The 71,942-nt window shown below is 45.5% G+C and overlaps 3 protein-coding genes and 1 long non-coding RNA gene across 6 annotated transcripts; 1 reads left to right on the forward strand and 3 right to left on the reverse strand.

Annotated features, from left to right (window-relative positions):
- Positions 1-12,347: 12,347 nt before the first annotated feature.
- LOC125550969 (uncharacterized) lies at positions 12,348-17,606 on the forward strand. Of its 3 annotated transcripts, none has more exons than XR_015600480.1 (7): positions 12,350-12,935; positions 13,149-13,247; positions 13,845-13,952; positions 14,379-14,557; positions 15,161-15,246; positions 16,160-17,302; positions 17,427-17,606. It is a non-coding gene; the product is annotated as an uncharacterized LOC125550969 (long non-coding RNA). The 3 variants fall into 3 exon arrangements; XR_007302095.2 differs by lacking the exon at positions 17,427-17,606 and adding an exon at positions 14,969-15,026 and having other exon boundaries at positions 16,160-16,949; XR_007302096.2 differs by lacking the exon at positions 17,427-17,606 and having other exon boundaries at positions 12,348-12,935; positions 13,845-14,178; positions 16,160-16,949.
- A 258-nt stretch (positions 17,607-17,864) lies between these two features.
- Positions 17,865-19,229, reverse strand: LOC125550968 (uncharacterized). The gene has a single exon (XM_048714109.2). The coding sequence runs from the start codon at positions 18,675-18,677 to the stop codon at positions 18,087-18,089; it is 591 nt and encodes a 196-aa protein (XP_048570066.1). The 5' UTR covers positions 18,678-19,229; the 3' UTR covers positions 17,865-18,086.
- A 139-nt stretch (positions 19,230-19,368) lies between these two features.
- LOC125550967 (two-component response regulator-like PRR95) lies at positions 19,369-25,587 on the reverse strand. Its single transcript, XM_048714107.2, has 8 exons — positions 25,206-25,587; positions 24,935-25,096; positions 22,261-22,391; positions 21,832-21,945; positions 21,373-21,529; positions 20,826-21,258; positions 19,852-20,632; positions 19,369-19,719 (listed from the first exon to the last, which is right to left on the reverse strand). The coding sequence occupies exons 1-8, from the start codon at positions 25,390-25,392 to the stop codon at positions 19,606-19,608; spliced, it is 2,079 nt and encodes a 692-aa protein (XP_048570064.2). The 5' UTR covers positions 25,393-25,587; the 3' UTR covers positions 19,369-19,605.
- Positions 25,588-28,327: 2,740 nt separating this feature from the next.
- On the reverse strand, positions 28,328-30,594 carry LOC147975042 (uncharacterized). The gene is made up of 2 exons (XM_087520245.1): positions 29,544-30,594; positions 28,328-29,115 (listed from the first exon to the last, which is right to left on the reverse strand). Exons 1-2 carry the CDS (start codon positions 30,592-30,594, stop codon positions 28,328-28,330), a joined length of 1,839 nt encoding a protein of 612 aa, XP_087376371.1.
- Between the last annotated feature and the right edge of the window lie 41,348 nt (positions 30,595-71,942).

The following is a 71,942-nucleotide window of genomic DNA, read 5'->3' on the forward strand; positions in this document are numbered from 1 at the left end:
CAATATCTCTAAATTGTTCATCTTGCAATTCAAATAATGCAGCATAGCTGATTTGTTCAGGAAGTATTTACCAGCTTTTACATTTCAAAAATATGTTCATGGAATTGGTATGTGACTACTTTCAGATTTGCAAGAATCAAGGGGAGTACCTTCATGAAATTTTCCTGTTCAAAGCATCATATAACACTCTTTTTCTCTTCGAGTTTACTTTACAGGTTCTCATCAAGGTTTGAAATGAGGTGATATCAACATAAAAATCTCATGTCATATTTTCTAGTTTCCCTCACCGGGGGTTATAGGAAAGTATATATGACATAATTATTGTCATCTAAACTCTATGGGTTTCTCATATCTACTAGTATATCTAAACAGGAGCACCCCACTACCTAATTTTTCTTAACATGCAGCATATCCACATGATCGTGTCACCATGTTAGCAACTATTCCCCGTATAGTGCCATCTCATGCGTTCTGCTACCGGCGCCAAAGAGACTAAACAAAAGTCGAACAAAACGAACTGAACAGAAGCCGAATAGACCGGCAAACAAAGTGACCTCTCCCTCCCACACAGGGAAAAAACACTTTGAGCCCTCTCGCAAGTCAACCAATCAAGCCCTACTTCCCATAGACGATCTGGTAGTCATGCCAGCGTCATCCATCATCCATGGAGTGGACGCGATGCCGGACATGGATTCTTTCTATCCTAGAAGGGACAGTCTTCCAGCGATGCCGGCAAGGCCTCCATTCACAGCGCTGACTTGGAGAAGCGTTGGATCTAGCTCCTCCGGCCGGTGGTGCCTCTGGTGATGAGACAAGCTTCTACTGCTGCAATGGTAGCCAATTTTCTAGAAAGTTGTGTTCTTGTATTTGGGAGGAAGTCCCATTCCTTTGTGTCCCGTGTTGGGTTTGTGGGCAGGGATGACAAACTTTTGAATACGGCAACGACATTTGTGAAGTTCAAGGTTCTATACTATTTTCTTTAGGATTTGTTCTGACATATCATATTATATATTTCATCATCTTCTATGACTAATTTGCTGTCCCCACTAACAATTTCCATGCTCCATGGTGAAGCCATGTCATCCCACTCTCAATTCTAATGATGTCATTTTATCACAATTACCTTTTGTATCTTCGTACGTTCACCTGCCTATTTCCCCTCCATCAATTTCTTTTCTCCTAATCGGTTAACATGTCACATGATTTAATTCCTTGCATTCTATGTTGATCAATGGGAGAATATCAGGTGCTCCCATACCTTAGGTGATGTGGTGGTACGAGCTCCTGAGAGCCGTTGGATTTCATATCCAAGGGCTCCTAGGGATCTGAAACATTTTGCAAAAAAGTCCTCAAGGAGTCTATGAATTGCGCATAGGCACAAAAGCCCACAAATGCCGTTGGATCTGAGATCCAAGGGCCCAGAAACTCGTATCACGGTATCATCTAAGGTGTGGTAGCACCTCATATTTTCCCATTGATCAACATGTAACCGAAAGTCCCACATTCGGCATTCAGTGCCCAACCGTTCCCTGCATCATGGTGTTTGGAGTTATGCTCCCTGTCAGGTTGCCCAGCCCCCGAGGCGAGGTCCTCCCCATCTGCCTAGATGGACTATGTAGTTGTCTCAACTCCAAGGCATGGCTAGAGCAAATGTACCTACACCTTACCAGCAACGCCGTCAAGAAGCTCACCAAGAAGGTTGCTTATCATCTCCAAGGTAATTATCTCCGAAATTTCCTGGCTATCTCTTGTTTATTTCTTTGGGTGTGATTCGCTTAGTACTATTATGTATAGAAAGGAGGACCCGTATGAGATGAAAACCTCATGTATGGTTTTGGAACGGAGATTTTTTTAATAGAATAAACGACCTCCGTGATTAGTATTGATCGTCCATGGCCCTATTTTTGTGTGTATGCTTTGTATAATCTTGCATCGAGGAGATCTTTATAGATGATCTCAATAAGGCAGGGTCAACAAAGATAATCTCCTCTACTTCTCGATTGCACATCTTTGTGACCTCGGCTTTGTACTACAATCGCCGTCTGCTTAATTCACCACAAGCACACCATGTTGCGGCTAGAGGTCAAAACAACCGGTTGGAGCATCGCTTAGTCAAGAAGGAAGTGTTCATGTGCTGAGAGGTTTCTCCACAACTACACTATGATATGCTGCCCCCGCCCGGGGTGGTCGTTCCCGCACCGCCATGGGGTTCCGCCTGGGGTCACCGCCGCACCGCCATGGGGCTTCGCCTAGGGTCGCGACCGCGCCTCCATGGGGATCCTCCTAGAGTTGCCGTCGTCTTTCATGGCGATGCCTGGAGTCGCCGCCGCCTGTTGTCGCCGCCTGCCAGGGGTTGCTACTTCACGCCATTGGGAGTTAGTTGGGCTACTCCCCCACGCGCAGTCGCGCACAGCATGAGGCAGCACTTGCCTGCCGGCGGGCGTAGAGAGGTAGGGTGAGAAGGAGGTGGGCCAAAGGGATGGCCGGGCTTGAGCCTCGGTGATCATCGGTGGAAGACGAGCGCCGGAGGGATGGCCGGTCTAGAACCCTAACCCGAATTGTAGAAGTTTTATGACATTTACTCATTTTATTCGCATGATTGTAATAATTTTTCACTAATATAACCATCATGTACAGCAAAGATATCTAAAAAATTTACCTTTGAAATATTGTAGAAACTATTTCTATTTCGTTTGTCCAAGATTTTCAAAATTTCCTGGTACAAATTCTGGCGGCAACGCGCGGGATATCACCTAGTTGAGTTAAAAGAGACAATAGCTATTGTATGTTGCATCATTTTCTTCCTGTTTTCTTATTGGATATGTATGTTGTATCATTTTCTTCTTATTTTTCTATTGGGTTTGAAGGAGTCTTAACGACATATCACATTACACTTCTTACATTTTTCCCATGTTTTTTTAGAGGAGCCTTGATTTAGCATGATGATGTTTATAAGGATAGCATAGATTATGGGGGAGAGGGTGGCCGAGACTTAAAAGACATGTGTTAATTAATTATAGTATTTTTTGAGCATTTAATTAATTATAGTCTCCCCTGTCCCTATCACTATGCAGTTACTAATTTGAGGGATGAACGGTTCACTCGCTTCTCTCCAAGCCATCGCGTTTCTATGATGCATCACCTCCAGGTCTATTATACATACTTAAATAGTTTATCCCCACTGTCGGTGTCAAAACCGGCGGATCTCGGGTAGGGGGTCCCGAACTGTGTGTCTAAGGCGGATGGTAACAGGAGGCAGGGGACACAATGTTTTACCCAGGTTCGGGCCCTCTTGATGGAGGTAAAATCCTACATCCTGCTTGATTAATATTGATGATATGGGTAGTACAAGAGTAGATCTACCACGAGATCAGAGAGGCTAAACCCTAGAAGCTAGCCTATGGTATGATTGTATGTTGTAGTTGTTGTGTCCTACGGACTAAAACCCTCCGGTTTATATAGACACCGGAGAGGGTTAGGGTTACACAAGGTCGGTTACAAAGGAGGAGATACACATATCCGTATTGCCTAGATTGCCTTCCACGCCAAGTAGAGTCCCATCCGGACACGAGACGAAGTCTTCAATCTTGTATCTTCATAGTCTAACAGTCCGGCCAATGGAGATAGTCCGGCTGTCCGGAGACCCCCTAATCCAGGACTCCCACAGTAGCCCCTGAACCAGGCTTCAATGACGATGAGTCCGGCGCGCAGTATTGTCTTCAGCATTGCAAGGCGGGTTCCTCCTCCAAATATACCACGGAAGAATTTGGATATAAGGATAGTGTCCACCCTGCAAAATAAGTTCCACATACCACCATAGAGAGAATAATATTTTCACAAATCTAATTTGCTGGCTTGTTTTGGCAACATGACATTAAGCCGTGGCGCGGTGATTATTCGAACCGTTTCCTTTAACTAGCCCCGCACATAACGCGAGGCAGTTTTTTGACACGCCTCGTTGAAGCAGAGATCGTGTCCCCTTATTACGGGATTCTCATCAATACGGGCGTGGGTAACCCAACCGTGTCTAGGACTCCTAGATTATAGGCAAGTCCCAAACGGCTACGGAGAGGACGCTTGATATTCACCCTCTTTATAAAGGGACAAGGCTTTTACTTTTTTCCCTCCCGTGCTCAACCGAATCCTTCCCCCGCCTCGAGTTCTAACATCCAAAGCCCAGGTCAGGTGCTCCGGACCGTCAATCATGTCCGGATCTAGCCTTCAAGGCTGATGGATGCCCTCCTCCGTTACGGAAGAAGACATCAAGAAGTTGAGGGAGGCCAGATACCTGACCGCCAAGGTTTCGCATCGGCTGCCTGCCCGAGGGCAGGTCGTCCCTACTCCTGACCACTTCCTCCGAGGACTAGGCCTCACTCTGGATCCCTTCGTTAGGGGGTTGATGTTTTATTACGGGCTAGATTTCCACGATCTAGCCCCGGACTCCTTTCTCCACATCTCGACATTCATTGTCGTGTGTCAGGCCTTCCTTCGCATTACCCCTCACTTCAGCATGTGGCTCAAGACCTTTGACGTGAAGCCGAAGATGGTCGAGGGGCAGTATGCAGCGTGCGGAGGCGCATTAATAAGCAAGATAGCAGGAGCTCCGTGGCCCAAAGGTTCCTTTCCAGAGGTGTCCGGATTATGGCAACAGGAGTGGTTTTACATCACAGCTCTCAGAAGTGCCAAGTGGGTAGCTGCCCCTGCTTTCCGCTCAGGCCCTCCACCACAACTGATGTCATGGATTAGCAGAGGGCTGAGCTGGGGTCCTGCCAAGGACGTGCCTGTACTGCAAAGCTGCATCCAAAATCTCTTCGAAGGAGATTTCAGTTTGATTATGGTGGCGCAAGTCATGCTGGTTCATCGAGTCCGTCCTTGCAAACGCCGGCCCCTCCGCATGTGGGAGTTCAACCCAGAAGGGTCGTGTACTATTCAGAATTTCCTCGGCCTGACGCATGAGGAGATGTACAAATCATTCTTTGGACCCCAAATAGAGTGTCCGGATACTACCAAGGATGTGGGCCTAAGCAGCAACCGTACCGCCGACCAAGTAAGTAATCCTTTAGCCGAACACACTGTCTTTTATTTACCACGACGTCATTCTAAGAAGTCGCTCTTTGACCAGGACTGGCTAACTAAGGCGAAGATGATTCAGTGTTCGGCCCCCTTTCCTGAGGGTTTGGAGAATCCTGTACTGGAAAAGATGCTCGAGCTAGCACCCTGCCCGGAGCCCTCAAAGGAAGATAAAGGGGGATAATGAGGTCGAAAGTGGGCCCCCATTGCTACCAATTCCAACCAAGGGAATGAGCACCTCCATGAAGGAGGATAACCGAGGAGAAGAATCTGACCTTCTCTCGCTTCGGGGAAGGAAGAGGACTGCCTCTGAAGATCCGGAAACCGAGGCTTCCAAACGGGAGAAGAAGTCTCCACTAGAGGGTCCTGCATTGGAGGGTGCTTTTGCCGCACAAAGTCCGCGCGAGGATCAGCCCTCCAACGAGTTGTAAGTAATCAGAAAGTACTTTAATAGTGGAGATATACTACCTTACCTCTGAGGAAAATAACCGAAGCGTTTATCTTGCAGTTCAGATCTTAGCCCTTCTCAGCAGAGCTCATCTTCAGGGGATTTTCTTCTGGAGATGATGGAGAGCGAAACGCCTCTCCCGGACTCCCCCGCTCAAGAAGCGGGCCACCTTGAAGTGTCGTCGCGGAGGGCCTCTCCGGATCCGGTGAGGCCAGAAGATAATCCTATAGTTACCCGAAGTCTTCAGCGTCCGGCTCTTGAAGAGAGCAAGCAAAAGAGTTCGGCACCGTCTGGTATGCGGTCGGACGTACTGAGGGAGCTATTGGAGCGAGCAGCCATCTCAGAGGAACAGCGTACATTGATGGGTACAGTGATGGAAAGGATTTCATCCGCCGAAAGCAGGTTGCATGATGCCTTTGTGAGTCTACTGACGGGCTTTGAGGTACGTAAAATGATGTACATTTGTGATGGTACCGCACATTTTTAGGTGTGCCCTGTGTAGATAGTAGCCCCTGAGACTCTGGTTGTCACCGAGGATGGCGGCAAACAGAGGATCATAGTCCCAGGCAATAACCATACCGCTTTAATGTGCAGGTAGTGGGAGCTCCGGTGGCTAGCCGGACTCATGAGTTTGCCGAACTAAAGCGGCAACTAGATGCGGCGGACGCCGACATCGAGCTTGTTAACAAGCGGCTTGACGAGTCACAGGGTAAGTAATTTTTTTCTGGTGAATGTCACATAATAAGAGCAGCATGATGCCGGTATCTTTAATATGTTGTGACTGCAGACGGAGTTGCCACCGTGGAGACCCTTCGGGCTGAACTTGCCCGAGCCAAGGAACAAGCAAGAGTTAGTAATGCGGCTGCTTTGAAGGCAGCTGAAGAGTTAAGAGCCGAGAAGGTCACGCATTGCGAAAGCAAAGAGAAGATGGCCAAGATGGCCGTAGAATTAAAAGACACTATCGACCGTTGCCGGTTCCTTGAAAAAGAGAACCGATTGAAGGCAGCGGACCTTGAAAAGGCCACGATGGTGACCAAAGACACTCGCTCTGCTATGAGGGCGAAGAAGGAGGAGCTGCGCGAAGCCGGGGATATTGCGGCTGGGAAGCCCTTTCTGCTACAGAGGAAGTTCGGGGATCCACGGTATGCCCCTCTGGATCGGCTATGGAGTTCGGCAGACGCATATATGGACTTGGCGGCAAGCGCTGTCGATGCGGTTGAATACTTCCGAGATCAGACAGATCGTGAAGTGGACAAGTTGTTCTGGTCGCAATTTAACGTTCCAGAGCGTCCGCTTCCCTTGACTGATTAGCTAGCCGAATGGGCCGAACTTAATAGGTTGTCCGGGCTTGCCATGAGGTCCGTCGTAGATCACTTGTGGCCGGAGAAGCCGAAGTCGAAAAGCTATTTCAGCTTAGTGCAGCAGTTCCTTGGTGCGGTGCCGTGCATCAATGCGATGAAGAGGTCGGCGTGCATAGAAGGCTCGCGGATGGCCTTTGCCCGTGTCAAGGCATACTGGGCGGAGATGGATGCTACCACTATTGCGGCGCAAGGTTCGGCCATAGGCCGAGTAGCTGCCGAGCACTATTTTGAAGAGGTTCTTGAGGGCGCTCGTTTGATAGAGGCCCAGTGCTCGAAGAATATTATGTTTGAGTGACATGTATTCCCATTGTAAACACAATGTTTTTATGAAATGTAGTAAGGTTGTATTTATACTTTTGCCGAAAAGTAATATGGTGCCTCCTGTGCGGCTGTTTATGTATATATGTATATAACCTGAAAGATTGCAGTCGTCGGCTTTAGCCCCCACGCATATAATGCGGAGGTGTTCGCAGAAGACGCGTGTTCACACTTAACCCAACGTCTTGGTCCTATTAAGGAGGTGATAGTGCAGCGAACGAGGCAACCGGACTATAATGCTTTAACACTTTCACTTAGCCATAGGAGCTTGACGGTGGGGCTACTATATAGCCCCTGTTGGCTCCGCATTCTCCCGAATTTGGGGTGCGTACGTGCCTGGCCGGGAAACGGCCCTTCGTTAAGGCGGAGGAATTCCAACATTCCGATAGGTCATCGAGTGGTTGACCAGTCTCACGCTATATCATGACAGTCAGTTTCCGGCTTTCTCTACTGAGGTGCTCGTCCGGATGACCCGGGGCACAATCGCAGTAGTTCTCCTAGTGCTACCTTAGCCGATAGAGCGGAACGTAAGGTATCAAAACATAGGAGCCGGGAAAACCCAACATTTGACCAAAGACATGATTCGGAGCTGATGCATATAAGGCCAAACTCGCGACGCCGAACACTCCCTAAGGTATTAGGTCTTTATGGTATAAACCGGGCCTAAATAGTGCCCTTTGTAAGAAGCCCCTTGTGTCCAGGTATGGGCGTTTATTCTGACGTGGCCACATGCCAAGACGTCAGCATCCTTCTCAATTGTATTTGAGAATCCGAGGGATGTGTATCAACAAGAGACAGTAAAAAAGGTTTACGCAGGGTCTTAATCTAAAAAGAATCCTTGGAGCGGGTCCCTGCTGCACGTCTGCGTCTGTGTCTCTGTTGTGCCGTATCCTGGACGGATGTAGCACGATGGTCATCTGTAAAAGAGAGAAACTTAGGTGAAAAGTTGTCGTGCAAAAAGGTAGATTTGAAGAAACCATGTATAATTCAAGATGAGTAAAAATTGCCACTTGTCTGCGCGTGTTGAGCCCCTTGTATTTGTAATAGGGGTGTGTCTTATCAAACCTGTGTGAGTTACATATAGCTGCGCCGGACTCGTCTAACCGTGTCCGTGGTCTTGACGACCTATCAAATGCTTTAGCTGGTGAGGCCCTTTTTAGTGTGCGGCTGCCAAGGCAGTCGCACTCTCTTCGGCGCGCAGGGATCGCTTAATATTTCCATTCACTGTAATGATGCCATGTGGACCGGGCATCTTAAGCGTAAGGGAAGCGTAATGTGGTATTGCATTAAAGTGAGCGAAAGCTTCGCGTCCCAGTAGTGCTTGATAGCCACTTTGGAACGGAGCAATGTGGAATGTTAAATTTTCTCTACGGAAGTTATCGGGGAAGCCGAATATAACCTCTAGTAGCAGGGAGCCCGTGCAATGAGCCCCTGGGCCTGGCGTTACTCCTTTAAGGGTAGTATTTCTGAGGCAAATTTTCGTTGGGTCTATCCCCATTTTGCAGATTGTATCCTGGTATATCAGGTTTAAACTGCTGCCACCGTCCATCAGGACTCGTGTAAAGTGGTATCCGTCAACTATTGGGTCTAATACCAGGGCAGCCCATCCTGCACGCCGGATACTTGCTGAGTAATCACGATGGTCGAAAGTGATCGGTTGAGACGACCAGTGGCAGGACTCCGCGGTGATAGGCCCTTGGGCATATTTTTCTGGGAGTGCCGCTTTGTTTCTCCCCTTGATCACGTGTAACACGTTGACTGTTTGGACTTCTGGTGGAAATTTCTTTTGTTCCCCAGTGTCTTGCTTGAGAGGCTCATCCTCGTCTTCGCTTGGTGTATCCTCCCCCTTGTGTACGGCGTTGAGCTTGCCGGACTGCTTGAAGACCCAACATTCTCTGTGGGTATGATTAGCGGGTTTGCCAGGGGTGTTATGGATCTGACATACTTGGTCCAGAATTTTGTTTAGGCTGGACAGTTCGCCTCTGGCGCCTTTAGAGGGCGGCTTTTGCTGACTTGGCCGAGAGTTTTTGAATCTGGCGTTTACTGCCGTGCTCTTCGTGTTGTCTTCTTTATTCCGGCGTTTGTTATTGTTGTTGCTCCATAATTTCCTGTTTCCATCTCTAACTTCGGATGTACTGGGGTCACTGGTGTTGCATCTGGCTAGCCAGCTATCCTCACCCGCGCAAAAGCGGGTCATGAGGCTTGTTAATGCTGCCATTGTTCTCGGCTTTTCTTGGCCGAGGTGTCTGGCAAGCCATTCGTCACGGACGCTATGCTTAAAAGCTGCCAAGGCTTCGGCGTCCGGACAGTCGACTATTTGGTTATTTTTAGTAAGAAATCTGTTCCAAAGCTTTCGGGCTGACTCTCCGGGCTGTTGAGTTATATGACTCAAATCGTCCGCGTCCGGAGGTCGGACATAAGTCCCTTGAAAATTTCCCCGAAAAGTGTCTTCGAGCTCTTCCCAGCTTCCAATGGAGCTTTCGGGGAGGCTTTTAAGCCAGTGCCGAGCTGGCCCTTTGAGTTTGAGGGGTAAATACTTAATGGCGTGGAGATCATCTCCTCGAGCCATATGGATATGGAGGATATAGTCCTCAACCCAGACCCCAGGGTCTGTTGTTCCGTCGTATGCCTCTATGTTTACGGGTTTGAAACCCTCTGGAAATTCATGGTCCAGTACCTCGTTGGTGAAACATAGGGGGTGTGCGGCACCCCTGTATCTGGGTGTACCGTAGTGTTCGGATGTTTGTTGTGTTGCATCGTATGCTAGAGCGCGCCTGCGTGGTCCATAGATGGATCTGGTTGCGCCGTCCTTTTGATGCGAGCCCTCGCGTGGATCGCGTATTGGCTTATGTGTGGCATTGCTTGCCGCTCTATGTTGGCCGTGAGGTCGTCTATCCGGCCAGGTGACCGTTTTAATTTTTGGTTGCGGGGGATCTAAGGCCTCCTCATCGAATTCAGGTAGTAACTTCCGCTTCGGGTAGCTCTTGGTGGGGCGATTATCGCCATACTTCGTTGTTGTGTTGAGTACTTCGCTCCATCTGATTTGGAGTGTGTCTTGCACAGCCTTGAGCCTTTGCTTCTGCTTTTTTAGACTCCTCGCGGTGGCAACAAGCCTTTGATGGGCATTCTGTTGCTCCGGGTGTCTGTCCGGTGTTATGTCATCCGGTCTATTATTTTTGACAGAATCGGGTTGTTCGGTTTGATTCTCCGTGTTGCCGTGGTCCAGCAATGGTTCACCCTGCTCTAACGCTGGGTCTGTATGATCGTTGTTTCTACCGAGGCGGGATTTGGGGCAGCGCTTATGCCGCCGCTTTGACTGCTTCTCGAGGGGACAACCCTTCGTTGCGTCCTTCTGTTCCTTGTCGTCGTTTTCTTTTGGTGTGTTCACCATGTATACGTCATGTGGTGAAGTGGGCGTCCAGTGCCCTGTGGGCAGTGGTTCCTCTTCGTTTCCCGCATCGTCATCCATACCGTCGATGTCTTCGGAGTCGAAGTCGAGCATGTCGGTTAAGTCATAGACAGTGGCTACTAAGTGGGTGGTGGGTGGGCCGCGAATTTCTTCATCGTCCGCATCCCAGTCCTGCCGGACATAGTTCGGCCAAGATCCTCCTGACAAGGAGAGAAATCTTAATGAGTTCAGTATGTCGCCAAAGGACGAGTGCTGAAAAATATCCGCGGAGGTAAACTCCATGATCGGCGTCCAATCAGATTCGATAGGAACAGGCGCAGGTGGCTCGGAGTCCGTGGCCGGAGAAGGATCCGGCAGTTTAACAACACGGCTCTCGTGCAAGGTAAGGTCGATGTTCGGCTCGATCGCCGCTAAGGGTAAGGCTTCCGCGGCGGGGTTCATCCACCCGTCCGCGGAAGGCGCAACTGGCTCTGAATTGAGGGTCGGAGCGGCTGCCAGTGCGATCTTAACACTGTCCGATGGTAGAGCTAAATCGTACTCATCGTGACCGCATGACGCGCAAGGCAGAGGCTCGAATCCGTCGAAGATCAAGTCTCCGTGGATATCGGCCGTGTAGTTTAAGCTTCCAAACCTGACTTGGTGGCCAGGGGCGTAACTTTCAATCTGCTCCAGATAGTCAAGCGAATTAGCCCGCAGTGCAAAGCCGCCAAACACGAACATCTGTTCGGGGAGACAAGTCTCACCCTGGACTGCATCGCTATCGATGATAGTAGGAGCCATCCAGCCTAACGGCGACGACACAGAGGAACTCTCAATGAAAGCACCAATGTCGGTGTCAAAACCGGTGGATCTCGGGTAGGGGGTCCCGAACTGTGCGTCTAAGGCGGATGGTAACAGGAGGTAGGGGACACAATGTTTTACCCAGGTTCGGGCCCTCTTGATGGAGGTAAAACCCTACGTCCTGCTTGATCAATATTGATGATATGGGTAGTACAAGAGTAGATCTACCACGAGATCAGAGAGGCTAAACCCTAGAAGCTATCCTATGGTATGATTGTATGTTGTAGTTGTTGTGTCCTACGGACTAAAACCCTCCGGTTTATATAGACACCGGAGAGGGTTAGGGTTACACGAGGTCGGTTACAAAGGAGGAGATACACATATCCGTATTGTCTAGCTTGCCTTTCACGCCAAGTAGAGTCCTATCCGGACACGAGACGAAGTCTTCAATCTTGTATCTTCATAGTCTAACAGTCCGGCCAATGGAGATAGTCCGGCTGTCCGGAGACCCCCTAATTCAGGACTCCCACACCCACTATCTCTAATTCTCTCAATATGCAAGGTTTCTACCTCACCAAATATGCCATGTCAGCATTTATTAAAATTATTTTCAGCTCGTGCAAACCTTAACCCATTAACACTAATTCTGTCAACATGCAAGCCTCCCACCTCATTGTTCCCTAACATTATTTTCAGCCCATGCAAACCGTACCAACAGGTTTTATTTGCTTACTTTTCAAAGGTTGTGAAATGCCCCAATTTAATTGTTGTAACTACTATTGTACAGTGTACATGCATGCTCTTTATTCACATAAAATGCAAGCACTAAATATTTCTACGTTACAAGTATAGTTATCTGCAATTACTTTTTATATTCCCAAATTTGAACTAAAATCAGGGCACTTGTTTTGAGATGATGAAAGTATGTATATATGTAATCAATCATCAATTAGAAAAACTACTGCTTACTTTACATCTCTCTGTCAATTGCTCAGTGTCAATTGTCTATTTTTACAGTCATGTTAGACCTCATGTCCGATACACACATCGAGCGGGCAATTTACTGTACAAGCATACTTTCCCATCTGCACAGCTGGCGGCGGAATAATTCGAAGTCGCGTGCTAGTCCGATTATTTTTTCGACACATAAAGGGACTAATCTACTATATATCACTATAAAAGAAAAAGAGGAGCAGATCTAAATAATTATATCCGTTCATCTATAAAATCTGATGGTCCATATTCTTTTCGTGTTTAACCTAACAAGCCACGTAATTAAGCCACGTACAGTCCATCCACCGCTAAAAAAAAACGTTTGCACGACCTCTCGCCCCGCCCGCACGACCTCACGCCTCCGCGCCGTTCCTCCCGCACGCCCCCACGTCGTTCCTCCTCCCGCAGTCGGGTGTGGGCCGCAGGTCACCGAGCCGTCGCCGGAGCCGCCCTCCGCCGCGGGCCGCAGGTCGCCGAGCCGCGTGCCGCCGGAGCCGCCCTTCGCCGCGGGCCGCAGGTCGCCGAGCCGCCGCCCCGGAGCCGCCCTTCGCCGCAGGTCTCCTCCCTACTGTCCGCCCCTGCCCTCCACCGCTCTTACCTCTTGTCTGAACATCTACGCGACACAATTTACAACAGAAGCATAAATCCCTATATATATATGCATATGAAATTTCAGAGTCCCCAAAGATGATTAGAGAGAGAGATTAATGACAGGTGTGTATTGGTCATCGATTGGTTTATATTGATTTTTCCTTCTTGTCCTTGGCAGTCTCGCCGCACGCTGTGTCCTCCAAGGAGATGGAAGCTGCTATTCAACGAGGAGGGTTGCCTAGACGCAGCTGGAATGATCATGAGAGTACAGCGTGGGGTGAGCTATATATATCTATCTTTCATCACCAGCAGCGTAATTAGCTCAGTGACATATTGTATCGATCTCACACCCCGGGTAGGGTATATGTCATGTATCATGTGTGACAACACCTGCAGTTAAACTGCTACAAATAACATTCAGGACAGTTGACGGTTTTATCTTTTTTAAAGGGTCTGGGCAGTAGGCACTGTTACATATACAACCGATAGATAATCATTCATGAGAAATAAAACTTGTAGGAATTTGCACAAAGCATATTTCGACATTCTGGCTCCATCAGTTTGTTTCTTCAACTGATACAAGATTCAGTGGGAAGACTCTGAATCATGCTTGATCTATTGGTGGTAAATACACCGTTGCATAGCCTACTCCACGTATTCTCATCAGTGACACTTCTTTACTCCCTGGAGGTGCATCCCTTCACATTGTTTTCTACCCTTTCAACCTTGCATATTTTCTTCTTCTTAACAACTATCCATTTTCTTGGCTTTTGTTAGTATCCCTTGGGGCATATATACTGCATCTATGCACATGTTCTGACTGCTCAGATTAATTGAACCAGGACGTTGTCTTTATTTTTGGTTATGCGAACAGGGTGTCCACCCAAATATCAAAGGGGAAGTATATATGGGAGTTTTTTCTGGGTTGTTACGACCCGAAAAGCACTACTGAACAGAGGAACCAGTTGCGGCAACAGAGAAGGTTCTGTTTTATTTCACTCTTCATTTGCATCTGACTTTCGTCCTCTCATCTAAGTCCATTTTCATCTCATTACAATTTCACTTTCCATTGCGATGCATAATTTTTACAATCTAGCAAAACACTCCCCAATCACCTTTTTTTGTCCTTATTTTTGCAAGAGTGGCTACTTTAAGCATATACTAGGATGTGGACTCGCCGACCGGCTGCAGGGAGTAGTGTATGATGTGTATGCTCCAACAGCCATATTCATGCATTGCTTCACTGATCTTATTTTTGCCAAAGATTGTCTATACTTTTTTTGTGTGATTCCTTGCTTCAGAAATATAAGATTTAATATGCCAGATATTAAATTTGTAATCTATATAACCTTGTTTGCTCACCATGCCTTTCTCCTCAAAATCCTACATGTACTTGCTCCTTGTCCAGGCATCCAATGTTAGGAAAGAGAGGAGATGGTCTTCGTCAGTTGCACTGAAGCATGGGAAGGATGCAGGTGAAGCGTGGAGAAGGACACCGACGTTGTCGAGGTTGTTATAGCAGCGACACTCGAGAACGCTCAAGGGAAGAGTAGATGCGCCTGTGTGGCTGGGTGACTCTGACCACTGGTGAGTTTTTGCTCCTACCCTTCTGACACACCATGTGTACAGTTTGTGCTTGCTTAGAAATTTTGCCCTAATAAACAACAAAATTATCTCCAATCATGTGTTGTATCTTCTACCATCTTTCATATTTTTACATGACTAGCCACTTAGCATTACTATTCATATTTTATTTGTAAATGTACGCAAAGCTCTGGATTAGAAGCTTGAGGCTATCTTCTGAACCAAAATGACCACATTGACTACCTATGTTAAATCTTATACTAAGCTAATGTCAATAGTGATAAGCTTATGCAATTGTTCATCCTACTTGCATTGGATAATATTCTCCTCTAAATTTTTCCTCTTTTTTTGAACCAAAAATGATTATCTTCATATTTCGCCTCTTTTCTAAACCAAAATGATTATCTTCTTCAGATTTCCTCCATGAGCCACTGTAGCACCTTTTATGTTGTGATACTCCTACATATTCATGGTACCAACCTGCATCTTACATATTCATTGGATTTTATATTGGCATTTGTAATAGTACAGTGTGCTATTTATTATGTCGATTATCATCAAATAACTAACAATTTCGTTTCTGCGGTATGGACTGAACTCGGAAAGGAAGCAGTTAATCACATGATTGTAAAGGAATATGCGAAGCTGATGAGACTAGAGCTAAAGTTCTTTCTCTTGGATTCCTCAGTTAGGTACATCATTTCTTCAATTGTCCACATTTTAAACTGTATATTATTGTCATAAATCAAGTGGAATATGTGTATGCAAACTGTCAAACTAAAACTTGGAAACAAACATCATTGATTACTAATCGATGATGTAACTTTTGAAGGAAGTAACAAATGGAATGATTTGTTGCCCATGTACATTTGGTAATTTTCTTTGATAGTTTTTGTTGTTTATGTATAGAAAAAAAATCATTGGTAGAGAGGAATCTTTCTGAAAATGTTTTCTCGGTAATGAAATGGGGAGAAAATGTTTCTCAAAATGTTCATTTCAATTTTTTATGGCTGAAATATGGGAAAGGATGGCGAGTCCATGATGCTTGGGTTCTTTGCAATTCATTTTCTTCCATTCCTATGATGTAGATATTTCTTCTGTGTCAACCTAAAGTATTATCCGCTTCTAATAAATGCAAAGGAAAATCTGCAAGTTACCATTTACCTTTACGCATATTTATTCTGTTAGTGTGACTTAAACATTCAATATGCTTTGCCTATTGACTATGTTAGAGCTGATCTGTGCGAGCTGTTAGCCTTTTGATGAACACATGGTGTTGATTATTTAGGACTGGAATGTTCAGCCTCCCTGTATGCCGACTACATTTCTAAGACATGAACCTATTTTTGTACTATGGTCATCATTTCTAAGACTTGCTGATGCACACTGCTAATTGCTACAGTAGACACGCAGGCGCAGCTTGGTGCATTCTTCTCTTCTTTCCCTTTATATTTTCTTCATCCTTGTGCTTGTAAATTTGTAACTCAAGAGGTCACAAACTTCTGCAATATGGAGGCATCACTTTCAAACTGGTACATATGCATGTAGCTGTTCATGAAGCATCATTTTACTAAAGTGTCCAATGTATGTTCTCTTATAATCCAGGTGCTTGATCAAGGCTGCGTATGAGCTTATTAACATCGATGGTGTGCTAAATGTGATCATAAGGAACCTGGATAAGGAGTATGTCTCTTAATGGACATCTTTCTATTTTGCATTGAACTTTGATTAATTATTTTACTGTACATTTTCCAAAATTCAAGGATTGGCTTCTTACTCATTACAAATGGTTCCAGTCTTTATTCTTAGTTTTTACAGTTACATAAAGAACAATGTTCAAATTCACTGACCTGTGCTTTGTGACAGTACTTCACTGTATGTTCATTATATATGCATGTAGCAATACTTCCTTTCAATCTATTCATTAGTTCGTAAGCTAGATCGTATGCCAAGTTGTATTTACTGGACACTTGCTACTCTTTTCCTTGTGCAATTATTCAGTCCTGGTTATATTTTGTGGTATTTCTGAGTTGCATAAATGACTCGAAACATCGGGAGCTACTAAATCTTGCCTGTACTGAATTTGTGCTTTTTTGCAATATCAAAATATGGTTCTCCTTCAAAGTATTATTTTTCCTTCTACTGAATATGCTTCTGGAAAAGGATCTCAACAGATCAACTAGAAGGAGAAGAGAGCAGCCAAAGAGAAGTTAAGAACAAGACACATGCTTCAGATTAACTCCTATTCCTGGACCTATATGCTTTTGATAATTGAATTAGATAAAACAAGTATATATTTCTAATCGTATGATTTTGACATGCAGCTAAGTTTTTCATATGTCTGACTATTGTGTTGCCGTGCAAATATGCAGAAGGATGGTCTACCTTTTTGGGACTTGGTTTTGTGAATCGATGTGTTATCTTGAGCAAATATCTTATCATTGTATAATGTTATAATATGAACTTTTACTATTGATATATCATACTGTATGTGGAATGTGTCAATACATATATACTTGCGGCAACTTCTAACTGAAATTTATTTTTCACCTACAAAAATATATAGAATCTTCGTCCATGTTTTCATGTCGATACCTGATTTACATGTCCATACAGTTGGGCTGTTCGAGCTAACACTGCAAGGCCTTACAGTGCATCAAGGGCATCTAATAAAGTTTTTAGGTTTGTCCCTAGAACTATTATATCTAGACAAGATGCTTGCAGAACCATCAGAGCTGAACCTTCTAGGTAATTTTACATAATCAGCGGTTGGGCGCCCACAATCATCCATGATTTGCGTCGAAGCGAGATAAGGTTTACTCATGTTCTTATAGTTTGTTTCTCTTTTCTGTTTTGCTTGGTTGATTTTCAGTTATAGAGAAGAGTTAGAGTTGGATGGAGTATCAAACAATGGAATCAAATCATGCATGGTATTGTAAGTCAACCATATAAGCACAGACATGTTTTCAGTTTTCCAATGTATAGTGGAAGTTATTTAAGTCGTTTGAAATATTAATACAGAGTTTTTCCTATTGATGTTTGATGTGAATATATTCCCTTAAAAAAATCGTGTGAACATATTTGGATGGTTTCATCTTCAAATAAGATCTCTATAGTAGCAACAATTTTGAATAAAAGATACTTCCTCTATAAACAAATATAAGACATTTTAGATCATTAAAATTATATGTTCACACTTATACCAGTGTGAAAACTGAATAAGGATCAATTTTATTTTAGATAAACGTGCATTTGCACGTGTACGATTACTAGTTACGACCAAAATAAACAGTATTGTGTGCACTTGTAATAGTTAATAATCAGCAGTAACATTACACAAGGGACGAATTACTAGACAGAGTTACAACAACAAAAACGAATTACTACTAGACAGTGGAAGTGCTGCTAGCTTCTGAATCTGACGGGGGCCGGGAAGGGAAAAGAAGTGACAGTACTTGTAGTACTATAAACACACGAGGAGTTCACCGGAATGGGCACACGGCGACGCAACGACAACGTCCAACACCTCATCTCACCTCCAAAAGGTGACGGCGGGCAGTAGCAGCGCGAGGATGACGACGGCGTAGACGCTCGACGCGCCGCGGCTCCTGCTGCCCCCGGAGAGGTAGAAGTAGTAGTACGGGTTCGCCGAGGACGACGGCGGGGACGGCGGCGACGAGAAGTGCGAGGACGGAGCCGAGGAAGACGAAGACGATGACGACCCGCCGCTGCTCTTCGGTGGAGTCGGCGACGGCGTGGACGGGGGCAGCTCCGTCGACGATGACGACGGGGGCGGCGGGAGCAGCAGAGTCAGATACGGCGGCGGGGGCGTGGGCAGCGGGAGGATCGACGTCGATGGCGAGGGAGGCGACGGTGTTGACGATGACGATGACGGCGAGGGAGGCGACGGTGTAGATGATGACGATGACGGCGAGGGAGGAGCTGGCGGCGGCGACGTGCACACCGTGGGGCACGTCCCGCACTCGCTGATGCACAGCAGACTCGCCTCCGGCCCTCCCGCCGCCGGCTGGCCCCGGTCACCTCCGGCGACAGCCAGCTGAGCACCACAACACGCCACCAGGACGATCACCGCCACCATCGCCACCGCTCTTGGTCCCTCCATTGCCACCTTGACAGGCTGCTCTCATGAGCTTGCTTGGCGCAGGTGGGGGAATGAGATTCCTGCGATCGGCTGCTTGTGGGCCGGAGCTGCCGGTTTATAAGCCAAGAAGTGCAGTGCAGGAGAAGATGTGCGAAACTTCAGGTGCAAGCTGGGAGAGAATATGAGAAGCAGGGTGTAAAGAGAAGATGCTCCTCTCCAGGATTGGCACCAAACGATTGATGCGTCTCAAGAAATCGGCCACCGTAACATATGTTTGTGACTGATACCTTGTCTCATGGAGCTCAAAAGTGTTGGCAAACTTTTGTAAGATAGTGACAGGGATAGTAGATTGAGAAGTGCATGTGTAATGATCTGCAGAGTGCAAGGCAGGTAAAGCATCTGCAGAAGCCTGGTCGGTTGGAGAAAGAAGTCGGGTGAGTTGCTACTCTATTATGGCCTCAAAACGTTCCGCAGCAGTTCCACAGGAAACTGTTGAATGACCGCAAGAACTGGGAAAAGGATAACCCGCCTTTCAAACAGGGGTTTGAAATGAAAGAAAAAACGTTGGCAGGTTGTCCTTCAATCATCTTACATAGAGGAGGAAATACAGCTAAGGGAAAGCATAATTACATTGGGCATGCTCATGTGAGGAAGCAAGGCTTACTGACTATAATCTAGAGCTACTGTAAGGATGTAACACACCACAAACATGTGACGGAAAATCTGAATATCTGCATTGATTTCCTATCCCCCCAGAGGATTTTCAATTCGACACTCTTTACAGGCAAACCATGTCAATAAACAACCGACAAAGAAGTACACGGAACACTTGTACAAAAGGCTAACCCTGGAAGGAAAACTTTTGCCAGCCTTTCACTCTTACCAGTTACTTTAAATTCCCCTCTGGGAAGCGAAGTATCAAAAGGACAGTCATGGATTAACAACGTCACTAATCTGTTTCTGCATCTTCCGTTGTTGTAGCTGACTTGAGTTTTTGGCTAACAAACTGCCCCTTGATTCTTGGTCTTTGCTCTGCAAGCTTCTTCCTGCTGTGATATCTGACCTGTAGAGCGAAAGGTAAACAGATAAAAGGGAATAACTGTAAGAAAAACCAAGTGTTTGCGGAAAAGAATATATAAGTGCACATGCATGATTTGTGAATTTGCAGAATATTTAGGTTTGACAAATAGAATACCTTCTTCTCGAAGCATCTATCTTTCCTTTTCATGCGGAATTTCATCAAGGCAGCTTCACGACGAGACCGATCACTATCCAGTCCATTGTAACCGAAGTTCTGGATGCCACTCTCGTTGCCGCTTTCTGGGGCAATTATTGCGTTGGTGTTTGTATCAGTTTCACCGCTCACAGTCCATCCACGGATATCCTGGCTACAACTAGCACTCTGGTTATTGCGCTCTGCATGAGCTCTCAACAAGTCAATAGGTTCTCCTGATTCTTGGAGAATTTGTCTTGAATGATGCAACCGCTGGTTTTCTTCTAGCTGTCTGTGTTCATCAATCTCTGATGGTTTACCAAGATTTTGATGGTAACTAGAATGATATGCATGCTGAATTCCCATCTGGTTGATGCCAGATGGATCGCATTGCATAAAAGGAGGCTGTGTGTAGTATATCGGAGGCATAATTGCACTGTACTGGTACGGTATAGCAGCAGCGACAGAAATTGGAACAGGTATAAAGCCATAAGGAGGATGACCGAAATTGTCCTTTCTAGGGGAGGAACTGCTTGTGCCAGCATCTTCTCTTGCACTGCTTGAAGACGGGATGGCAGGACCCACTGTGCAACTGTCCAAAGGAGCCTGAGCTTGCATTGTAATCTTGCATGTATGGTGTTCATGCGAGGGCAAAGCCCCACTAGATTGAACATTCTTGTCATAAACAGATTCTTGATAAGTTAAGTGGACGGAGGGAAGAGACAGTTGCTTAGCTGATGGCTCTATTCTTTTATTACCATACCTGTCATGTTGCAAAGCATGTGAGAGCATGCATAAAAGAGCGCTAATCAGAATTGCACAGGGTATATGTGCAAGCAATTGCTAATATCAACCTCAGGGTCTAAAATATGAAAACAGTGTTCTCAATGAAATAAATGACCATTCCAAGCCAAAATTATTTGGATCAAAATTTAAAATAATGAACATGTAAGTACCTTGAAAAGGCTGAAGAATTTGAGTGATTAAAATTATCCTTATCCCTCAGTTCTTGGTTCACATGACCATCAGAACGCTGTTGCTTTCCTAAGTTGACATCCAGCAAGTGAGAGGGGCAAGGCTGGGGATGGCCGATCGCAGCACCCTTTGAATTTTCATGAAGGGTATTTTCCATGACAGGCTTGACAGCGTTATTCTTTGTGACTGGAGATTTGCATTTTTTGCTAGTTGTTGGTTGGCCAGTAGCCATAAGATCTTTGCCAGGATCACTTGGACGACATGAACTTGCATCAGCAATCCTCATGGCGTTGTCCATTATCTGTCCAGCAACCTTTGCAGAAGTAATGCCATGAAGATACTTGGAACACACATTCTTCTCAGCTGAAAACACTTGCTGCTTACTGGTGCCACATGCATTTCCACTTGGAGCATCTACACAACACCAGGTAAAATCACACTTATTAGATGTGCAATTTACACACTAGATGGCCAATAAACCGAGCACAAGAACATCAAATAACAGAGAAGCATATTTAGGTTTCATACCATCAGTGCCCTTTAATGCAAGTGCCTTTGTGTTCATTCTATCAAAAGGCCCATTCTGTATTTTTAGTTCTCTGCATGAGCTTGCTCCATTATGTGCCACAATCTCCGGTAATTTCTCAACACTCTGAATGTCAGTCTCCCTTTTGCTTCCAGAGCTCTGATAATCATGTCAGAAGAGTGTCCATAGGATTTTAGGTGCAGAAGAACGCCAATAATTAAAAAGAGTAACCAGAATTTTAAAAATCAGTTATGATAAACTAAGGTTTCAGTAAAAAGTGATGGCTACAGTTAACTGGTAGTGACAAGAACAAAAAGACATAGAAAAAACAGTGTCTTTGTTTGCTTCAGGTTTCAATTTCACTTGCTTAGCATTATCAACCTGAGTTAGGAGTGATACCACTCTACTCATACTTTGATATCAGTTAGACAAATAAGGTATAAGCCAGCTCAGTTGCTCACCTGAGCATCACTTTCCTCATCGCTGTTTTCTCCTGTCTTTGACCCGGTACCAGAATTCACACTTATATGGTTGCTGGCTGCATTGTTTTCTGATGCATTTAATTGGCTGTTCATCTGAAATGGAATGTGCAAGGCCTAATTAGTAATTACACCTCAGAAAGCTAGGATAAACAAAAAATATTCCTATTTGCTAAAAGCTTATACAACTGCATCAACAATATAGCACTCGTAATCTTGCACAACCAAAATCAGTGCACATTATACAGTTGATAATATTTTCAAGGAAAATGCATTAAAAAAGTATCCAGAAATGACTAGCAGATGTAGGACAAATAGTACAATTGATGAAGGCTACCCCATCATTCATTCCCCATAACACACAGGCTGCAAAAGAAAACATTCGGAAAGACTTCCTGAATGAGGACTTACCGAGTGCCGCCTCCACACATGTTGCCATAAGTTACGCAACTCATTCTTCCTAACTGGCTTCACGAGGAAGTCCACTGCCCCATTCTGCATGCACTTTAGCACTGTGCCAATGGAATCTTGGGATGACATCACTGCACAGATAACCAATGAAGTGAATATTGAGTCGAAGAGAATTCTAATTTAAGGCATCTCATGTTACACACTTCGTTACTAACGTCAGCAATACGCCCATCACTCCACTATGCCACCTGGCTGCTTACATGTTTGTCGTATTAGGGGCAAAGTGATTGCATTCCCCTGAATGCACTCATCACATAGTGTGTAGCAGGACCATGCATTTTTCACGTGTAGCGCTTAAGAGACTCTTTTGTTATTTTAGTATAGATACATAGCATCTACTTATGTATATCCATAGCATCATATACAATAATCACTTAGCATCTTAGCAACGATGTGATTGCTCTCTTCCCACTATTTCGAACATGTGAACTGAACTACTATTAATTTAATTTCCAAAATTAGCAGCCTTTTTTTGGAAACTTGAGGTCTTCATTTATAGGCAGTTACGCACACTATGAAATAGTATGGTTCCTCAATTAAACTAGCTAATTAGGACCTTAAACTACCCATTTACCTATTAAAATGGCACCAATGTAAAGTTAGACCTTCAATCTCAATCAAACATATTTTTAACGTCAAATCGCTTAAAAAGTAGCCATAACTACCATTGCAATTTTGCCAACAAACTTGCTCCGAACCCATAAACTGCACCAAAATTAAGCTGCCAATTTATTCATCAAGAGATACCACACAAGACAAATCTGTTAAAAAGAGTCAGAAACACAACACGTGGAGCATACCCATAGCGATACTTGAATGGAATCCGACAACGACAACGGTAATTCAATTACAACTGAGAGCAGAGACGGACACTGACTAACAGTAGACAACACGGGAGCAATCCATTTGAATTTAGTTCCAAATATCCAGGAGCAGTTGTGACCATAGACAAAAAGAATCAGCCTACCACAGTTAAGCAATTAGCATTAAAAAAATCCATTTATAGGCAGTTGGCACACTATGAAATAGTATGGTTCCTCAATTAAGCTACTCCCTCCAATCCATAATAAGTGTACTTATTAAAAGTGTACCACAAAATATCCATTTATCTATTAAAAGTGTACCCATGTCAAGTTAGACCTTGAATCCCAATCAAACATATTTTTAACGTCAATTCGCTTAGGCTAGCCATAGTGGTGGTATCTTAGCTAGTATCATGCACTCAGGACTAGTAAACATGCTGATGTGGCAGACAATTAAAGAAGAGAGAGAGGGTTAGAGTAACATAGGTAGATACCGTATCATAATAAATGCTATGCTACTACTCCCTCTGTTCCTAAATATATGACGTTTTGGCAGATCAATTTGAACAGCCAAAACGTCTTATATTTAGGAACGGAGGGAGTACGTATCATGCATGGCAATAAATAAGATCATATATGACACTAATCTATTATACTATGCACTATGAAGGTAGTATCATACACTAGTATCATATGCATGATCCTAGTATATGATACTCCCCACTATGAGTAGCCTTACAAAGTACTCATAACTACCATTGTCATTCTGCCAAAAAACTTGCTCTGATCCCATAAATTGCACCAAAATTAAGCTGGCAATTTATTAATCAAGAGATACCGCACAAGACAAATCTGTTAAAAAGATTCAGAAACACAACACGTGAAGCATACCCATAGCGATACTCGAGCGGAATCCGACAATGACAATGGTGATTCAGTTACAACTAAGAGCAGAGACAGACACTGACTAAAAGTAGCCGACATGGGACTAAAGCAGATCGCGAAATCTATATGAATTTAGCTCCAATTATCCAGGAGCAGTACCATATGTGACCATATAGACAACAAAAGAAAATCAGCCAACTACAATTAAGCAATTAGCATAGAAAAATATCCATTTATAGGCAGTTGCGCACATTATGAAATAGTATGGTTCCTCAATTAAGCTACTCCCTCCGATCCATAATAAGTGTCGTGGTTTTAGTTCAAGTACCTAATTAGGACCTCAAAATATCCATTTACCTATTAAAAGTGTGCCCATGTAAAGTTAGACCTTCAATCCCAATCAAACATATTTTTAATGACAATTCGCTTAAAAAGTACTCATAACTACCATTGTCATTCTGCCAAAAAAACTTGCTCTGATCCCCTAAATTGCACCAAAATTAAGCTGCCAATTTATTCATCAAGAGATACCGCACAAGACAAATTAGTTAAAAAGATTCAGAAACACGACACGTGGAGCATACCCATAGCAATACTCGAGCAGAATCCGACAATGACAACGGTAATTCAGTTACAACTGAGAGCAGAGACAGACACTGACTAAAAGTAGCCAGCACGGGACTAAAGCAGATCGCCAAATCCATTTGAAGTTGGTTCCGATTATCCAGGAGCAGTATGACCATAGACACACACAAAAACCAGCCTACACGGTTAAGCAATTAGCATATAAAAATATGCGCTGAATCCCCTGCTTAAAGCAGCTGCTAGATAGCGAAATCGAGTACGTTTGCCAGATCGTCCTGAACCTTACGCCACTGATGATACTCAAGCTGATATGAAGCGTTAGTCGGACGCCGGCGTCTTACTTATAACGGGGATGTTCTTGCACTCGTCAGCCGCGACGATCCTGGAGAGCAGGTCGATTCCGGAGAGCGTGGGCATGTTGACCTCCGTGAGCACGAGGTCGAAGGCGTACGCGCGGCCCCGCATGACCTCCCACGCCTTCATCCCGTCCGCCACCGCCGCCACTGGCGTCACCTCCCGAGAAGAAACACATAGCCCAATTCAGCAGCAGGAAAATCGGCTGGCCGCGCAAGCGCGAGCGCGGCTAAGCTAGAAGAAGGAAGGCTGGCTCACCGCGGTACCCGCACTTGCGGAGGAGCGCGGTGACGACCTGGCGGGTGGAGTCGTCGTGCTCGACGAGGAGCACCCGGAGCGAGCGACGCGGCAGGATCTCGTCCCAGCGGATCACCCCGCGCGCCGCCCCTCCTCCGGGCCCCGCCGCCGCGGCCGCCGGCTCCCCGGCGTCGGCGTCGGGGGACATCTCGTCGTCGCCGTCCGTTGTGGGAGGTGGAGAGAGGGGAACGGATGAAAATATCTGCAGCCCTGCGTGCCACGTCACGCGGGGGTGGGGGGAGAGAGAGGATCGAAGGCACGGGTGGAAATGGGCCAGATAATACCCACGAGCGCTGCCAGATATTTTTCCCTCCCCTCCTCCACTGCACTGCTCCGGTCTGTTTTTCGGTTGGGGTGCTTTTCTGGGGTGGAGTGTCGTGTGGGTGAAACCTGAAGTGTTTCGGGCGTGATATTTCTGGTGCGATTTTGGGTGTGTCATTTTTTCACGGGGATATTTCGCCGGGAGCTGGTGGCCTCTCGTTTTTGCCAGAGTATTTTAGTGGCTGCTGGCTGGTCTCGGCCGCCACTTGTGGAAAGTGCCATCGAAGAAGAACAGACAGATGGGCACGAGGAACGGTGGAAAGATCACCAGTCAAAAAAAAAGAGGAAAGATCTACTAGGAGTGTCATCCATCCATCCATACATGACAGACGGCGCCTGGTTTCTTCACGGACAAGTCTTCCAAGAACTACGTGGAGTACAGTTGGCCGGCCGGTTTTTTATACGTAAATAAAGTTGAGCTGAAATTTTTAGCAACCGCATTATCCTCTTTAATTCTGGTTTCCTATATTTCAGTTTTCATGTCCAGAGACATGAATTGCCCCATTCTGTGATGTGATCCAACTCCCCATATGAATTCACCCTATTTTTCGTGATGTGATCCAACTCCATATGAATTCGCCCCAAATTTTTTTTTTAGATCTGGAGTAGCAATAAGACTACTCAGAAAGACTAGTACATTCAGCCAGCATCAAAGATCGTAGACTAGTCCGGACATCAGCAAGTATCATCTGATCACCGTTGTTTCTGTGGAGTGCAGCAAGCCCGTGGGCCAGGCCATTGTTGCTCCGCTTAACCCCATTGGTCTCCGGCCCCATTGGTCTCCGGCCTTAACCCCGGATGAGCCTTTATTGTGTGTCGTGTGTGTTTTGGGCTTGTTGAGCTGTGCCCTCAGCAGTACCTCTGAACCTATTTGTTGTGTTTCTTGGGTGTGTGTTTCTGAACTAGTCCTTGTATGTGCTCGTGGCGGTTTGATTTATTTATAAAGCGGGGCGAAAGCCTTTTTCGGTATGTATTGTTGCTCCGCTTGGTATGGACTATTTTGCATGCATCAAAGGCGCACAATGCAAGTTTGATGTCCATGATTATGCCATAGCAGTGGGATCGCGTGGGGCTCTTCCTGTCCACTTCATTGACCATCGTTTGGTTGTCCATCTCTAGGACTATCTCACCGCTGTGGATCGCCGCCAGTGATTGCAGACCAACCAATGCTGCTCTTCCCTCTGCCTCCTCAACGATGTGGCTCGTCTGCAGCTCCTTGCAACCAGATAGGAGTAGGACTCCGCGATGATATCTGGCGACAAAACCAGCCGCGCCCGTTCCCGATTCTTTTGCATATGCAGCATCAGTGTTTAATTTTACTATGCATGGACAGGGTGGAGACCATCGCATGCCCGAGGCCTCTGCATAACTCAGCTCGTGATTGGCCTCCTCGGTATTAGTTTTCCGGTCCAACGACATCACTGGGGATCCCGCTAATCTGATTTCCTCCTCGTATTTCTCAAGGAATTGGGCTGATGATTTGATTGTCTGTTTTCCATCATTCCGCACGCAGTCTTCCCTCAGGTGCCAAGAGCGCCATAAAAGCAGCAAAAATTTTGCCCGAGTTTCCTCGTTTTCAGAGTCTAGCAGGACTTGCAGCCAGTTATCTCCTGTATACCAGAACTTCTTTTCTGTTGGCAGGTTCCAGATTTCTCTCATTGCTGACCTGAGCCCTCTGCTTTTGGTGCACATAACGACGGCGTGAAATTCATCCTCTCTGCCATTGCCACAAATGCTACAAGTAGCGTCCACTTCAAGGGTTCTCTTGTGCTTGTTCTCTTTAGTAGCAAGGGTTTTTTGTTGCCACTGTCCACGCGAAGATTCGAACTTTTCCAGGCACTTTCGCCTTCCAGATGAGGTCCCAGATGCTGCGGTCCGTTGGTTCCCTAGACGAGCTAGACGGGATGTTGCTTGGCCGAGCGAGATATTCAGCAAGCTTGTAAGCACTTTTGACCGAGAATACCCCATTGTTCTCGAAGTGCCACACTACCCGATCCTCCACATTAGATGACGGAATGGGGATCTTGCAAATCTCCTCGGCATCGAATGGGTAGAAGATCTGTCGAATGAGACCTTCGTTCCACTCTTTCCTGTCCGGGTGCATAAGCTGATTAACCCACCGGAGTCGAGATCTTCTGATAAAGGCAGCTGTCAATAGGGCCTCCCTTCTTGGGAGCCACTGATCGTGTTGGATTTGTATTTTCTTTCCATCGCCTACTCTCCAGATGAGTCCTTTCTTCAGAAGCTGCAGTCCGAACTCAATGGCTCTCCAAACCGGCGAGGCGTCCGACGCAAAAACGGTGTCCAGCAAATTTCCATTCGGGTAGTACTTTGATTTTAGCACTCTTGCACAAAGGCTTTCCGAGTTTTGAATCAATCTCCATCCTTGTTTCGCAAGCAGGGCTTGGTTGAAAAGATGCATATCTCTGAAGCCAATACCGCCTGCTCTCTTAGGTTTTGTCATGCGATCCTAGGCCATCCAGTGGACCTTTCTATGCCCCTCTTCATCCCCCCACCAGAAGTCTCTAACCATTCTTTCATACTTTTCGCAAAACCCTTTTGACAACATGAAAACACTCATAGTGAATGTAGGGAGGCTCTGAACCACCGCTTTCACATGGACCTCCTTTGCCGCGTACGACATGAATTTTTCCGACCAATCATTACATCTCTTTCTGAATCCATCCATGATTGGCTGGAACTGGTTGTCCTTCATCCTCCCTTCCGGGGTGGGTAGACCAAGGTACTTACTCTCAAAGGTGTCAGACTGCACCCCAAGGATTTTTTTTGATATCCTCTCTCACAGCGGTCGGGCATGCTCTACTGAAGAGGAGGGAGCATTTGCTCTCGCTGAGTAGCTGTCCGGTGCATTTATGGAAGGTGGAAAGGACCCTCTTAATAGTTTCAGCTTGTTCCCTTGTAGCCTTGGAAAAAAGCAGGCTGTCATCTGTAAAAAGGAGATTGGAGATTCCTGGGCTGTTTCTCGCAATCTTGATCGGTGTCAGGTTGTTCTCCATCAGTTCCTTTCTTAACAGATGTACTAATCCGTCTGCGACAAAGAGGAAGAGATACGGGCTGAGAGGATCACCTTGACACAAGCCTCTAGTTGGGACAAACGGGTCTAGCAGTTCCTCATTACATCTCACTGAATATCTCACGGAGCGGACACACTGCATCACCCAGTTCGTCCATTTACTGCAGAAGCCAAATCTCTGGAGCACACCTTCCAAGAAATTCCAGTCCACCCTGTCGTAAGCTTTAGCTAGGTCCAGTTTGTATGCGCAATAGTTATCTCTGACATTCTTGCTGTGCTGGATTTTGTGGAAGCATTCAAACGCTATAATGGCATTATCCGTGATCATCCTCCCCGGAATAAAGGCGCTTTGTGTCTCCGAAATAATCTCATCAAGTATAGGCCGCAAGCGATTGACAAGGCACTTGGACACCACTTTGTACATGACGTTGCACAGGCTAATGGGCCTGAAGTCCTTTAGTGATTGGGGGTCATTTCCTTTTGGAATGAGGACGATCACAGTGTCATTGAGACCTTCTAGGAGGGCACCATTATCAAAGAAATCAGAAAACCCTCTAATAATGTCATCTTTTATTTCTTCCCAGTTTCTTTGGAAGAAACGCGCCGGGAAGCCATCGGGCCCGGGGCTTTGAGGGGGCCGGTTTGGAACAGAGCGTCACTGATTTCCGTCTTGGCGAAGGGTTTGGTCAGCATGTCATTCATCTCGCTATTAACTCTGTCCACAATCAAGTCCAAAATTCCGGTTGGCTCTACCCCTTCTTCTTTCTCATAGAGTTTTTTAAAGAAAGAGTTTGTCATTTCATGTATCCCACTCGTGTCCTCTACCCAGGCCCCATTTTCATTTCTCAGTTTTGCAATGGTGTTTTTCTTCCTTCTCCAAGTCGCTTTCTGTTGGAACCACTTGGTATTCATGTCTCCCTCTCTAAGGTAAGTAGCTCGCGAACGCTGCCGCCACATGAGTTCCTCCCTAAGTAGCAATTCGTCCAGCTCTTGGGCTAGAGAATCAGCTCTTTCTTGCTGTTCGGGTGATGGTGCCGAGCTCCAGATCCTCTTGAGTTTAGCTCTAATTTCTGCTGTCTTTTTAATGACTGAACCAAAGTCTCTTTCCGCCCATCTACGCAGATCCTCCTGCATGTGTTTCAGTTTTGAGCAGACTTGCTGTAGGTTTCCAGCCGGGCCATCTTCCTTCCAAGCTGTGGCTATAGTGTTTTGCAGAGATTTAGCTCTTTCCCACATTTGCTCATATCTGAATGTATGACTTCTTCTCTGGTCCACCGGTCTCCATTCCATCCTACTTCCAACTCGCAATAGAATGGGGAGGTGGTCCGATCTAGACGAGCAGATGTGTTCCACTGTTGCATTTTTAAAGTGGTCTGACCATTCAGGGGCTGCCACACATCTGTCTAATCGTGTGCGGACATTCGAGTACCCAGATTGCTTGTTATTGTATGTCCACCCTGGTCCTTTGAAACCTATATCAAACAGATTACAGTCCGACAAAACCTCCCGAAAATTTTCCATATTCTTCTTTGATCTTTTAGCAGCTGAGTAATATTCAGATTGCCACATTGTTTCGTTGAAGTCACCCATCATCAGCCATGGCAAATCACTAGTATGTTTTATCCTCCTAAGAAGGGTCCACATATGGTGATGTTCATGAGCTTTTGGTTCTCCATAGACAAAGGTCCCTCTCCATTGCAGCCCTTGAGGATTCAAATGGATCAACACATCGATATACCTCGCCCCCACAACAATCTTCTTTATTTCAACACTCTCATCATAAAAGAGGGCAATGCCGGCACCTTTCCCAGCGCCGGGTTGCGTGATACAATGACGAAGGACGAGCCTCCACTTCATATTACTGACGTACTTATTATTTTGTCGTGTTTCAGATAGGAAGACGAGCTTGGGCTTGTAGGTGTGCACTAGGCACACAAGTTCCTGAACTGTGCAAGGTTGCCCGAGGCCTCGACAGTTCCACGCCATGATCGTCATGGCTCCTGGTGGGCGCCGTCCTTGGCACCCACCAGTGTACCGGGAGCCCCTATTCCAGTTGCTTCCAATCCGTCCTCGTCGCCAAAACCCTTCCCATCCTCCTCACCAGCAGTTCCTTTGATCTTTTTCTCATGTTCCTTACCTTCTTCCTTTTCCTCTGAATCCGCAGGTTCACCATACTCCTTCTCTCTATCTCCCCTCTTGCCAAGAACAGACACCACCTGCTCAACACTTGCAAGTGCCATCCTGTTACCATTCAGAACCCTGATTTTAGCTGCAGCACCCTCAGCAGTGACTGGCGCTAGAGTTGGTGTAGGGGCGTCGGCCGTTGCCTTGGAGTATCTGGCCACAGGCCCAAACCCAGGCGGGAAAGTCAGGTCCTCCTCAATCCCTGCCACGACAGGTTGCTTCTCTGAAACTTTTCGGTGTGTGTCAGATAGGGTGTCGTCCCCCATAGACTCCTCAGCTGGTACGCTTCCATGTTCTGGGAGCGTCTTGGTTTGCTCCCCATCTTCTGCTTCTTTTCCAACATGGTTCGGGATAGAGGGCACCACCTGCAACAGATAAGTGGAGCCCCCATCCGACACATTGGTTGCGCTGACTGCAGCTATAGCCACCTACACCACAGGGTTTGCAAGGACCTCCTCCAAGGGCCTCTCTTTCGCTTGTTCGGTCAGACTAGCTGTGTCCCCTCTGAACACTTCTCTCCCAAAGCTAAGTAGCCGCCTTGCACTGCTCGCCACCGGAGCAACATACCCTCCCTTACTGTTACTCTTTTTAAATGGGGAGGCGCGCATTGTTGCCGAGTACCTCATATCTTGGAGGTCCACCGGCAACTTACAGTCGCGTTGGCCATGCCCAAGAAAACCACAAAAGCCACAAAACCTAGGGTCCCTTTCATACTTCACCTCTAAAAAGAACAGATCATTCCTAGGTTTATCATGGGGCGTGATTTTGTTCTGGGGAGGTTCATCAACATCATGGTTAGCCCTAACTCTTATGAAGTCACCCCAGATCTTACCACTCCTGTTCGTGTCCACCTCGAGGACCTCACCAAGCATGGCCCCAAGCTTCCATGCCACCCCTTCATCCAGCATGACCGGGGAACATCATGGATGCGCGCCCATATAGGCATGTAGGCGACCTCCACATCACCCGGCGGAATGCTGCCGTCGTACGCCACCATCAGGAAGGCATCCCGTTGTACGTCCACGGGCCATTGTCGAGGATGAAGCGCCGGTCCCCCTCCTGTTGGGGAACGTAGAAGAATTTTAAAATTTTCTACGCATCACCAAGATCAATCTATGGAGTCATCTAGCAACGAGGGAGAGGAGAGTGCATCTACATACCCTTGTAGATCGCGAGCAGAAGCGTTCAAGAGAACGGGGGTGATGGAGTCGTACTCGTCGTGATCCAAATCACTAATGACCTAGCGCCGAACGGACGGCACCTCCGCGTTCAACACACGTATGGTTGGGAAGACGTCTCCTCCAACTTGATCCAGCAAGGGGGAAGGAGAGTTTGATGGAGATCCAGCAGCACGACGACGTGGTGGTGGAAGCAACGGTGATCTCGGCAGGGCTTCGCCAAGCTCAGGGAGAGGAAGAAGTGTCACGGGAGGGAGAGGGAGGCGCCAAGGGCTAGGGTGCGGCTGCCCTCCCTCACCCCCACTATATATAGGACCCCTAGGAGGGCGCCGGCCCTAGGAGATGCAATCTCCAAGGGGGGCGGCGGCCAAGGGGGGTGGAGTGCCCCCAAAGCCAAGTGGGGCGCCCCCACCCCTAGGGTTTCCAACCCTAGGCGCAGGGGGAGGCCCAAGGGGGAGCACCAGCCCACCAGGGGCTGGTTCCCCACCCACTTCAGCCCATGGGGCCCTCCGGGATAGGTGGCCCCACCCGGTGGACCCCCGGGACCCTTTCGGTGGTCCCGGTACAATACCGATTACCCCTGAAACTTTCCTGATGGCCGAAACTTGACTTCCTATATATAAATCTTCACCTCTGTACCATTCCGGAACTCCTCGTGACGTCCGGGATCTCATCCGGGACTCCGAACAACTTTCGGGTTACCTTATACTAATATATCAACAACCCTAGCGTCACCGAACCTTAAGTGTGTAGACCCTACGGGTTCGGGAGACACGCAGACATGACCGAGACAACTCTCCGGTCAATAACCAACAACGGGATCTGGATACCCATGTTGGCTCCCACATGCTCCTCGATGATCTCATCAGATGAACCACGATGTCGAGGATTCGATTAATCCCGTATACAATTCCCTTTGTCAATCGGTACGTTACTTGCCCGAGACTCGATCGTCGGTATCCCAATACCTCGTTCAATCTCGTTACCGGCAAGTCACTTTACTCATACCGTAATGCATGATCCCGTGATCAACCACTTGGTCACATTGAGCTCATTATGATGATGCATTACCGAGTGGGCCCAAAGACACCTCTCCGTCATACGGAGTGACAAATCCCAGTCTCGATTCGTGCCAACCCAACAAACACTTTCGGAGATAACCGTAGTGTACCTTTATAGTCACCCAGTTACGTTGTGGCGTTTGGCACACCCAAAGCACTCCTACGGTATCCGGGAGTTGCACAATCTCATGGTCTAAGGAAATGATACTTGACATTCAGAAAAGCTATAGCAAACGAACTACACGATCTTTGAGCTATGCTTAGGATTGGGTCTTGTCCATCACATCATTCTCCTAATGATGTGATCCCGTTATCAATGACATCCAATGTCCATAGTCAGGAAACCATGACTATCTTTTGATCAACGAGCTAGTCAACTAGAGACTCACTAGGGACATGCTGTGGTCTATGTATTCACACACGTATTATGATTTCCGGATAACACAATTATAGCATGAATAATAGACAATTATCATGAACAAGGAAATATAATAATAACCATTTTATTATTGCCTCTAGGGCATATTTCCAACAGTCTCCCACTTGCACTAGAGTCAATAACCTAGTTACATTGTGATGAATCGAACACCCATGCAGTTCTGGTGTTGATCATGTTTTGCTCTAGGGAGAGGTTTAGTCAACGGATCTGCCACATTCAGGTCTGTATGTACTTTACAAATATCTATGTCTCCATTTTGAACACTTTCACGAATGGAGTTGAAGCGACGCTTGATATGCCTGGTCTTCCTGTGAAACATGGGCTCCTTGGCAAGGGCAATAGCTCCAGTGTTGTCACAGAAGAGAGTCATCGGGCCCGACGCATTGGGTATGACTCCTAGGTCGGTAATGAACTCCTTCACCCAGATTGCTTCTTGTGCTGCCTCCGAGGCTGCCATGTACTCCGCTTCACATGTAGATCCCGCCACAACGCTTTGCTTGCAACTGCACCAGCTTACTGCCTCACCATTCAAAATATACACGTATCCGGTTTGTGACTTAGAGTCATCCAGATCTGTGTCGAAGCTAGCATCGACGTAACCCTTTACGACGAGCTCTTCGTGACCTCCATAAACAAGAAACATATCCTTAGTCCTCTTCAGGTACTTCAGGATATTCTTGACCACTGTCCAGTGTTCCATGCCGGGATTACTTTGGTACCTTCCTACCAAACTTACGGCAAGGTTTACATCAGGTCTGGTACACAGCATAGCATACATGATAGACCCTATGGCCGAGGCATAGGGGACGACACTCATCTTTTCTCTATCTTTTGCTATGGTCGGGCATTGAGCCGTGCTCAATCTCGTACCTTGCAATACAGGCAAGAACCCCTTCTTTGACTGATCCATATTGAACTTCTTCAATATCTTGTCAAGGTATGTACTCTGTGAAAGACCAATGAGGCGTCTCGATCTATCTCTATAGATCTTGATGCCTAATATGTAAGCAGCTTCTCCAAGATCCTTCATTGAAAAACACTTGTTCAAGTAGGCCTTTATGCTTTCCAAGAATTCTATATCATTTCCCATCAACAGTATGCCGTCCACATACAATATGAGAAATGCTACAGAGCTCCCACTCACTTTCTTGTAAATGCAGGCTTCTCCATAAGTCTGCGTAAACCCAAACCCTTTGATCATCTCATCAAAACGAATGTTCCAACTCCGAGATGCTTGCACCAGCCCATAGATCGAGCGTTGGAGCTTGCACACCTTGTCAGCATTCTTAGGATCGACAAAACCTTCCGACTACATCATATACAATTCTTCCTTAAGGAAACCATTAGGGAATGCCGTTTTGACGTCCATTTGCCATATCTCATAATCATAGAATGCGGCAATTGCTAACATGATTCGGACGGACTTCAGCTTTGCTACGGGTGAGAAAGTCTCATCATAGTCAACCCCTTGAACTTGTCGATAACCCTTAGCGACAAGCCGAGCTTTATAGATGGTCACATTACCATCCACGTCTGTCTTCTTCTTAAAGATCCATTTATTTTCTATGGCTCGCCGATCATCGAGCAAGTCAGTCAAAGTCCATACTTAGTTTTCATACATGGATCCTATCTCGGATTTCATGTCTTCCAGCCATTTGTCGGAATCTGGGCCCGCCATCGCTTCTTCATAGTTCGAAGGTTCACCGTTGTCTAACAACATGATTTCCAAGACAGGGTTGTCGTACCACTCTGGTGCGAAACGTGTCCTTGTGGACCTTCGAAGTTTAGTAGCAACTTGATCTGAAGTTTCATGATCATCATCACTAACTTCCTCTCTAGTCGGTGCAGGCACCTCAGGAACATTTTCTTGAGTTGCACCACTTTCCGGTTCAAGAGGTAATACTTCATCAAGTTCTACTTTCCTCCCACTTATTTCTTTCGAGCGAAACTCTTTCTCTAGAAAGGATCCATTCTTGGCAACAAAGATCTTGCCTTCGGATCTGAGGTAGAAGGTATACCCAATAGTCTCTTTAGGGTATCCTATGAAGACGCATTTTTGCGATTTGGGTTCGAGCTTTTCAGGTTGAAGTTTCTTGATATAAGCATCGCATCCCCAAACTTTTAGAAACGACAGCTTAGGTTTCTTCCCAAACCATAATTCATACGGTGTCGTCTCAACGGATTTCGACGGAGCCCTATTTAAAGTGAATGCGGCAGTCTCTAAAGCATAGCCCCAAAATGACAGCGGTAGATCGGTAAGAGACATCATAGATCGCACCATATCCAATAGAGTGCGATTACGACGTTCGGACACACCATTACGCTGAGGTGTTCCAGGCGGCGTGAGTTGTGAAACTATTCCACATTTCCTTAAGTGTGTGCCAAATTTGTGACTCAAGTATTCTCCCCCACGATCTGATCGCAAGAACTTGATTTTTTTGTCACGTTGATTCTCAACCTCACTCTGAAATTCCTTGAACTTTTCAAAGGTCTCAGACTTGTGTTTTATTAAGTAGACATACCCATATCTACTCAAGTCATCAGTGAGGGTGAGAACATAACGATAGCCACCGCGAGCCTCAATACTCATTGGACCGCACACATCAGTATGTATGATTTCCAATAAGTTGGTTGCTCGCTCCATTGTTCCTGAGAACGGAGTCTTGGTCATTTTACCCATGAGGCATGGTTCGCACGTGTCAAATGATTCGTAATCAAGAGACTCCAAAAGTCCATCTGCATGGAGCTTCTTCATGCGTTTGACACCTATGTGACCAAGGCGGCAGTGCCACAAGTATGTGGGACTATCATTATCAACCTTACATCTTTTGGTATTCACACTATGAATATGTGTAACATTACGCTCGAGATTCATTAAGAACAAACCATTCACCAGCGGAGCATGACCATAAAACATATCTCTCATATAAATAGAACAACCATTATTCTCAGATTTAAATGAGTAGCCATCTCGAATTAAACGAGATCCTGATACAATGTTCATGCTCAAAGATGGCACTAAATAACAATTATTGAGGTTTAAAACTAATCCCGTAGGTAAATGTAGATGTAGTGTGCCGACGGCGATCACATCGACCTTGGAACCATTCCCGACGCGCATCGTCACCTCATCCTTCGCCAGTCTCCGCTTATTCCGCAGCTCCTGCTTTGAGTTACAAATGTGAGCAACCGCATCGGTATCAAATACCCAGGAGCTACTACGAGTACTGGTAAGGTACACATAAATTACATGTATATCACATATACCTTTAGTGTTGCCGGCCTTCTTGTCCGCTAAGTATTTGGGGCAGTTCCGCTTCTAGTGACCACTTCCCTTGCAATAAAAACACTCAGTCTCGGGCTTGGGTCCATTCTTTGGCTTCTTCCCGACAGCTTGCTTACCGGGCGCGGCAACCCCCTTGCCGTCCTTCTTGAAGTTCTTCTTACCCTTGCCTTTCTTAAACTTAGTGGTTTTATTAACCATCAACAGTTGATGTTCCTTTTTGATTTCCACCTCCGCTGATTTCAGCATTGAATATACCTCAGGAATGGTCTTTTCCATCCCCTGCATATTGAAGTTCATCACAAAGCTCTTGTAGCTCGGTGTAAGCGACTGAAGGATTCTGTCAATGACTGCGTCATCCGGGAGATTAACTCCCAGCTGAGTCAAGCGGTTATGCAACCCAGACATTTTGAGTATGTGCTCACTGACAGAACTATTTTCCTCCATCTTACAACTGAAGAACTTGTCGGAGACTTCATATCTCTCGACCCGGGCATGAGCTTGGAAAACCATTTTCAGCTCTTTAAACATCTCATATGCTCCGTGTCGCTCAAAACACTTTTGGAGCCCCGGTTCTAAGCTGTAAAGCATGCCGCACTGAACGAGGGAGTAATCATCAGCACGTGACTGCCAAGCGTTCATAACGTCTTGGTTCTCTGGGATGGGTGTGTCATCTAGCGGTGCTTCTAGGATATAATCTTTCTTGGCAGCTATGAGGATAATCCTCAGGTTCTGGACCTAGTCCGTATAGTTGCTGCCATCATCTTTCAGCTTGGTTTTCTCTAGGAACGCGTTGAAGTTGAGGACAACGTGGGCCATTTGATCTACAAGACATATTGTAAAGATTTTAGACTAAGTTCATGATAATTAAGTTCATCTAATCAAATTATTCAATGAACTCCCACTCAGATAGACATCCCTCTAGTCATCTAAGTGAAACATGATCCGAGTCAACTAGGCTGTGTCCGATCATCACGTGAGATGGACTAGTCAACATCGGTGAACATCTTCATGTTGATCGTATCTTCTATACGACTCATGCTCGACCTTTCGGTTTTCCGTGTTCCAAGGCCATGTCTGTACATGCTAGGCTCGTCAAGTCAACCTAAGTGTATTGCGTGTGTAAATCTGGCTTACACCCGTTGTATTCGAACGTTAGAATCTATCACACCCGATCATCACATGGTGCTTCGAAACAACGAACCTTCGCAACGGTGCACAGTTAGGGGGAACACTTTCTTGAAATTATTACGAGGGGTCATCTTATTTAAGCTACCGTCATTCTAAGCAAATAAGATGCAAAACATGATAAACATCACATGCAATCAAATAGTGACATGATATGGCCAATATCATTTGCTCCTTTTGATCTCCATCTTCGGGGCTTCATGATCATCGTTGTCACCGGCATGACACCATGATCTCCATCACATGATCTCCATCATCGTGTCTTCTTGAAGTTGTCTCGTCATCTATTACTTCTACTACTATGGCTAACGCTTTAGCAATAACGTAAAGTAATTACATGACGTTTATGTTAACACGCAGGTCATAAATAAATTAAGACAACTCCTATGGCTCCTGCCGGTTGTCATACTCATCGACATGCAAGTCATGATTCCTATTACAAGAACATGATCAATCTCATACATCACATATATCATTCATCACATCCTTTTGGCCATATCACATCACACGGCACATGCTGCAAAAACAAGTTAGACGTCCTCTAATTGTTGTTGCAAGTTTTTACGTGGCTGCTATAGGTTTCTAGCAAGAACGTTTCTTACCTATGCCAAAACCACAACGTGATATGCCAATTTGTATTTACCCTTCATAAGGACCCTTTTCATCGAATCCGATCCGACTAAAGTGGGAGAGACAGACACCCGCTAGCCACCTTATGCAACTAGTGCATGTCAGTCGGCGGAACCAGTCTCATGTAAGCGTATGTGTAAGGTCGGTCCGGGCCACTTCATCCCACGATGCCGCCGAATCAAGAAAAGACTAGTAACAGCAAGTAAATTGACAATATCGACGCCCACAACTGCTTTGTGTTCTACTCGTGCATAGAAACTACGCATAGACCTGGCTCATGATGCCACTGTTGGGGAACGTAGCAGAATTTTAAAATTTTCTACACATCACCAAGATAAATCTATGGAGTCATCTAGCAACGAGGGAGAGGAGGGTGCATCTACATACCTTGTAGATCACGAGCGGAAGCGTTCAAGAGAACGGGGTTGATGGAGTCGTACTCGTCGTGATCCAAATCACTAATGACCTAGCGCCGAACGGACGGCACCTCCGCGTTCAACACACGTATGGTTGGGAAGACGTCTCCTCCAACTTGATCCAGCAAGGGGGAAGGAGAGTTTGATGGAGATCCAGCAGCACGACGACGTGGTGGTGGAAGCAACGGTGATCTCGGCAGGGCTTCGCCAAGCTCAGGGAGAGGAAGAAGTGTCACGGGAGGGAGAGGGAGGCGCCAAGGGCTAGGGTGCGGCTGCCCTCCCTCACCCCCACTATATATAGGACCCCTAGGAGGGCGCCGGCCCTAGGAGATGCAATCTCCAAGGGGGGCGGCGGCCAAGGGGGGTGGAGTGCCCCCAAAGCCAAGTGGGGCGCCCCCACCCCTAGGGTTTCCAACCCTAGGCGCAGGGGGAGGCCCAAGTGGGGCGCCCCCACCCCTAGGGTTTCCAACCCTAGGCGCAGGGCGCAGTGGTGCCGGTACAATACCGATTACCCCTGAAACTTTCCTGATGGCCGAAACTTGACTTCCTATATATAAATCTTCACCTCTGTACCATTCCGGAACTCCTCGTGACGTCCGGGATCTCATCCGGGACTCCGAACAACTTTCGGGTTACCTTATACTAATATATCAACAACCCTAGCGTCACCGAACCTTAAGTGTGTAGACCCTACGGGTTCGGGAGACACGCAGACATGACCGAGACAACTCTCCGGTCAATAACCAACAACGGGATCTGGATACCCATGTTGGCTCCCACATGCTCCTCGATGATCTCATCAGATGAACCACGATGTCGAGGATTCGATTAATCCCGTATACAATTCCCTTTGTCAATCGGTACGTTACTTGCCCGAGACTCGATCGTCGGTATCCCAATACCTCGTTCAATCTCGTTACCGGCAAGTCACTTTACTCATACCGTAATGCATGATCCCGTGATCAACCACTTGGTCACATTGAGCTCATTATGATGATGCATTACCGAGTGGGCCCAAAGACACCTCTCCATCATACGGAGTGACAAATCCCAGTCTCGATTCGTGCCAACCCAACAAACACTTTCGGAGATAACCGTAGTGTACCTTTATAGTCACCCAGTTACGTTGTGGCGTTTGGCACACCCAAAGCACTCCTACGGTATCCGGGAGTTGCACAATCTCATGGTCTAAGGAAATGATACTTGACATTCAGAAAAGCTATAGCAAACGAACTACACGATCTTTGAGCTATGCTTAGGATTGGGTCTTGTCCATCACATCATTCTCCTAATGATGTGATCCCGTTATCAATGACATCCAATGTCCATAGTGAAAGTGCTAGTGATCGACTAGAGGGGGGGTGAATAGGCGATTTTTATGGAAGTCTTCAAAACATGTAAGTTTCGAAGACAAACGATAGAAATAAACCTATTACCATGCAGCGGAAGGTAGACTACACTAGGCAAACCATAGTCAAGTATTCAATGAAGTGAAAGCACAATGACTAATAACAGCTAGTCACTAAGGATCAAGTAGGAAGATATTGTGAAGCCAATCAGAACAAGTAAACGCTCAGTGAAGCCAACTGGTGATGCAATCGTACAATGACTTCACAAGCACCAACAGTAAGTAAAGGGAAGGGAAGGATGAAACCAGTGACTCGTTGAAGACAATGATTTGTTGGACCAGTTCCAGTTGCTGTGACAACTGTACGTCTGGTTAGGGAGGCTGAGATTCAACTCAGAAGACCTCGTCTTCACCTTATTCCCCTTGAGCTAAGGACACCCAGTCCTCGCCCAATCACTCTGGTAAGTCTTCAAGGTAGACTTCCAAACCTTCATAGACTTCGTTCACCGGCGATCCACAATGACTCTTGGATGCTCAGAACGCGACGCCTAACCGGCTGGAGGATTCACAGTCCTCAAGTGTAATAAGTCTTCAGATCACACAGACAGGAAGACTTAAGTGATGCCTAACACTCTTTGGCTCTGGGTGTTTAGGGCTTTATCCTCGCAAGGAATTCTCTCTCAAAGGCTTCGAGGTGGGTTGCTCTCAAACGACAAAAGCCGTACTCTAACTCTGAGCAGCCAACCGTTTATGGTTGTAGGGGGTGGACTATTTATAGCCACTAGGCAACCCGACCTGATTTGTCCGAAATGACCCTGGGTCACTAAGGAACTGACACGTGTTCCAACGGTCAGATTTCAAACACACATGGCAACTTTACTTGGGCTACAAGCAAAGCTGACTTGTCCAACTCTGGACAAGATTCGCTCTCATAGTCTTCACTCGAAGACATAGGATTTTGGTTTAGCATCACTTCAGTCATTCTGACTGGTTCTCTTGGACCCCACTTAACAGTACGGTGGTTCCTATGACTCAACAAAGAAAAACACAGAACGACAAAACTGCTAAGTCTTCGCGCTCCATAGTCTTCACGCGATGTCTTCTCTTGTCATAGTCTTCAATGTGAATGTCTTCACATACCACCTTTGACTTCAATGTCTTCATACATTTTTAGGGGTCATCTTTGGTAGGAAAACCGAATCAATGAGGGACTTATACCTGTGTTATCCTGCAATTCTCACAAACACATTAGTCCCTCAACTAGGTTTGTCGTCAATACTCCAAAACCAACTAGGGGTGGCACTAGATGCACTTACAATCTCCCCCTTTTTGGTGATTGATGACAAACTAGTTGAAGTTTTCAACGGCGAATATAATATGTGAAATTGTAAAGGATAGAGAATTGTCTTCATAAGTTGCAAGGGCTCCCCCTGAAGATGTGCATATAAGTAATTTGCTTTTGGAATGCAAATGCACATGGCAGGTTGTACTTGTGGAGATCCTCTTCAACTTATGATGACAATTCATCATGCATGGAAAGTATGTGAAGATAATGACATGCATAATGAAAAATGGACGTCTGCAAAATGATCTAAGTGCGGAATTTATTGTCACACATGCGGAATTTATCATCGCATCACAGAATTGCAAATAAGTAGCAGACGACCATCGAGTTTAAGTGTTACAACTCAAAGAACCAAATGTATCAAAACGAGAGTTGTAAACACTAGGCAAAACATAAAGTAACCGCCCATATGGACCTGCTTGAAGACTATCAAACTCATATGCTTCTCCCCCTTTTGTCAGTAAGGACCAAAAAGGTTTGAAGACATAGAGCATCTACTCGTTCCCATGAGGAGTAGGTGAAGCAGCAAGGTCGTCAGTGTTGTTCGGCGGTGTAGACGAACTAGGAGCAGTGTCGATGCGTGCAGAAGTAGGGGGCAGTGAAGTGGCATCGTCTTCGTCCTCGATCACTCTGGCATTCATAGTTGCCGCGGAGGAAGAGAACTCAGAGTCTTCAAGAGACGGAGTTCGTCGCAACACAATCCTTCTTGGAGGTGTAGAGTCAAACTTGAAACGTTCAGAGAAGCCATCCTCTTGAAGATCATCTTCAAAACACATAAGCGTCAGCCCTTTCCATGTACGCCGACAGGTTTCATGGGCAACAAAGGCATTCTTGGTGGCAAGATTGTGAATGCGGTTGACATCCACCAAGAGGCTTTGCATTTGGCGCTTCAGCCAGTCATGATGCCTATCCTGTTTTTGATGAAGGGCAACCAAAAGCTCTCGGTCATTGAGAACACGAGATCGCTTCTTGGGCCGTTGGGCAATAGTGCTTTCAATGGCTTCAGTGAGGGCACGATGAGGTGCACGTGTAGTACCAGCCAGAGGATAAACACGAGTGACTGCTTCAACTCCTTCAATGTTTTGAGAGAAGCTTTGATGCTCAGCATTCTGAAGACTAAGAGGCTCCTTGGCAGGCTCTGGATAAATGGCTTCAACGGACATATCAACGTCAGGCAGAAAGATCCGATGATTGTGAGCAGAGGGCTGATATGAGACAGCTGAGTGTAGTTTGATCAGCCGCATTATCCATGGAGCGTAAAACTTCAAGCCAAAAAGATCAGATCCTGATGCAGCAAGTTGGCGGATGAAGAAGTCTTGTGCATTGAAGCATTTGCCATGAAGAATATAAAAGACCAAAGTCTTCATTGCACCTTCCAGCTTTGCATGTGGAGAATGTCCTTTGATGGGCCAGAGAGTTCGCCTGATAATGTGATAGATAGTGCGTGGCAGATACTCAAGGTCTTCAACAAAGAACTCCTTAGGATATGCAGCATCTGGAGGCAAAGGCTTCATCATGCTAAGCATCTGACTCATGTTCGGTTCAGGCTTCTGAAAGATGCTCTCCATAGCTGCACTGTGAAGCTGGCAACCAGGTTCAAAAAGATCTCCAGGAGTGGGCAGACCAGTGAGCTCAATGATATCAAAGGCTTTGGCTTCGTGATGAACATTGCCGGTCATCCACTCAAGGACCCAAGTCTTCGGATCTCTGTTGTAGCCACGAATGTGAAGAGTGGCATAGAATTGGAGCAGCAACTCTTCGTTCCAGTGCTCTTGGTCGGTGACGAAAGGCAACAATCCAGACTCTTTGAAGCAATCCAGAGCTTCTTCCAAGCAAGGCAGACCAGTTATGGCTTTAGTGTCAAGACGCATATGAGGGAAAATGCAACCTTGATTGTACAGAATGCATGAGTAATAACTTCGCTGCGGATAGCTCCAGAACCGATCAGAAGATATTCTTTCCCTTGAGTAGGGGTTCTTGGCGCTATTGAAGAAGGTGTTGTCTGCTTTGAAGCCGTTGACATTAAAGGATCCGGGTGCTGATGCAGGACCTAGAAACCTGGGAAACCTTGGCATTGGCTTCTGTACCTGAGGCCTGTGCTCAACATGATAATCAAACTGAGGTCCAGCAGCAGGTGCAGGAATAGGAGTAGTGGCAGAGGCGTTGGGCTGCACAGCAGAGGCTTCAGGAGCAGTTGCATCATTGGCTTCATTGACTTTTGGCATTGGTGCAGGCTCCACATTTGCTTCAACCATGACTACGTCATTGGCTTCATTTATGTTGGGGGTGGCAGCCTCAAGATTCTCAACCTCCACTTGATGAGCTGGAGGGTCGGGCACTGACACGTTCTCCTCGAGAACAACTTCTTCAGTAGTGGGGGGAGTAGGGACACGTTCTTCTTCTTGTGTGTCATCGGCTGATGCAGTCGGAATGTCTTCAGCAGCTTTAGCCTCAGACTCGGAGACATTCACGGTAGGAGTGGCATCTGGAAACACTTGACATGCAACAGATTGGTGGGGCACTTCTCCTTCTGGAACGCTCGAAAGAGGGACTTGAGACCTTGGTCCTTTGCGAAGCCTGCATAATGCTGGCGACGCCTCTGGAGATGGAGTTGGCTGGGCCTCAAAGTCATCTTCTTCTTCTTGCCGGGGTGGTGTGACTTGTTGTTGTGGGTGATCATCCCATGATGCATCTTGATTAATTGGCGTCAGAGGACGACCAATGCTGATGAGTTTGCTGTGCGTAAGCACAGGCGATGATACCAAGTTGTGCTCGATCTGAGGAAGAACTACATCATCTTCAACATTGTCATGATGACCAATGTCTTCAGCAGCGGTGGGATCAGCTGCTGGAATGTCTTCAGCTTCATGAGCCTCTGTGAAAGCAGGCTCATGGACAGTCAGTTGGCGCTCTTGATGTTCAGCAGCAGGGCGAACCATGGAGATAGGTTCAGCAACTAAGGGCTCTGTGGGAGCAGCCCGATCCTTCTTGGTCTTGCGCTTCTTCTTGGAAGGAGCAGCAGCAGAGGCTTCAGGATGTTTCCTATTTCTCGCTTCAGCCTCAGCAGTCCTCGTCTTCTTCAGTTCTGAAGCGGTTGACCTGACCTTTGGCTTCGAGCCAGTCATGCTGGCTGGGAAGACAATGTGATGTGCTTCCTACCTTGGTGCTTCGGGTTCGGCCACAGCTGGCTTCTTCTTCTTCTTTGCAGCCATCCTGGGGTCGATGCCAGGACGACCAAGGGCCTTGCGCTTCTCAGCCTCATTGTAGGCTTGCACACACTTGTCAGCCAGGCTCTTCATGCGCTCACGAGAACCTTGAGCTTCTTCACGCTTCTTGAGAAAGGCTTCTTTGAGTTCGTGCAGCATGATCTTGAAATTTTTGACCTCTTGCACGCTGAGCTTGGCCATGTGCTTCTTGAACTGAGCTTTCTCAAAGTCGATCTTTTGCTTCAGTTCAATGATGCGCTAAGCTATAGCTAGCTCTGAAGCAATGGCGCCATGGAAGGCGACACTGAGGCCAATTGGAAGTTGCAGATCTTCAAAGCTGAGGTTGGGTGTGTCAAACACTCATCAATGAAGTTGTGGATGATTGCCACGTCAAAGAGAGGCAAATCATTGAAGATTTCTGCTTCTTCTTTGCTCTTGATCAGTTGCTCAAGAGCGTCATCTGCAAGATCTTCATCGCTGGACAGATCAATGGCGTCGTTGCGTAGAATAGCAGCAGCAGTCAGTTCTTGGCTGGTGTGTTGCAGAGGCATCTTGACTTTCGAGGGCTTGGAGATGCATGACAAATCTTCAGACTGCACACTGTCTTCAGGAGGTGCAGTAGCCAGTGGCTTCGCCCATGAGATTTTTGGTGCTGAGGTAGGCTTTGAAGCTTTAGGCTGCTTCAGTTTCTTTGGCTTCGGAGGTGCAGGCGCTTCATCAGATTCAGCGTCATCTGCAGGCTCATCCACGGCTGTCCCTTGAACCATGATATGAGTGATGAGACCTTCTAGGTTGTAGAAGGGCCCAACAAGATTGGGTTCAGCTTCGCGGGTGCCATCGGCACGGGGAGCAGAGGGACCAGGGTTGAAGTCTAGTCCCAATGACTTCTTATTCTGCTTCGCTGAATTCTGGGCAAACTGGAATTTGCGCTTGAACAGATTGTTGTCACGACACCATAGCAATGATGATGGGTCAGCATCCGCAGGCTGTGGTCCACGGACCATGTAGGGATAGAAGCCTTGTTCAATGGCTTCATCTCTGGACCTGGGTTGAAGATTTCTGTATAGGATGTCTCCCCATGGTCGCTTGATGGCATTCTTCTCAGCATATTCCTTGGTCACAAACCTGTACTTGAACCACTGTTCTGCCCAATATTGTCGAATCCATTGGATTCGTGTCTTGCGCTGATTGTAATCCTCTTCTGGATCTGTCTTGTACAGCTCTGAGAGGTCATCAGGCAGATCTCTTGATGTTTCACCTCGACGCTTTCTGCCACCCTTCCTTACTGATTTCTCTGCGGCCATGAACTTTAAACTGAATGACTTCAATACGTTCAAAGGCTTCAAAGGTTTTCGCTTGCTGGACAAATAGGAATTGGCTTCGGGAGAATTTATATGATGCTGTAAGAATTCTGCAAATGAATGCAGACTATGAGAACCAAGGGATTCTCCCACGGACATGTACCTGTGACAGCATTAAGGTGCGAGGGAAGGGGAAGAGGTCATATGCATTCTCAGAAGATTTTGAAGATAAATCAGTTTAGAAGACATTGACCTCATCATGCGAAGACATTCACTCATAGATAAGGAGTTGGTTCCAGATTTGTACGAATCCACGGATCAGTACAAGTGAGAAATCTAACTACTTTGTGAAGCATAAGTGAACATACTAGGCATATTATGAGATGCAGTATGAAATAGATCCAACTTGTGTGAACAGAAACTGCTTGTGGTAGAAAGTGACGAATCTATAGGATCAAAGGGGCCGTAAAAAGGAAGTTTTATTTACCACACGAAGAACTGCTAGACTGAGTGGAAGAGGAGGCCGAGCAGTTCGATCGTTCATGCCCTAACTTGGCGACGGAGGACACCTACGGCGACGACGGAGAAGACGATGTCCGTGGCCGGCGTGAAGACGGCGTCGAAGAGTTTGCGGCAGCTAAGCGCTTCGTCGCCGGCGTCGTCGAGGGCTAGTGGTGGCGCTAGGGTTTGTGCGAGAGTGGAAGAAAGGATAATGACTGTGGTGAGGCGTGTATTTATAGGGACAGGGACAGCACAACGTTATTACACAGGTGCCCCTGGCGATTCACATCTGAAGGACACGTGGGCATCATGCAACATATCGGAGGTTGTTCCACGTTCTCACGCACGCCTAGATTGTCGGGTGGTCGTTCTCACTTCTCCGGGTTTTAGGTGAAGGAATTTGCATTGAAAGCGGACTTAATGTCTGTCTCTGTATCTTCTGCTGACAAGGACGCAGAGAAGACATTCGACCGTTTCAAGAGAATGCATATGATTTGAAGAGATAGAGTTTGAGATAGAAAGCATAGAGAGGTTAGGGTCCGATCACATTCACTTAGTTCAAAAGATTCAACAAGAAGACATAGCTATAAGTGAATGCTGTAGAGGACAGAACACTAGTATATATATATAATCAACATAGTGAAGATAATCATGAAGACATGTTGAGATTGAAGCCAAACCAAATGTGAAGACATAGCAAATGCAATGCATGGGTGAAACACTTCAAACAGAAGAATTTGGTGGTGGCGTTACCCATCGTATAGGAAGTATCAGACCCAGACACGGCGCATAATTATCGTGGCGCTCCGAAGTCAAATTCCACATTAATGTATTCACACTTAGAATGTATGTCTTCATTGATTGAAGATATACTTTACTTCGTGTGTTGCACATCTAAGTCATCAATATGCATAAGTGTTAGGATGTGCGCCTGATCACAGGACATTTGAGGATTCCAAGATATTTAGCTCACACCGTAACTTGCAAAATCTCTTCTCATCCAAGGGCTTGGTGAAGATATCTACCAATTGCTCTTCAGTGTTGACGTGTATAATATCAATATCTTCCTTCACAACATGATCTCTGAGAAAGTGATGACGAATTTCAATGTGCTTTGTCTTCGAGTGCTGAACTGGGTTGTTGTCGATCTTGATGGCGCTTTCATTGTCGCAGTAGAGTGGCACTTGCTTCAGATGAATGCCATAGTCTTTGAGTGTTTGCTTCATCCATAGAAGCTGAGCGCAGCAAGATCCAGCAGCAATGTATTCAGATTCAGCAGTGGAGAGAGATACACAGTTCTGCTTCTTTGAAGACCAACATACAAGTGATCGTCCCCGAAAATGACATGTGCCTGATGTAGACTTGCGATCCACCTTGTCACCAGCATAATCAGCATCCGAGAATCCAACCAGACCAAACTCTGAGCCCTTTGGATACCATAATCCTAGTGTTGGGGTGTAAGCCAAATATCGAAGAATTCGCTTCACAGCTAAGTGATGCGATTCCTTTGGTGCTGCTTGGAATCGAGCACACATGCAAACACTAAGCATAATATCTGGCCTAGATGCACATAGATAAAGTAAAGAACCAATCATGGAGCGGTATACCTTTTGATCGAACTCTTTACCATTGTCGTCGGGACCCAGATGATGTTTGGCTGGCATTGGCGTCGTGAAGCCTTTGCAGTCTTGCATACCAAATTTCTTCAGGCAATCTTTGAGGTACTTCTCTTGAGATATGAAGATGTCGTTGCGTTGCTGACGTATTTGAAGACCAAGGAAGAACTTCAGCTCACCCATCATGGACATCTGATATTGCTCTTGCATCATATATCCAAACTCTTCACTGTATTTCTGATTGGTGCAGCCGAAGATAATGTCATCGACATATATTTGGCACACAAACAGTTCACCATCATATGTCTTCATGAAGAGAGTGGGGTCGAGGGAACCAGGTTTGAAGCCTTTGCTCTTCAGGAAGTATTTGAGTGTGTCATACCAAGCTCGAGGGGCTTGTTTGAGGCCATACAGTGCCTTGTTGAGCTTGTACACCATGTCAGGATGTTTTGGATCTTCAAAGCCAGGCGGTTGTGCAACATACACTTCTTTTTCAATCTTGCCATTGAGAAAAGCGCTCTTCACATCCATTTGATATAGAAGTATGTTATGATGATTTGCATAGGCCAGCAGTATGCGTATGGCTTCAAGTCTAGCCACAGGAGCAAATGTTTCATCGAAGTCAATCCCTTCAACTTGAGTGTATCCTTGAGCAACGAAACGAGCTTTGTTTCTGACAACTTGACCATGCTCATCTTGCTTGTTGCGATATATCCATTTGGTGCCTATTATATTGTGCTTGCGAGGATCAGGACGCTTAACCAGTTCCCATACATTATTCAGCTCAAACTGTTGAAGCTCTTCTTGCATAGCTTGAATCCATTCAGGTTCCATGAAGGCTTCTTCAACTTTCTTGGGTTCAGATATTGAGACGAATGCGAAGTGCCCACAGAAATTATCTAGCTGTGTTGCCCTTGAACGAGTGAGTGGACCTGGTGCATTGATGCTATCAATTATTCTCTCAATCTGTACTTCATTTGCAACACGAGGATGTACATGACGAAGATTTTGCTCTTGCTGATCATTGTCATCGTTAGAGGGATTGTCTTCAGGCTGAGCATTGTCTTCAGGCTGATCAGGTGCGGAGATGATAAGTTCCTCTTCAGGCTGAGCTTCAGACGGTATGATTTCTCCAGTTCCCATAAGTTTGATTGATTCACTGGATGGACCTTCATCTAGCACATTTGGCAGGTGCTCTCTTTGTGAGCCGTTCGTCTCATCAAACCACACATCCACTATTTCAACCACTTTATAGTGAAAAAGGTTGAAGACTCTGTAGGAGTGCGAATCCTTTCCATATCCAAGCATAAAACCCTCATGTGCTTTTGGTGCAAATTTTGAAGTGTGATGTGGATCCTTGATCCAGCACCTGGCGCCAAATACTCTGAAGTAACTGACATTTGGCTTCTTGCCAGTAAGGAGCTCATAGGATGTCTTGTTCAGAAGCTTGTGAAGATAAACACGGTTGATGATATGGCATGCAGTATCAATGGCTTCCGGCCAGAATTTTCTTGGAGTCTTGTATTCATCAAGCATCGTCCGGGCCATCTCAATAAGTGTTCTGTTCTTGTGTTCGACGACGCCATTCTGCTGTGGCGTGTACGGAGCTGAGAATTCATGTGTGATGCCTAAGGTATCAAGATATGTATCTAGGCCAGTGTTCTTGAATTCAGTGCCATTGTCACTTCTGATGTGCTTTATCTTGGCGTCATAGTTGTTCATTGCTCGACTGGCGAAGCGTCTGAAGACATCCTGCACTTCAGTCTTGTAGAGGATTATATGCACCCGAGTATATCTTGAATAATCATCAACAATGATAAAGCCATAGAGACAAGCAGTAGTAGTAAGAGTTGAGTAATGAGTGGGACCGAAAAGATCCATGTGGAGCAGTTCGAAGGGTTGAGTCGTTGTCATGATTGTCTTCGAGGGATGCTTGGCCCTCGTCATCTTTCCTGCCTCACAGGCACCGCATAAGTGATCCTTCTTGAACTTGACGCCCTCGATGCCTATGACATGCTTCTTCCTTGCAAGGGTGTGGAGGTTCCTCATGCCAGCATGCCCTAGCCTTCGATGCCAGAGCCAGCATTTAGAAGCTTTTGCTAGAAGACATACTGCAAGTTGTGGTCCTGCTGAGAAATCTACCACGTACAAATCATCTTTCCGATACCCTTCAAACACTAGAGACTTGTCAGATTCCATTAGTACAAGGCAACGATATTTTCCAAACATCACACTCATGTTTAAATCGCAAAGCATTGAGATAGACATTAAGTTGAAACCAAGGGATTCAACAAGCATGACTTTATCCATGTGTTGATCCTTTGAGATTGCAACTCTACCTAGACCCAATACCTTGCTTTTACCAGTGTCAGCAAATGTGAAGTGAATTTTGTCATATGGACGTAAAGTTGAGTCCATGAGAAGGCTTTGCTTGCTAGTCATGTGATTTGTACACCCACTATCAATAATCCATTCTGAAGCAGCTGGTGTCGTACCCTATAGTGCAGTTAGGGGGATAGGCTTCACGAAGAGAATTGTGAAGCAAAAACATTTGACGAACCAGTGGATTATTAAAGCTTAGATCGAGATTAGGACTGATAGGGCAAGTAGCAAGCGATTCATGAACAAAGTACATAATAAGACCATTTGGGCATTTGATCTTGCGCCCTACAAGATGTTTAAGGTCCCCAGCAATAACGTCAGACGATTTTGGTTTTCTGCTGAAGACCTTTCCCTGCAAAAGAGAGTTAAGCTTTCTTAGCCACCCACATCTTCAAGGGTGGCTTTGAAGCAATGAGTCTAAGTGCAGCATCTGAGAACTTTGGCTTTGGAGCCCTAGCAAAAAGTCTTGCAGGTGGACAATAGTACTCATAAGAATAGGCAGAATAGTTCTTGGTCTTATGAACATGGCGGTTCGATGAATCGCGCTCATATTCATAGGCCTGAGTATGGCTTCCCTGCAAAACATTTGCATTAGTGCGACTCAGGTGAGTCCTCTGTCTATATGAAGCCTTTGGACCGTATGAAGCCTGTGGTCTGGGGTTTGTCTTCTTCACCTGTGGTGTCATGATGACATTCACAGGAAGATTCTCCAAACACCTTTTCTACACCCAGATCTTCTTCATAGGCGGTCCATTCCTGCAGTTGGTACCAATATACCTGGCAAACACTTCACCATTCTGATTCTTAAACAGTTTATAGTTTGCATCAAAGGATTCATCAATAACAATGGGATTGGCACAAGTGAAGCCAGATAGGGTGGATGGATCTGCTGAAGGTTCCTTTGCAGCAACCCATGTGGTTTTGGGGTACTGCTCAGGTTTCCAGTAAGAGCCATCAGCATTCATTTTCCTTTCGAACCCAACACCCTCTTTCCTAGGGTTTCGGTTCAGGATCTGCCTTTTGAGGACATCACACAGTGTCTGATGCCCTTTGAGACTTTTGTACATCCCTGTTTCAAGCAGTGTCTTCAACCTAACATTCTCATCAGCAATAGCAGTGGTATCCTCAGCAGAGGGGTTAGTTACCACATCAACAGTTGAAGATATTGCAACAGTAGTAGCATTAGAACATTCAGCAACAGAAGTAGCGTTATCACGCTCAATGCATTTAAGACATGGTGGTTCAAATCCTTCCTGAGCTGAACTGATCTGTTTGGCGCGAAGTGACTCGTTTTCCTTTTGAAGATCTTCATGAGCCGCTCTCAACTTCTCAAGATCTTGCTTCCTTTGAAGATAATCATAGTAAAGCCTTCCATGAGTTGTTGAGAGCGTTTCATGACGACTTTCAAGTTCCTCATACTTAACGTGAAGATTTTTTATGTCTTCAATTAAGGACTGAGATCGAGTCATTTCAGCGTCTAACAGATCATCGCTTTTGTCTAACAGTTTTTGAATGTGTTCCATAGCTTTTTGTTGTTCAGTCGCAATTTTAGCAAGTGTTTTGTAGCTGGTTTTGGAACCACAATCAGAGTCATCATCACTAGATGTTTGATAGTGAGTAGTGCGTGTGTTTACCTTGGCACCGCGTGCCATGAAGCAGTAGGAAGGAGTGGGGTAGTCCTTGTCATTTGCATCAGTGTCAGTGATGAAGTCATTGTCTTCAGTGTTGAAGATGGACTTGGCAACGTATGCTGTAGCCAGACTCGCAACGCCAGAATCGAACTCCTCCTCAGACTCCATCTCCGCCTCCTCAGAATCAGACTCCTCCTCAGAATCCATTTCCTTGCCAACAAACGCACGTGCCTTGCCAGATGAGCTCTCCTTGTGTGACGAAGACATGGAGGAAGACTTGGAAGAAGACTTTGAGTATTTCTTCTTCTTCTTGTCGTCAGAGTCATACTCCTTGCTCTTCTTCTTCTTCTTGTTCTCATTGTCCCATTGTGGACACTCAGAGATGTAGTGGCCAGGTTTCTTGCACTTGTGACATGTTCTCTTCTTATAGTCATGAGCAGAAGCTTCATCATTCCTTGAGCTTGATCGTGAAGACTTTCTGAAGCCTTTCTTCTTGGTGATTTTTTGGAACTTCTTCACAAGCATAGCAAGCTCCTTTCCAATGTCTTCAGGATCATCAGAACTGCTGTCAGATTCTTCTTCAGATGAGGAGACAGCCTTTGCCTTCAAGGCACGAGTTCGCCCACAGTTGGGACTGTTGGAAATATGCCCTAGAGGCAATAATAAATTGATTATTATTATATTTCCTTGTTCATGATATTCGTTTATTATCCATGCTATAATTGTATTGATAGGAAACTCAGATACATGTGTGGATACATAGACAACACCACGTCCCTAGTAAGCCTCTAGTTGACTAGCTCGTTGATCAATAGATGGTTACGGTTTCCTGGCCATGGACATTGGATGTCGTTGATAACGGGATCACATCATTAGGAGAATGATGTGATGGACAAGACCCAATCCTAAGCCTAGCACAAGATCATGTAGTTCGTATGCTAAAGCTTTTCTAATGTCAAGTATCATTTCCTTAGACCATGAGATTGTGCAACTCCCGGATACCGTAGGAGTGCTTTGGGTGTACCAAACGTCACAACGTAACTGGGTGACTATAAAGGTGCACTACGGGTATCACGAAAGTGTCTGTTGGGTTGGCACGAATCGAGACTGGGATTTGTCACTCCGTGTAAATGGAGAGGTATCTCTGGGCCCACTCGATAGGACATCATCATAATGTGCACAATGTGATCAAGGAGTTGATCACGGGATGATGTGTTACGGAACAAGTAAAAGAGACTTGCCGGTAACGAGATTGAACAAGGTATCGGGATACCGACGATCGAATCTCGGGCAAGTATCGTACCGCTAGACAAAGGGAACTGTATACGGGATTGATTAAGTCCTTGACATCGTGGTTCATCCGATGAGATCATCGTGGAACATGTGGGAGCCAACATGGGTATCCAGATCCCACTGTTGGTTATTGACCGGAGAGTCATCTCGGTCATGTCTGCATGTCTCCCGAACCCGTAGGGTCTACACACTTAAGGTTCGGTGACGCTAGGGTTATAGAGATATTAGTATGCGGTAACCCGAAAGTTGTTCGGAGTCCTGGATGAGATCCCGGACGTCACGAGGAGTTCCGGAATGGTCCGGAGGTAAAGAATTACATATAGGAAGTGCTATTTCGGCCATCGGGACAAGTTTCGGGGTCACCGGTATTGTACCGGGACCACCGGAAGGGTCCCGGGGGTCCACCGGGTGGGGCCACCTGCCCCGGGGGGCCACATGGGCTGTAGGGGTGCGCCTTGGCCTATATGGGCTAAGGTCACCAGCCCCAAGAGGCCCATGCGCCAAGAATCAAGGGAGAGGAAGAGTCCTAAAGGGCGAAGGCACCTCCGAGGTGCCTTGGGGAGGAGGGACTCCTCCCTGGCTGCACCCTTCCTTGGAGGAAGGGCCAAGGCTGTGCCTCCCCCCTCTCCCTTGGCCCTATATATAGTGGGGGAAAGGGAGGGCAATGACACCTAAGCCCTGGCGCCTCCCTCTCCCTCCCATGACACATCTTCCTCCTCCCGCAGCGCTTGGCGAAGCCCTGTTGGAATCCCGCTACTTCCACCACCACGCCGTCGTGTTGTTGGATCTCCATCAACCTCTCCTCCCCCCTTGCTGGATCAAGAAGGAGGAGACGTCGCTGCTCCGTACGTGTGTTGAACGCGGAGGTGCCGTCCGTTCGGCGCTAGGATCATCGGTGATTTGGATCACGACGAGTACGACTCCATCAACCCCGTTCTCTTGAACGCTTCCGCGCGCGATCTACAAGGGTATGTAGATCCACTCCTCCCTCGTTGCTAGATGACTCCATAGATAGATCTTGGTGACACGTAGGAAAATTTTGAATTTATGCTACGTTCCCCAACAGTGGCATCATGAGCTAGGTCTATGCGTAGTTTCTATGCACGAGTAGAACACAAAGTAGTTGTGGGCGTTGATTTTGTTCAATATGCTTACCGTTACTAGTCCAATCTTGATTCGGCGGCATCGTGGGATGAAGCGGCCCGGACCGACCTTACACGTACTCTTACGTGAGACCGGTTCCACCGACTGACATGCACTAGTTGCATAAGGTGGCTGGCGGGTGTCTGTCTCTCCCACTTTAGTCGGATCGGATTCGATGAACAGGGTCCTTATGAAGGGTAAATAGCAATTGGCATATCACGTTGTGGTCTTTGCGTAGGTAAGAAACGTTCTTGCTAGAAACCCATAGCAGCCACGTAAAACATGCAAACAACAATTAGAGGACGTCTAACTTATTTTTGCAGGGTATGCTATGTGATGTGATATGGCCAAAGGATGTGATGAATGATATATGTGATGTATGAGATGATCATGTTCTTGTAATAGGAATCACGACTTGCATGTCGATGAGTATGACAACCGGCAGGAGCCATAGGAGTTGTCTTTATTTATTTATGACCTGCGTGTCAACATAAACGTCATGTAATTACTTTACTTTATTGCTAACCGTTAGCTGTAGTAGTAGAAGTAATAGTTGGCGAGACAACTTCATAAAGACACGATGATGGAGATCATGATGATGGAGATCATGGTGTCATGCCGGTGACGATGATGATCATGGAGCCCCGAAGATGGAGATCAAAAGGAGCAATATGATATTGGCCATATCATGTCACTATTTGATTGCATGTGATGTTTATCATGTTTATACATCTTATTTGCTTAGAACGACAGTAGTAAATAAGATGATCCCTCATTAAAATTTCAAGAAAGTGTTCCCCCTAACTGTGCACCGTTGCGACAGTTCGTTGTTTCGAAGCACCACGTGATGATCGGGTGTGATAGATTCTAACGTTCACATACAACGGGTGTAAGACAGATTTACACACGCGAAACACTTAGGTTGACTTGACGAGCCTAGCATGTGTACAGACATGGCCTCGGAACACAGAAGACCGAAAGGTCGAGCATGAGTCGTATAGAAGATACGATCAACATGAAGATGTTCACCGACGTTGACTAGTCCGTCTCACGTGATGATCGGACACGGCCTAGTTGACTCGGATCATGTAATCACTTAGATGACTAGAGGGATGTCTATCTGAGTGGGAGTTCATAAGATGAACTTAATTATCCTGAACATAGTCAAAAGGTCTTCGCAAATTATGTCGTAGCTCACGCTTCAGTTCTACTGTTTAATTATGTTCCTAGAGAAAATTTAGTTGAAAGTTGATAGTAGCAATTATGCGGACTAGGTCCGTAAACTGAGGATTGTCCTCATTGCTTCATAGAAGGCTTATGTCCTTAATGCACCGCTCAGTGTGCTGAACCTCGAACGTCGTCTGTGGATGTTGCGAACATCTGACATACACATTTTGATAACTACGTGATAGTTTAGTTAAACGGCTTAGAGTTGAGGCACCGAAGACGTTTTGAAACGTCGCGAAACATATGAGATGTTTCGAGGGCTGAAATTGGGATTTCAGGCTCGTGCCCACGTCAAGAGGTATAAGACCTCCGACGATTTTCTTAGCCTGCAAACTAAGGGAGAAAAGCTCAATTGTTGAACTTGTGCTCAGATTGTCTGAGTGCAACAATCGCTTGAATCAAGTGGGAGTTGATCTTCCAGATGAAATAGTGATGGTTCTCCGAAGTCATTACCGCCAAGCTGCTTGAGCTTCGTGATGAACTATAATATATCAGGGACATATATGACGATCCTTGAGGTATTCGTGATGTTTGACACCACAAAAGTAGAGATCAAGAAGGAGAATCAATTGTTGATGGTTGGTGAAACCACTAGTTTCAAGAAGGGCAAGGGAAAGAAGGGATACTTCATGAAACGGCAAATCAGCTGCTGCTCTAGTGAAGAAACCCAAGGTTGAACCCAAACCCGAGACTAAGTGCTTCTGTAATAAAGGGGGACAACCACTGGAGCAGAATTACCCTAGATACTTGGTAGATGAGAAGACTGTCGATAGAAGTATATTGGATATACATTATGTTAATGTGTACGTTACTAGTACTCCTAGTAGCACCAGGGTATTAGATACCGGTTCGGTTGCTAAGTGTTAGTAACTCGAAATAAAAGCTACGGAATAAACGGAGACCTGCTAAAGGAGAGCTGACGATATGTGTTGGAAGTGTTTCCAAGGTTGATATGATCAAGCATCGCACGCTCCCTCTACCATCGAGATTGGTGTTTGCGTTGAGCATAGACATGATTGGATTATGTCTATCGCAATACGGTTATTCATTTAAGGAGAATAATGGTTACTCCGTTTATTTGAATAATACCTTCAATGGTCTTACACCTGAAATGAATGATTTATTGAATCTCGATCGTAGTGATACACATGTTCATGCCGAAAGATAGTAATGACAGTACCACCTACTTGTGGCACTGCCACGTAAGTCATATCGGTATAAAACGCATGAAGAAGCTCCATGTTGATGGATCTTTGGGCTCACTCGTTTTTGAAAGGTTTGAGACATGCGAACCATGTCTATTGGTGTATATGCATGAAGAAACTCCATGCAAATGGACCGTTTTTGACTCACTTGATTTTGAATCACTTGAGACATGCAAATCATACCACATGGACAAGATGACTGAAAGCCTCATTTTCAGTAAAATGGAACTAGAAAGCAACTTGTTGGAAGTAATACATTTTTTATGTGTGCAGTCCAATGAGTGCTGAGGCATGTAGTGGACATCGTTATGTTCTTACTTCACAGATGATTTGAGTAGATGTTGAGTACATTTACTTGATGAATCACGAGTCTGAATTATTGAAAGGTTCAAGTAATTTCAGGGTGAAGTTGAAAGATCGTCGTGACAAGAGGATAAAATATCTATGATAAGATCATAGAGATGAATATCTGAATTACGAGTTTGGCACAGAATTAAGACATTGTGGAAATTGTTTCACAACTAATACAGCCTGGAACACCATAGTGTGATGGTGTGTCCGAACATCATAACTGCACCCTATTGGATATGATGCATACCATGATGTCTCTTATCGAATTACCACAATAGTTTATGGGTTAGGCATTAGAGACAACCACATTCACTTTAAAAGGGGCACCACGTAATTCCGATGAGATGACACCGTATGAACTATGGTTTAGAGAAACCTAAGCTGTCATTTCTTAAAAGTTTGGGGCTGCGACGCTTATGCGAAAAAGTTTCAGGCTGATAAGCTCGAACCCAAAGCGGATAAATGCATCTTCATAGGACACCCAAAACAGTTGGGTATACCTCCTGTCTCAGATTCGAAAGCAATAAGGGATTGTTTCTAGAATCGGGTCCTTTCTCGAGGAAAAGTTTCTCTCGAAAGAATTGAGTGGGAGGATGGTGGAGACTTTATGAGGTTATTGAACCGTCTCTTCAACTAGTGTGTGGCAGGGCACAGGAGTTGTTCCTGTGGCACCTACACCAATTGAAGTGGAAGCTTATGATAGTGATCATGAAACTTCAGATCAAGTCACTACCAAACCTCGTGGGATGACAAGGATGCGTACTACTTCAGAGTGGTACGTAATCCTGTCTTGGAAGTCATGTTGCTAGACAACAATGAACCTACGAGCTATGGAGAAGCGATGGTGGGCCCGGATTCCGATAAATGGCTCGAGGCCATAAAATCCGAGAGAGGATCCATGTATGAAAACAAAGTGTAGACTTTGGCAGAACAGCTCGATGGTCGTAAGGCTGTTGAGTGCAGATGGATTTTAAAAGGAAGACGGACAATGATGGTAAATGTCACCATTAAGAAAGCTCGACTTGTCGTTAAGATGTTTTCCGACAAGTTCAAGGAGTTGACTACGATGAGACTTTCTCACTCATAGCGATGCTAAGAGTCTGTTGGAATTATATTAGCGATTACTGCATTATTTATGAAATCTTGCAGATAGGATGTCAAAACATTGTTTCCTCGACGATTTTCTTGAGGAAAGGTTGTATGTGATACAACCGGAAGGTCTTGTCAATCCTGAAAGATGCTAATAAGTATGCAAGGCTCCAGCAATCCTTCTAAGGACTGGAGTAAGCATCTCGGAGTTGGAATGTATGCTTTGATGAGATGATCAAAGATTTTGGTGTATACAAAGTTTATGAGAAACTTGTATTTCCAAAGAAGTGAGTGGGAGCACTATAGAATTTCTGATGAGTATATGTTGTTGACATATTGTTGATCAGAAATGACGTAGAATTTCTGGAAAGCATATAGGGTTATTTGGAAAGTGTTTTTCAATGGAAAGCCTGGATTAAGCTACTTGAACATTGAGCATCAAGATCTATAAGGATAGATCAAAACGCTTAATGGTACTTTCAAATGAGCACATACCTTGACATGATCTTGAAGGTGTTCAAGATGGATCAGTCAAAGAAGGAGTTCTTGCCTGAGTTGTAAGGTATGAAGTTAAGACTTAAAGCTCGACCACGGCAGAATAGAGAGAAAGGACTAAGGTCGTCCCCTATGCTTAAGACATAGGCTCTACAGTATGCTATGCTGTGTACCGCACCTGAAGTGTGCCTTGCCATGAGTTAGTCAAGGGGTACAAGAGTGATCCAAGAATGGATCACAGGACAGCGGTCAAAGTTATCCTTAGTAACTAGTGGACTAAGGAATTTTCTCGATTATGGAGGTGGTAAAAGAGTTCGTCGTAAAGGGTTACGCCGATGCAAACTTTGACACTAATCCGGATTATTCTGAATAGTAAACTGGATTCGTATAGTAGAATAGTTGTTTGGAATAGCTCCAAATGTAGCGTAGTAGTTGCATCTACAAGATGACATAGAAATTTGCGAAGTACATACGGATCTGAATGTTGTAGACCCGTTGACTAAAACCTCTCTCACAAGCAAAACATGATCAAACCCAGAACTCATTGAGTCTTAATCACATGATGATGTGAACTAGTTTAGTGACACTAGTAAACTCTTTGGATGTTGGTCACATGGCGATGTGACCTGTGAGTGTTAATCACATGACGATGTGAACTAGATTATTGACTCTAGTGCAAGTGGGAGACTATTGGAAATATGCCCTAGAGGCAATAATAAATTGATTATTATTATATTTCCTTGTTCATGATATTCGTTTATTATCCATGCTATAATTGTATTGATAGGAAACTCAGATACATGTGTGGATACATAGACAACACCATGTCCCTAGTAAGCCTCTAGTTGACTAGCTCGTTGATCAATAGATGGTTACGGTTTCCTGGCCATGGACATTGGATGTCGTTGATAACGAGATCACATCATTAGGAGAATGATGTGATGGACAAGACCCAATCCTAAGCCTAGCACAAGATCATGTAGTTCGTATGCTAAAGCTTTTCTAATGTCAAGTATCATTTCCTTAGACCATGAGATTGTGCAACTCCCGGATACTGTAGGAGTGCTTTGGGTGTACCAAACGTCACAACGTAACTGGGTGACTATAAAGGTGCACTACGGGTATCTCCGAAAGTGTCTGTTGGGTTGGCACGAATCGAGACTGGGATTTGTCACTCCGTGTAAACGGAGAGGTATCTCTGGGCCCACTCGGTAGGACATCATCATAATGTGCACAATGTGATCAAGGAGTTGATCACGGGATGATGTGTTACGGAACGAGTAAAAGAGACTTGCCGGTAACGAGATTGAACAAGGTATCGGGATACCGACGATCGAATCTCGGGCAAGTATCGTACCGCTAGACAAAGGGAACTGTATACGGGATTGATTAAGTCCTTGACATCGTGGTTCATCCGATGAGATCATCGTGGAACATGTGGGAGCCAACATGGGCATCCAGATCCCGTTGTTGGTTATTGACCGGAGAGTCATCTCGGTCATGTCTGCATGTCTCCCGAACCCGTAGGGTCTACACACTTAAGGTTCGGTGACGCTAGGGTTATAGAGATATTAGTATGCGGTAACCCGAAAGTTGTTCGGAGTCCCGGATGAGATCCTGGACGTCACGAGGAGTTCCGGAATGGTCCGGAGGTAAAGAATTATATATAGGAAGTGCTATTTCGGCCATCGGGACAAGTTTCGGGGTCACCGGTATTGTACCGGGACCACCGGAAGGGTTCCGGGGGTCCACCGGGTGGGGCCACCTGCCCCGGGGGGCCACATGGGCTGTAGGGGGTGCGCCTTGGCCTATATGGGCCAAGGTCACCAGCCCCAAGAGGCCCATGCGCCAAGAATCAAGGGAGAGGAAGAGTCCTAAAGGGGGAAGGCACCTCCGAGGTGCCTTGGGGAGGAGGGACTCCTCCCTGGCCGCACCCTTCCTTGGAGGAAGGGCCAAGGCTGCGCCTCCCCCCTCTCCCTTGGCCCTATATATAGTGGGGGAAAGGGAGGGCAACGACACCTAAGCCCTGGCTCCTCCCTCTCCCTCCCATGACACATCTTCCTCCTCCCGCAGCGCTTGGCGAAGCCCTGTTGGAATCCCGCTACTTCCACCACCACGCCGTCGTGTTGTTGGATCTCCATCAACCTCTCCTCCCCCCTTGCTGGATCAAGAAGGAGGAGACGTCGCTGCTCCGTACGTGTGTTGAACGCGGAGGTGCCGTCCGTTCGGCGCTAGGATCATCGGTGATTTGGATCACGACGAGTACGACTCCATCAACCCCGTTCTCCTGAACGCTTCCGCGCGCAATCTACAAGGGTATGTAGATCCACTCCTCCCTCGTTGCTAGATGACTCCATAGATAGATCTTGGTGACACGTAGGAAAATTTTGAATTTATGCTACGTTCCCCAACAGGGACCGTAGATGTCTCTTTTCTCAGAAAGCTGAAACTCGTGTGTGTTGAGCCTCTCAAGTATGTCAGACGGATCGAGTGTCTTGAAATCAGGACGTTCTTGAATCATCAGGGCTAGGGTGTCAAACAAACTGTCAAGTGATCTCAGGAGTGTCTTGACGACTTCATGCTTGGTGATCTCAGTAGCGCCGAGGGCTTGAAGCTCATTTGTGATGTCAGTGAGTCGATCAAACGTGAGCTGGACATTCTCATTGTCATTTCTCTTGAAGCGGTTGAAGAGGTTGCGAAGGACACGGATTCTCTGACCTCTCTGGGTTGAGACGCCTTTGTTGACCTTGGAGAGCCAGTCCCAGACTAGCTTAGATGTCTCCAAAGCACTCATGCAGCCATACTGTCCTTTGGTCAGATGACCACAGATGATATTCTTGGCAGTAGAGTCCAGTTGAACGAACTTCTTGACATCAGCAGCAGTGACACCTTCTCCAGCCTTGGGAACGCCGTTCTTGACGACATACCATAGGTCGACATCAATGGCTTCAAGATGCATGTGCATCTTATTCTTCCAGTAGGGATATTCAGTTCCATCGAAGACGGGGCACGCAGCGGAGACTTTAATTATCCCTGCAGTCAACATAGCTAAAACTCCAGGTGGTTAAACCGAATCACACAGAACAAGGGAGTACCTTGCTCTGATACCAATTAAAAGTGCTAGTGATTGACTAGAGGGGGGGTGAATAGGCGATTTTTATGAAAGTCTTCAAAACATGTAAGTTTCGAAGACAAACGATAGAAATAAACCTATTACCATGCAGCGGAAGGTAGACTACACTAGGCAAACCATAGTCGAGTATTCAATAAAGTGAAAGCACAATGACTAATAGCAGCTAGTCAGTAAGGATCAGGTAGGAAGATATTGTGAAGCCAATCAGAACAAGTAAACGCTCAGTGAAGCCAACTGGTGATGCAATCGTACAATGACTTCACAAGCACCAACAGTAAGTAAAGGGAAGGGAAGGATGAAACCAGTGACTCATTGAAGACAATGATTTGTTGGACCAGTTCCAGTTGCTGTGACAACTGTATGTCTGGTTAGGGAGGCTGAGATTCAACTCAGAAGACCTCGTCTTCACCTTATTCCCCTTGAGCTAAGGACACCCAGTCCTCGCCCAATCACTCTGGTAAGTCTTCAAGGTAGACTTCCAAACCTTCACAGACTTCGTTCACCGGCGATCCACAATGACTCTTGGATGCTCAGAACGCGACGCCTAACCGGCTGGAGGATTCACAGTCCTCAAGTGTAATAAGTCTTCAGATCACACAGACAGGAAGACTTAAGTGATGCCTAACACTCTTTGGCTCTGGGTGTTTAGGGCTTTATCCTCGCAAGGAATTCTCTCTCAAAGGCTTCGAGGTGGGTTGCTCTCAAACGACAAAGCCGTACTCTAACTCTGAGCAGCCAACCGTTTATGGTTGTAGGGGGTGGACTATTTATAGCCACTAGGCAACCCGACCTGATTTGTCCGAAATGACCCTGGGTCACTAAGGAACTGACACGTGTTCCAACGGTCATATTTCAAACACACACGGCAACTTTACTTGGGCTACAAGCAAAGCTGACTTGTCCAACTCTGGACAAGATTCGCTCTCATAGTGTTCACTCGAAGACATAGGATTTTGGTTAAGCATCACTTCAGTCATTCTGACTGGTTCTCTTGGACCCCACTTAACAGTATGGTGGTTCCTATGACTCAACAAAGAAAAACACAGAACGACGAAACTGCTAAGTCTTCGCGCTCCATAGTCTTCACGCGATGTCTTCTCTTGTCATAGTCTTCAATGTGAATGTCTTCACATACCACCTTTGACTTCAATGTCTTCATACATTTTTAGGGGTCATCTCTGGTAGGAAAACCGAATCAATAAGGGACTTATACCTGTGTTATCCTGCAATTCTCACAAACACATTAGTCCCTAAACTAGGTTTGTCGTCAATACTCCAAAACCAACTAGGGGTGGCACTAGATGCACTTACACATGGTCAGGAAACCATGACTATCTTTTGATCAACGAGCTAGCCAACTAGAGGCTCACTAGGGACGTGTTGTGGTCTATGTATTCACACATGTATTACGATTTTCGGATAACACAATTATAGCATGAATAATAGACAATTATCATGAACAAGGAAATATAATAATAACCATTTTATTATTACCTCTAGGGCATATTTCCAACACCTCCCGCTCGAACTCGAGGAGGAAGCGGTTGTTCTTGAGAGGCTTGTAGTCGAGGTGGCCGCAGAGTCCCCACTTGTTCTTCAGCTTGCTGAAGAGGCCCTCGTTGCTATAGGGCAGGGCCGAGAAGTAGAGCCCTACAGCAATCCACCGGGTCTTCCTGGCGGCTCTCTCCCTGGTGAGGTCGAGCTCTACCACCCCGTCCCTCCTCATCCCAAGGTCCACTAGAAACCTGGGAGCAATGGTGTCACCGTCGGCGCCTAGCCTCCTCAAAGACGCCCTTTCCACCTGGGAGCGAGAGGAGTCGCCCCGGAGAAGCACCCACGCGGTATTGCTGCCGTCGCCGGCGCGTGGTGCCTCTCCCTTGGACTCCACGATGGCCTTGTTCTTTTGGTTCTCCTGTCCAGTCATTGCCAGAGGTTGTGGATTTGCAAGCAGAGCCTGACTGATCTGCGTGGCTGTACCTTCGCTTTCTGATCCCTTTATACATGCCCGTCCAAGATCAGATCCCTGATGTATCGCACTGACCATTAGGATTTTTGATTCTTTCCCTTCCTGCTGATATCCATCCTTCGTGGCTGGTGTGACAGTCCCGCCTCCCTTATATGGGGGATCCTTCATCGCTGAATCCAATTTCACCAATGTTTTCTGTACACGCTCAAGATCTCCTAGGCCATACCTCAGATCTTCTCTCATCTCTTGCATTCTTTCTCTGATCCTCCTTATCGCCCTGTCATCCGTACCTACGATATGCTTCCCCGGTCTCTTCCGATCCCCATCACGGGGTTTCCTTTTCTTCGCGATCTGCTTGATCGCTTTCCTAGTTCTGAGCCATGCCTAGCGCAATCCCAGTGGGCCAATCTCCTCCCCCGCTTGCGATCTACCATCTCCCGACGATTTGCACCCCATCAGTCCCTGAGATCTTGCCAGCGGCAGGATCGTCTCTCCCTTGCCTGGGAGTCGCCTCCCGGTCGCCCCTGCAGGGGGTCCGTACTTCGCCCCATTTTGTGATGTGATCCAACTCCATATGAATTCCTTTATGTCAACTGAAAACGCGGTTTCTATTTGCACGATGAATTAGCTACAAAACTCCACACCACACAAAAAAACTCACCACGCCAGGTGAAGAAAATCAACCCGAGAGGTTATTTCGGTGTGGATGGGCGTCTAGCTCAGTGGCAAGACCATGGTTGTGCACCTTGGCAGACCCAGGTTCGAATCATGTGGGGTGGAAGTTATTTTATGGATTAAAATTTGATGTCCCACACCTTCTTCTTAATTGTGCGGCTCCTCTCCCGTTGCTCTAGTTATTTCAATATTCCTAATAAATTGACTTAGAAAAATGGAGATATGATATTTTAAATCCGCTTACCACGATTAAACCAGCTCTATGCACAATGCCACTTGGCCTCGTCTTCATCACAGATCACTAAATTGGTACTTTGAGATAAAAGAGTTATAAAATATAAAGTATCTCACTAAATACATATAAAACTTGCTCGTGTATGCTTGTGTGCTCTATGAGATAGATGAATCATGCCCTTATAATTTCATCACCTTTTTATTCTTACATTGACACCACTATGATTTGGTACAACATGAATAAAAACAGTTTTATTCATTTGTTTATGTGGCATGTTTGTGTGAACCATCACTAGTTCAATACTTGTGGATTGTAACAACTAACATCACAACATTCTAAATTTTGAATGATAATTATTCAAATAGGATTAAATAAAAATTATTTATGTTGCTTGAGCTTAGTTAGTTCTGACTAGGATTTGAAGCCTTTGAATTTTATTTGGTTTTTATTTGGACACTAAAAATATTTTGGGAATTATTTAGAACCCTAAATTAATTTTTAGGATATATTTATAATGCCCCAAATAGAGTTTATAAAAGTATTATATGTATTTTATTTAATATTTGGGCTGGATACATTCTTCTCATGCTCTTAATATTATATTGTATCTTTGTGAATTTTTGAAGAATTTTCCAAATTGAAATAAACTGATTTTCAAATCAAATTAATTTTAAAATAGGAAATAAAATAAGAAATAGAAATTCTTAGCCTAACATAAACCAAACCCATCGCGCCTGAGCGGCCCATTCCTATATAGCGCGCAGCGCATCGCCCAGACCAAACCGGCACATGGCCCGTCATTCATCTTGAATGAGTACACGGCCTAAATAGGTCGCAGTCGTCCGATCTCCTTTTAATCCAACGGTTGGCACTCCTTCCCTATCTTTCTCTCCCTTACAATGGGGCCCGCCCAGATCGTCTTCAACCTCTAACCACACACGACCTCGCCCACTCGCTTTCTCCCATGCTCGATCAACTTCGACTCCTCGCCCATTAAATAGCTTGCGGCTTCCTCTCATTTTTCCCATTTGCCGCTCCACTAAATCTCTGTCAGGCCACCACAATCGAGCTTGTCGTCGTCGCCTCTGCTGTCACTGTTGAAATACGATGAGCCATTAACCCCGCTTTCCTCTTTCACTGAGGCAAACCTCGTTGACATCCTCGGTGCACCCAAGAGCCTCTCAGAGAACGCCCATGACCAATGCCAAGCACCGCCATCGCCACGCCCTCCATTTCAGTGAGGTCAGGCTGCAATTGAGCTCATCTTCATGTCCATTGTTGTTGTTGCGCTCTAACACATCTTTCTGACCTAACGCATGTTCCGTCTTAAACATATGTATTTTTTATTGGTTCATGCTATTATAATATCATTTTTGAATATTTTTAGAGCAATATATATATATATATAAGTTTTTGGACTAACATATTAACTCAGTGCACTGAGTCAGTTGTTGTTTTCTGCATATTTTTTATTTATAGAAAATCCATATTTACAGAGCTCAAAATAACTTGAGGATTTTTGTGGAATTTTTTTGGAGAAGAAGAATCTAGAAAACACATAAAGGGGTTAGGGCCCACCTACGGCCCCAGGCGGCTAGGCAGCGGGGCCTAGGGCCCACCCGCGTGGGGAGGCCGTCTGGGTCCCTTAGGCATTGCCCCTATTTTTGCCTATAAATTCTCATATTTCCTGGAACCCTCAGTCCCATTTTCCATGATTTTTTCCGTTGCCAAAAGTTTTTATTTCGCGGCATCCAATCTATAGGCCTATATTGGCACCCTGCTGCAGGGGGGATCCATCACTGGAGTCATCTTCATCAATCTTGCTTCCACCATGACCATGTGTGAGTAGTTCTTTTAGGACCTTGGGTCCATAGCAGTAGCTAGATGGCATCCCCCCCCCTCTCTCTCTTGTGATTCAATGCAAAGTCTTGTCAACTGCCGCACATGATCGGGTCCATATGATGTAATTCGGTGTTGTGTTTACTGGGATATGATGAATTGACACTTTATGATCAGATTGTTCATTGAATAATGTTAAATCTTTTGAAGTTTCTTTGCTGCATAATTAAGTAGTCATATATGCTCTCCTCTCTATTTGTTTACTTGGGCCAATGATGGGTAGTTCTTTAGAGGGAGTTGTGTACAGTGGTGGGTTCAATTTTGCGGTGATCTGTCACAGTAACATAAAGGGAAAGGACACGTACTGTTTGTTGCTGCTGAGGATAAAATGATGGTTTCTTTATCACACTTGGATGATAGTTTTACTGTCTACATCATGTCATCATACTTATTGCAGTACTCTGTTTGTATGAACTCAATACCTCGAGGTGCATGCTAGATAGTGGTCTTTGGGTGGAGTATTATTAGTTATATATGCAGTTGTATAACAGTCTACATATCACGGACGTAATGCCTATGCAAGATTATGCCATGAATGATCATAGTCATAAATAAATAAATAAATATTGCAATTTAATCGATGTTCAACTATAATTTTTTTCACCACAGCACATTTATCTTGCTTGGAAAGATGCCTCCACTGAAACTATGGCCATGGGTCTATCTTCCTTAATTGCATACACCATTACAATTACTTTTCTCGTGGTTCCTTTTTATTATTTTGTTCTATCTATCAATTCCTACCATACCATACACTTTATCCTTGTAACTAATAGGACAAGAAGGTTGACAACCTTCTTGAAACATCGGGGGTAAGAGTGTTTTGTGTTTGGTGTACAGGTACCGAGGATTTTGGTTGCAGAAGAAATTCCTACTGGTTCGATAAACCTTGGTTCTCAATCAAGGGAGATACTTATTGTTAGGTTACTTCACCCTCACACTTGGGCATTACCCAACCACTCTTATGAGAGAGTAAGCAACACATGTCATCAGGGGCCATTGCCTTGTCGAGTTCGACTGAAGCCAAATCTCTCCTTCACACGTCACAACTCCGGCGAGACGTCTGCTCGTCTTCATCGTCCCTGATGCCCACCCTGGACATATATGCCTTCGCCATGCTCTGTCGCACCCCATCGTGCCTTCCTTGAGCCTTGATACGTCCCAAATGTATCTACTTTTCGAAACACTTTTGATCTTATTTTGGACTCTAATTTGCATGGTTTGAATGAAACTAACACACACTAACGTTGTTTCAGCAAAACTACCATGGTGTTGTTTTGTGCAGAAATAAAAGTTCTCAGATTGGCCTGAAAATTTACGGAGGTTATTTATAGAGTATAAAAAAATGGCGAAGAGAACTACTGGAGGGGGGCCACCCAGGAGCCATGAGCTCAAGGGGCGTGCCCACCCCCCAGGGCACGCCCTATGAGCTCGTGGGCCCCTGATACGTATCCAATGTATCTATAATTTTTGATTGTTCCATGCTATATTATATTCTGTTTTGGACATTATTAGGCTTTATTATACACTTTTATATTATTTTTGGGACTAACCTATTAACCGGAGGCCCAACCCAGAATTGCTGTTTTTTGCCTATTTCAGAGTTTCGCATAAAAAGAATATCAAATGGAGTCCAAACGGAATGAAACCTTCGGGAATGTGATTTTCGGAACGAACGTGATCCAGAGGACTTGGACCCTACGTCAAGACATCAAACCAGGAGGCCACGAGGTAGGGGGCGCGCCTACCCCCTGGGCGCGCCCTCCACCCTCGTGGCCCCCCTATTGCTCCACCGACGTACTCCTTCCTCCTATATATACCTACGTACCCCCAAACTACCAGATACAAAGCCAAAACCCTAATTCCACCACCGGAACTTTCTGTATCCATGAGATCCCATCTTGGGGCCTTTTTCGGAGCTCCACCGGGGGGGCATCGATCATGGAGGGCTTCTACATCAACACCATAGCCCCTCCGATGAAGTGTGAGTAGTTTACCTCAGACCTTCGGGTCCATAGTTATTAGCTAGATGGCTTCTTCTCTCTTTTTGGATCTCAATACAAAGTTCTCCCCCTCTCTTGTGGAGATCTATTCGATGTAATCTTGTGTTTGTTGAGACCGATGAATTGTGGGTTTATGATCAAGTTTATCTATGAACAATATTTGAATCTTCTCTGAATTCTTTTATGTATGATTGGTTATCTTTGCAAGTCTCTTTGAATTATCAGTTTGGTTTGGCCTACTAGATTGATCTTTCTTGCAATGGGAGAAGTGCTTAGCTTTGGGTTCAATCTTGCGGTGTCCTTTCCCAGTGACAGTAGGGGCAGCAAGGCACGTATTGTATTGTTGCCATCGAGGATAGCAAGATGGGGTTTATATCATATTGCATGAGTTTATCCCTCTACATCATGTCATCTTGCTTAAAGCGTTACTCTGTTCTTATGAACTTAATACTCTAGATGCATGCTGGATAGAGGCCGATGTGTGGAGTAATAGTAGTAGATGCAGGTAGGAGTCGGTCTACTTGTCTCGGACGTGATGCCTATATACATGATCATACCTAGATATTCTCATAACTATGATCAATTCTATCAATTGCTCAACAGTAATTTGTTTACCCACCGTGAATACTTATGCTCTTGAGAGAAGCCACTGGTGAAACCTATGGCCCCGGGGTCTATTTTCCATCATATTAATCTTCCAACACTTAGTTATTTTTATTGCCTTTTATTTTACTTTGCATCTTTATCATAAAAAATACCAAAAATATTATCTTATCATACCTATCAGATCTCACTCTCGTAAGTGACCGTGTAGGGATTGACAACCCCTTATCGCGTTGGTTGCGAGGATTTATTTGTTTGTGTAGGTGCGAGGGACTCGTGCGTGGCCTCCTACTGGATTGATACCTTGGTTCTCAAAAACTGAGGGAAATACTTACGCTACTTTGTTGCATCACCCTTTCCTCTTCAAGGGAAAACCAACGCAGTGCTCAAGAGGTAGCAGCCCCCCAGGCCTCCGGCAACCCTAACTCCAACTCCATAAGTACCGTCTCGCGGAGAAAAAAATCAGAGAGAAGGAATCATCACGTTTTATGATATGGAGCCGCCACCACCTTCTGTTCTTCATCGGGAGGGCTGATCTGGAGTCCGTTCAAGGATTCGGAGGGTGGAATTCGTCACCGTCATCATCAATCCTTCTTCATCAACATTTCCATGATGCTCACCGCCGGGAATGAGTAATTCCTTCATAGGTTTGCTGGACGGTGATGGAGTTGGATGAAAGTTGTCATGTAATCGATTCAATTTGTTAGGGCTTGATCCCTAGTATCCACTATGTTCTTAGATTGATATTGCTCTGACTTTGCTATGCTCAATGCTTGTCACTAGGGCCCAAGTGCCATGATTTTAGATCTGAACCCTTTATGTTTTCATGAATATATTTGAGTTCTTGATCCTATCTACTAGTTATATGCACTTGTTATTGTTCTGATCCGTAGACCCCAAAGTGACAATAGTTGGCATACTCTACAGGAATGATTGTAATTCAAGGAGTTAGTGTATTCACCATGTGTTAATGCTTTGTTCCAGTTCTCTATTAAAAGGAGGCCTTAATATCCCTTAGTTTTCTTATGGACCCCGCTGCCACGGGAGGATAGGACAAAAGATCCATGCAAGTTGTTATTATAAGCACGTATTACTATATACGAAATACATGCCTACATTGAATTGATGAATTTGAGCTATTGTGTATCGCTCTAGGTTGTTATTGTTATATGATGAATATCATCCAACACAAATATCCATCGTTGATCCAATGCCTACGCTTTTCTCACATTGGTATTTGCCAAGTTACCATTGTTGATGTTGTTACAATCATCACAAACTGCTTCCGTTACTGTTCTTGTTACTATTTCTACTATTACTACTACTATCAAAACTATCAAACTATTGTGCTACTAAACACTTTCCTGTAGAAATATTATTTCCCAGGTGTGGTTGAATTGACAACTCAACTGCTAAGGCTCATAAATAGTCTTTGGCTCCCCTTGTGTTGAATCAACAAATTTGGGTGAAATTATACCCTCGATGTTTATCGCGATCCCCTATGCTTGTGGTTTATCACGACCTTTTTCTGGCGTTGTTGCCGGGGAGTGTAACTCTATTTATTAAGTTCACTTGGGATTTTACACTATGAAGAATCTGAAAGACGCTAAGCCTAAGATTGTACCCTCTAAGACAAGGGGGGGTAAGGAACTGGCATCTAGCTATGCACTTGATTCACCTTTTGTTTTAAGTAGGCTTGCGACACCACCACCTGCTATCCATTCTGATATGTCACAAGTAATTGATGATACTACTTCTGTTATAAATGAAACTTGTGATGATGCTAGTACTCTACTTGATAAAACTATGCCACTAGATGAATTTCTTGATGAACAAATTGCTAAAGCTAAAGAAATTGAGACTGCTTAAACTGATGAAAATTATGATTCACCTATTATGCCTAGCTCTCCGACTAGAGTTGAAATGCCTAAAATACCCGATGGTTATGTTATGGATGGGGAGATAGCTAGAGAATTTCCTGCTTGTAATGATAGAGAGGATGTTAAGAACTTACTTAGTAAGCTAAAAGAAAAAGCTATGATAGAGAAAATGAAATATGACCCCAAGTTTGCTATTTCTCCTATCTTTGTTACTAATAAGGATTATGAATTCTCTGTCGATCCTGAGTTAATTACTTTGGTTGAATATGATCATTTTCATGGTTATGAAACTGAAACTATTGTGTCACACCTTCCTCAATTGAATGATATAGCCACCCTATTTGCTCATGAGGAAAAAATCGCTACTATTATATTCTTAAGTTGTTTCATTTCTCATTAAAGGGTGATGCTAAGAAATGATTTAATACTCCTGCTCC

This window comes from Triticum urartu, chromosome 4A (assembly GCF_056163025.1).
Source record: "Triticum urartu cultivar PI428250 chromosome 4A, HENAU_Tu73, whole genome shotgun sequence".
In the NCBI taxonomy this organism is placed as follows: domain Eukaryota; kingdom Viridiplantae; phylum Streptophyta; class Magnoliopsida; order Poales; family Poaceae; genus Triticum; species Triticum urartu.

What these genes read in the sequence shown, in the direction of transcription:
- LOC125550968 (XM_048714109.2), bottom strand. Translation starts at nt 18,677, where the DNA reads ATGGAGGGACCAAGAGCGGTGGCGATGGTGGCGGTGATCGTCCTGGTG.
- LOC125550967 (XM_048714107.2), bottom strand. Translation starts at nt 25,392, where the DNA reads ATGTCCCCCGACGCCGACGCCGGGGAGCCGGCGGCCGCGGCGGCGGGG. An exon ending in CCGCAAGTGCGGGTACCGCG is followed by an intron (nt 25,097 to 25,205) that starts GTGAGCCAGCCT and finishes AGGTGACGCCAG; the next exon opens with TGGCGGCGGTGGCGGACGGG. An exon ending in CAAGAACATCCCCGTTATAA is followed by an intron (nt 22,392 to 24,934) that starts GTAAGACGCCGG and finishes TTATCTGTGCAG; the next exon opens with TGATGTCATCCCAAGATTCC.
- LOC147975042 (XM_087520245.1), bottom strand. Translation starts at nt 30,594, where the DNA reads ATGACGATCATGGCGTGGAACTGTCGAGGCCTCGGGCAACCTTGCACA. An exon ending in GGAACTCATGTGGCGGCAGC is followed by an intron (nt 29,116 to 29,543) that starts GTTCGCGAGCTA and finishes GTGCCCTCCTAG; the next exon opens with AAGGTCTCAATGACACTGTG.